This window comes from Halichoerus grypus, chromosome 6, assembly GCF_964656455.1.
Source record: "Halichoerus grypus chromosome 6, mHalGry1.hap1.1, whole genome shotgun sequence".
In the NCBI taxonomy this organism is placed as follows: Eukaryota; Metazoa; Chordata; class Mammalia; order Carnivora; family Phocidae; genus Halichoerus; species Halichoerus grypus.
In genome coordinates, this window is record NC_135717.1 from 166726285 (window position 1) to 166794840 (window position 68556).

General features: G+C 55.4%; 1 protein-coding gene and 3 long non-coding RNA genes across 12 annotated transcripts; 2 read left to right on the forward strand and 2 right to left on the reverse strand.

Moving 5' to 3' along the window:
* Window positions 1–2351: 2351 nt before the first annotated feature.
* Window positions 2352–39104, forward strand: TOM1 (target of myb1 membrane trafficking protein). 3 transcript variants are annotated; one of them, XM_036100211.2, is made up of 15 exons: window positions 2355–2609; window positions 18695–18779; window positions 21225–21303; window positions 22211–22360; window positions 22679–22813; window positions 22916–23062; window positions 25862–25978; window positions 27931–28064; window positions 29711–29744; window positions 30064–30157; window positions 31014–31134; window positions 32877–32952; window positions 36977–37036; window positions 38083–38122; window positions 38206–39104. In XM_036100211.2, the coding sequence occupies exons 1-15, from the start codon at window positions 2558–2560 to the stop codon at window positions 38358–38360; spliced, it is 1479 nt and encodes a 492-aa protein (XP_035956104.2). In that variant the 5' UTR covers window positions 2355–2557; the 3' UTR covers window positions 38361–39104. The 3 variants fall into 3 exon arrangements, with proteins under 3 accessions (XP_077932647.1, XP_035956104.2, XP_077932648.1); XM_078076521.1 differs by lacking the exon at window positions 38083–38122 and having other exon boundaries at window positions 2352–2609; XM_078076522.1 differs by lacking the exons at window positions 2355–2609; window positions 18695–18779; window positions 21225–21303; window positions 38083–38122 and adding an exon at window positions 21318–21581.
* A 5672-nt stretch (window positions 39105–44776) lies between these two features.
* Window positions 44777–49406, forward strand: LOC118540862 (uncharacterized). Of its 2 annotated transcripts, XR_004919850.2 has the most exons (4): window positions 44777–45071; window positions 45694–45943; window positions 46358–46592; window positions 48858–49406. It is a non-coding gene; the product is annotated as an uncharacterized LOC118540862 (long non-coding RNA). The 2 variants fall into 2 exon arrangements; XR_004919849.2 differs by having other exon boundaries at window positions 44788–45943.
* Window positions 49407–50365: 959 nt separating this feature from the next.
* Window positions 50366–56579, reverse strand: LOC118540857 (uncharacterized). Of its 6 annotated transcripts, none has more exons than XR_004919844.2 (5): window positions 56438–56579; window positions 55499–55590; window positions 54310–54393; window positions 53430–53583; window positions 51219–53173 (listed from the first exon to the last, which is right to left on the reverse strand). It is a non-coding gene; the product is annotated as an uncharacterized LOC118540857 (long non-coding RNA). The 6 variants fall into 6 exon arrangements; XR_004919838.2 differs by lacking the exon at window positions 55499–55590 and adding an exon at window positions 56211–56298 and having other exon boundaries at window positions 56403–56579; XR_013449338.1 differs by lacking the exons at window positions 53430–53583; window positions 55499–55590 and adding an exon at window positions 50366–50752 and having other exon boundaries at window positions 51986–53173; window positions 56403–56579.
* A 7525-nt stretch (window positions 56580–64104) lies between these two features.
* LOC118540858 (uncharacterized) lies at window positions 64105–65729 on the reverse strand. Its single transcript, XR_004919848.2, has 2 exons — window positions 64873–65729; window positions 64105–64345 (listed from the first exon to the last, which is right to left on the reverse strand). It is a non-coding gene; the product is annotated as an uncharacterized LOC118540858 (long non-coding RNA).
* Between the last annotated feature and the right edge of the window lie 2827 nt (window positions 65730–68556).

Genomic DNA, 68556 nt, shown 5'->3' on the forward strand with positions numbered 1-68556 from the left:
CACTTAAAAAAAATAGGCTGGGGACACCTGGGTGGCTCAGTCAGTTAAGCGTCTGCCTTCGGCTCAGGTCATGATCCCAGGGTCCTGGGATCAAGTCCCACATCGGGCTCCCCGCTCAGCAGGGAGTCTGCTTCTCCCGCTCCCTCTGCCCTTCCCCTCTGCTTGTGCTCTATGTCAAATAAATAAATAAAATCTTAAAAAAGAAAAATAGGTTCTCAGGACCCTGAGAACAAGAGTCACATGCTCTACCAACTGAGCCAGTCAGGTGCCCCTTAGCAATCACTAGTTTTTTGTGTTTTTTTTTAATGTTTTATTTATTTATTCATGAAAGCCAGAGAGAGAGAGGCCGAGGCAGAGGGAGAAGCAGGCTCCCCGCATAGCAGGGAGCCCGATGCGGGACTCGATCCCAGGATCCTGGGATCATGACCTGAGCCGAAGGCAGATGCTTAACCATCGGAGCCACCCAGGCACCCCAGCAATCACTAGTTTTAATCAGTTTTGCACTACACTTAATGTTTGCCATTTACATTCTTATCTGTTGTGTTGACAAATCCACATACTTCCACTTCTAATTTAAGAGCTATATTGTATTCTGTTTGCATGGAGTTGATATGATTCCACTCCCTGTTTGGGAGTATGTGGATTGTTTCTGCTTTTTCACCATGAAGGATATAACTTGTGGCTGTTTTATTCTTGTCAATAAAGCCAAGATCTGCCCATAATCACTTTAAACCAGAATGGTGCAAGGAGGCAAGAACCTCATTCAGGTAAATCACCACCAACATGAGCATGTTAAAGGTTGCTAATGGAAGAATCCAAAAGAAGTTTATGCTAAAATATCCTCCATACAACCTAGCAATATGCTTAATGAAGAAAAGCATGGTGGGTACCTGACATGGAAGTCATCTTAAATGTACATCCCCCCCTTTATAGTCCAAATACCATTATTTGGTAGATTGATTTAAATTTCAGGGGCACCTGGGTGGCTCAGTCAGTTAAGCATCTGACTTCGGCTCAGGTCATGATCTCAGGGTCCTAGGATCTAGGATCTAGCCCTGCTCAGGGGGGGATCTACTTGTCCCTCTCCCTCTACCCCTCCGCCTGCCACTCGTGTTCTGTCTCTCAAATAAAATCTTTGAAAATAAATAAATTTTCATATATTAGTCACCATGCTAGACAACAGTGGTGAGCAAAGTAGACAGTATCCCAGCCCTCACAGAGTAGCTAGACTAGTGGGGAGAAGGGTATTTATGAATAGGTCTCATGAGCATTATTAAAACACTTCAAAGCGCAGGAGTACAAGACTTCCATAAAGTTCTTATACTGTACAGTAGTAAAGTTATCAGCCCCTGTGGCTGCTCAAACAAGGTAACATAAGGAAGTGATTACGTTTTAATTTAGGTTCTCCTTCATCCTAACTTTGTACAATTTACTAGCCTTTCTAATTAAAATCACAATTACTGTGATCAATTAAATATGAAAGCACTCTGCAGTAGCCCAGACTACCAAAGCAGTGGTTATTGTATCTTTTGGACTACATATGATCAAAAAAAAAAACATAATAGGTCAGATCTGATCTAATGTGTGGGTGAAATATCTAAAACCTGGTACATAGGAAGGTTGAAGAAGATACTAGAATCCTAGAACTAGGAAAGGCCTTTGAGAGTCAAAATTTGTAACTTGGGGTCTACTGCTGTACTTCGGGGACCCCAGAAAGTCCCTGAAGTTAAATTGTATCTCTGCCCTTTTTTCTTCAGAAAGGTTGGTGGTTTTCTTCAAGTTCTCAAAGGAGCCTGTGACCTAAAAAAAAAAAAAAAAAAAAAGGTGTACAGTCCTTGATCTAATTCCAGCATCCGGAAAAAATGGAAGCTCGCTGTCTGAATCACACAGTAAATGGTAGAGATGAGTCCCAGGCCCCACTTATGACTACATCTGGGTGCTTTCTGCCACTCCGGGCTCTAGCCCATTCTCGCTGCAGGTCACTGAGTGGGTTCTGTCAAGGGATAGCAATCCCCTGGTGCTGGCTTCCAATTTGAGATAAGCGAATGCGGGCTGCAAGCAGCGTGCATCTTGCCACCGGGAGGCCCGGACATCAGATGGGAAGAGCTCTACCAGGGCAGGGAGACAACAGGCCAGAGATGCTGTCAACCCCAGCGATGGGGGCGTAGTCTAGTGAGGTCACTAGAGTGAGAACTGATCTGAGCTTGCTGTGTAACCTTACCCAAGTCATTTCCCTGCTCTACGACTCTGACAGCAGCGCCCTTAAAAAAAACACTGGGGCGTGGCTTGGAGAGGCCACGCCCCCAGATCCGCCCAGCCCTACGCTGTGCGCGATGTCCGCAGATGCCGAGTGAGTGGCAGTGAGGTCATCGCCCTCCGACTCCGGGCACCCGACCCTCCACGTCAGGGGTGGGGCCTGTGGCCGCGCTCGACTCCCTACGCCCCGCCTCCACGGACGCCTCCTCGCGGACCTTCCGGCACGTCACGTGACGGGTCGGCGTCGCTGGCGGTTGCTGTCAGCTGATTCCCCGGGTTGGTGGCTGGGGCAGCCGCAGCGATGGACTTTCTCCTGGGGAATCCGTTCAGCTCTCCGGTGGGACAGCGCATCGGTGAGTCCCCGGAGCCCCAGCTAGCCCCGCCGCAGGGCCCTGCACCCGGCCTCAGTCTCCCGTGGCCCCTCCAGATCCCAAACCACCCTCTGGAGGGAGGCTGGGAGGGGAACGAGGCTGGCGTGTCTCTCCCCGACCTGGCCCCGCCCAGCCTCCCGCCTACCTTGATTGACAAAAGCTACGGTCCATTAGGAAGCCTGGACTTGTAATGGATGCCTACGCCAGCCAATAGCTAAAGAGAGAGGGCGGGTCCGGGCGGTTGCGGCTCAGCCAATGTGTGGCTGCTGGGGTCGGTGAATCCAGGGAGAAAGTTTTGGGGGTGGAAGGGGCTGCGTGGTTTTACCGTTTTGGGGACCCTGGCCTGTCTCCTTCGTCGCCTCCCCAGCCCGGAGCTTGGCGCCTGGGCTCTTGCCTACTCCCTCCTGGCTCGCCGCGCTCTCGGGACACGGATACCGGAGAAGGGCTATAAGTCCCTTCTCTCAGGACCAGGAGACCGGGGCTTGGCGTCTGGGCCGGCCACTTGTGGGGACGGGGACAGGCAACCCTGCTACTCCCGGGGCCCGGCCGGACGCTGGCGAACCTGCCAGACCAGCAGCAGGTCGACCGCACGGTCGCAGACTCCTCGAGCTGGAAGTGATCTCAGGAACCACCTAATTCCGCCTCCCTCGTTTCTCAGTAGACGGGTGGGCCAAGCACCCTGGCGGGAGGCACAGACTCGCTGAGAGCCCGGGTCTCCTGGCTCTCCTGCCCCCTGTTGATGGGAGACTGACTAGCTCTGTGACGTTGCCTCCTCCCTGTTTCCTCACTGTAATTAGGGGTATATTAATGGTCCCTGCTTCCGTGGGGTTGTTGTGAAGGTTCAGCTCGCTAATAATTGTAAAGTACTCAGAACCGTGCCTGGCACATGGCCCTGCTATATAAAAGAAAGTGGTAATATTTATCCGCATTGTTACTGAGATACCACCAAGTGAGGGTCGGGAATCCCTGGAAATAGCTGGGCGGAGGGTTTCATAGGTACTCCTTGTGGTGCACCAACAGAGGGAAGAACCACAGGCCCTGGCCCAAACAGCCAGCACTTCCCCAGGGGCAGTCTGGATGTGCCTCCTCGAATTAGGAGACTGTGGCCATTACTGTGAAATTCTTCCTTCATCCTCTTGATGGCCTTTAGCATTCAGTCCAGACTGGAAAAATTGGAACTTTTAGACGTTCTTTCCTTTCTTACTGTCTTGGAAGCCAAACCTCACTTAACTGTCAACCCAGGTCTGCAATGTAATCAGCGCCATGGCTGTCTGTGGCTCTTCTGAGGTTTTGTAATCAAATTTGTCCAAAGGGGGGTGGGGGGAAGTCCAGGATTTATTTACAGCCAGAAAGCTCCTGGACCAGAGAGGGGAGGCTGCTCTCTGAGGAACACCCTCCCAGCTCCTGGCCACCCACACCCCGCAATGAGTCATTGTATTGGAGCTGAAAAGAGAAAGCGGCTCTTCCCTCATCTTTATTTCTCCAACAACAGGTACCGCTCTTTCATCACATGCCAAGTTGGAGACTTCTTACTTCTTACCTTCAAAGTCAGCCACATTTTCTGAACCTTTCTAGAAAAGCTCACCTGAGCTCTGGGCCTTAGTTTGTCAAAGAAAACAGCTTCTCTTCTTATCCTGACGGTTGCCTGTTTGTCACAAGAAATACTCTGCCCAGAGAAAATGCTACTAAGTTATAATAGCTTAGATCCCAAACAAAATTTTACTACTGAAGGGGTCTTTACCCTAGGGGTCTTCTAACTCAGGGTTCTCCTCAGAATTCCCTGGAAGACTTGTTAAAGACAGATGGCTGGGCCCCACCCCCAGAGTTTCTGACTCTAGGTTCTGGAGTGAGCCCTAGACTATGCATTACTAACAAATTCCCAGGAGAGACTAATGCCACTGAATTGGAAACCACATGTTGAAAAGCTCCATTCTAGCCCATCCCCTTCATTTTACGCAGGAGAAGACTCTGACTCACCCAAGCCCCCAGTGAATTGGTAGTGAAGCTGTGATGAACTCCCCAGAACCTATGAAATTATGAAATTTGAACCAAAGCTGAAGAGGCTCTAAAAGTAGAATTAAATGAAGAATAGCTGCCATTTGAGTAAATGCCGTCAGTATTCTTTTTTTTTTTTTTTTAAAGGAGATGAGTCTTTTTTTTTTAAGATTTTGTTTCAGAGAGTGAGAGAGAGAGAGCACAAGAGGGGCTAGGGTCAGAGGGAGAAGCAGACTTCCTGCTGAGCAGGCAGCCTGACGTAGGACTCGATCCCAGGACCCTGGGATCATGACCTGAGCTGAAGGGCAGACACTTAACTGACTGAGCCACCCAGGCGCCTTGCCTTCAGTAGTCCATATGTTTTAAACAAAGAGATGGAAGGACTGCTGATTGGCTGTGATTATTGATGACCTAGTAGTTCTATAAGCTGTAGGAGTAAAAGAATCTCCAGGCTGCGGACTCCATCCCCTTTATTGCAAGTAGGGCCCTGTAGAGTTGGCCTCCCTGAGCACAGAGAGTTCCAGTGATGCTCATCAGGGGTGAGTGTCACTCAACTCACAAAGCCCACATCTTCCCACACACCCAAGCACCTTTCTGTTTGCTGCTCCCTCTCCCCGGCATGCCTGCTCCAGTGTGCATCCTTCAAAGCTCAGGCTCTGTCACCTCCTCCCTGAGGCCTTCCCTGACCCCTTTCCTGACCCCTTCAGATCCAGCCATTGCTTTCGTGCCCTTGCATCTCCCCCGCTCCTCAGGCTTCTTCACTCTCTGCCTTTGGGCCCTGAGCCTCCACTTCCTCCTGGCTGGAACGGTGGCTACAAGAGCATCCACCACCTCTCCAGGTGGTGGTGAGAATGAAGCAAGCCGCCCTCCACCCTCCCCGGGAGTGCCTGGCACATTGTGAGTGTGCAGGAAACATTAGCTCTTGCTGTCCTCACCATTGTTTTTATTATTTCCACCATCGCACGCTAACAGAGCACTGTCCCATTCTATTAGTACTTGTGCATGTGTGTCTCCCCAGCTAGACTAGACTTCCTGAGAACAGGGACTGGACCCCACTGGTCAGGACCCTCAGCACCTGGCATGGTCCCGGGCCCATAATAGGAGGGAAGAAAGGAGAAAAAGAAAGTAACATCCTGGGAGCAAATACCATGGGCCACGGACCATGCGTGGTTATTAATATTCACGGTGACGCTGCAAGGTTTTGCTGTTTTTTCCATTTCACCAAAAGTAAGTGTGAGGGAACATATCATTTCACAGTTACTTGGGGTCGGGATCCAGACCCAGGTTTCTCTGGCTCAGAGCCCCTGTCCTCTCCTACCCCTCACCACGCTGTATCTGGCTGATCGGTGCCTATTTGGAATTCACATTAGTCCAGCCCTCCAAGTTCCACAGTCTCTGCTCTACCCACAGATTAGCTTTGCTGATGATCACGTGCACGTGAGTCCATGCCACTGCCAGGTCACTCAGCCTTATCGTTCAGTAGGAGAGCTTCCCAAGTGCAGCAGCCTGTGGCTGAAAGGATGCCAGATCATTAGAACGAGGTGGTATTGACACAGCTCTCTCCTTGCAAGGATTTCAAAACCCTTTCCAGTATCCTCTGAGGACACATCCTAAGGGTTGTTTTATAGACAGATGTCAGAAGGCAACCCAAGAAGCGCATGGCCCGTTTCTGACTGTCAGCTCAGCCCTGGCGCTTTGAGTTAGAGACCCGACTGACTCAGAAAGCACACTGCACGCGACAGATGCTGTCAACATGGGCAGTCCCCGAGGACCAGCTCCCAGGGCTTGGGCTGGAGGTGGTGGCTGCTGGATGACGGGAGAGCTCTGCGCCTAGGGCCAAGCCCTGGGATGGACGGGAGAGGGGAAGAAGTCAGGCAGAGCTGCCCTTGGGGATCCACAAAGGCCAAGCCAGGGGAGCCACAGGAAGGAATCGTAGAGGGGAGACCCCAGGTGTTAGTAGAGGGAACACCGCGGGCCTTCTGGAGGGCCATTTTGGGAGTGATGAGCTGGAAACTGGCCGCCCAAGCGACGTCGTTAAGGGAACGGCGAGCTGGGAGGCAGGAGACCTGGGCCCAGCTCCAGTTCTGCTCCTACCTATGGCACGTCCCCCTCGCCGTTGCCCGTAGCCTGCCTGCAACGTGCTGCCGTTTTCCCTTTCCTTCCAGAGCACTGAGGAGGAACAGCCGAGGGAACGGAGGAGGACGGGGAAGGGTGGACCCTAGAGAGAAGAAAGGAACCAATGGCCTCAAGAGGAGTGGTAGAGTGACTCCACAGACTTGGAGGGCAGAGAGCGACATCACCAGAGGGGAGCTCAGGGTCAGCACACACAGCCCCAGCCCTTTGCATCGGTGTTGCTTGCTCTCCACCGCTGGAGGGGCGAAGGTAGAGGCTGGAGGGAGGGAGGCTGTAAGGAGGATTCCCACAGTGGCTGCCAAGAAGGACTAGACCAGGATTTGCAAACTTTCTGGAAGGGGCCAGAAAGTGAATGTTTACGGCTCTGTGGGCCTGTGGAGTCTGTTGTGATTGCTCAGCTCTGCCGCTCTACCGGAAAAGCAGCATAGACTGTGTGTAGGTGAATGGGCAAGGCTGTGTTCCATTTGGACTGTTTGTGGGCACTAAAATGTGAATTTCATATCATTTTCACATGCCATGAAATGATATTATTTGGATTCGTTTTCAGCCATTTAAAAATGTGAAAACCATTCTTAGCCTTTGGGCCATACAAAAGCAGACTTAACTGGCACGTGCGTTCATAGTTCGCCACCCTGGATCAGACCAGCTGGCCAGATGCAGAATGATGGAAGGCAGTGTTCCTCAGAGTGGGATCCCAGAGAACCCCAAGTCACAGATGCCTGAGGATGCTCCAGCACTGGGCCTCCCAAGTCTAAATCCCTCCTACTTCCCAGAGTGTGCCCTTCGGGGCGTGGGGGGTAGAGGGCTCATGTCTTAAAGCTCTGGGTCCCTGCTCTCTAAGTGCTAGAACCAGCTGAGAGCCCAAGTCTCTGTCTTGAGGACAACAGGGAATGATGTCTAGAAAGGGCTTTGGGTCAACTGGGGCTACATAGTAAGGCATCCAGGATGAGCTCTTGAGTCACACCAGATGGTCTGAGTCCTGGTTCAGCCTCCACCGGCTTTGTTACCTGGGGCGAGTTACATAACCTCCCTGTTCTTCAGTTTCACATCTGTAAAATAAGAATTTTTTTACACGTTATCACTTGGGGTTGCCATTTTCCTGTGTTGGGCAGCATGCAGCCCAGGGCCTGCCAGGCAGTAAGTGTCCGTAGCTGTCAGCCGCTGCGATTTCTTTACTGGTGTTATCCTCGTTGCTGGGGCATAGTCTAAATTATGACAGAGCCAAGGTATCAACCCAGGGCTGTGGCTCTGGTGTTGGTCTTGCTCTCCCTGGGTGATGAGCAGTCACTGGCTGGTGGCAGCCACATTCATAGACAGGTCAGGTTTCAGGCTGTGGGGTGGATCCCATTCTTCCTTGGGAATTAAAGCCTTTGCCTGACCCTGCGGATAGAACTGGTGAATAGGTTTTGTTCCCTCGCTGAGCTCAAAGAAATAAGAATAAAGTGCCGGATTTCCGCTCTTCTGGTTTTAGAAAAAAACGAAAAACAAAACCTTCAGTGTCTTCTAATTAGCTTGGGACCATTCCCCCCCCCACCCCCCCACCCCCATGAGAAACAGGGATTCAGGACAAGTTAACTCTTTACCTTCTTACCAAGGAGGTCTCTCTCTAGGCTAGCACTCTGCAGACTTTTGTCCCTTATGCACCACCTTTGTGGTTTATATCTGCCCTGTGCCACCTTTCATTTTATTTTCATAGGGTTTTCCTTTTATTGGCTCACCATTGTTAATATGACCTCATCCTGTGTAATTATATCCGTGAAATCATGAAGGAATTCGTGTTTGTTTTTCTCATCCACGTTCAAGTAAATACACAACTCTAACAATGTCCAAGTTGGCCCGTGAGCCCACCTGATGTGATCCTGCGTAGCACCTTCTGGTCACTCCGATGACAGCAGTGTGAACAGGGTCAGAGCTTGGATCCTGCATCAGGAGATCTGGTGTCAGCACCAGCTCTGCCCTTTCCTGGCCCTTTCTGTGCCCCCCAGGCAAGTGACGAAACCTCTGAGAGACCCCTGCCTCCGCAAACGGGGAAGGTGGAGGAGGGAAGGGAAGAGCCAGGGACAAGGGCGAGAGGAGAAGAGAACGGAGCCCTCCAGACTGCGTGAGGCTGAGACCTGCAGAATCTCAGAACAAACAGAGGTGTCCCCTGTTCAGTGGGAACTTGTTGGCGTTGAGGCAGTATAAACCTGGGGTGGTTAACTTTATGTGTCAACTTGGCCGGGCCATGATATCCACAGATATTTGGTCAAACATTATTCTAGATGTTTCTGTGAAGGTATTTTTCAAATGAGATCAGTAGACTTTGAGTAAAGCAGATGATCCTCCATAGTGTGGGTGCGCTTTGTCTAATTAAGTGACGGTTTTGATAGAAGAAAGATGGCTTCCCCAGGTGAGGGAATTCCACCAGCAGACAGCCTTTGGACTCGAGCTGCCTCTGTTCCCCGGGTGTCCAGCCTGCTGGCCTGCCCTGCAGACTTTGAACTTACCAAGCCTCCACACTCACAGGAGCCAATCCAATAAAATTAATTTCTCTCAGTAGGTAAAGAGAGATGAGAGAAAGAAGGACTGAGGGAGGGGAGAGGGTGTCGTCAGTAACGTCTTTTACACTCACAAGTTGGAGGAGGGAAAAAGAATGTCACAGGCACTTTGGCCAGCCACGTCAAGCCTCTGCTTTTACGGCCTTGGCTCCTCTTACCTGGACAGTTTTACCAAACCCTCCTCCTCGTAACCGAAACTGTTCTTCAGTTAGCTATTGTAGTTAGCTACATCAACTTTAAAAGTGTGGGTTGCAGAAGTAATGCCCTCTCAAGGTATTTTAGAGTTCCTCTTGTGGCCTGTGGTTAGAGTGGCAGGAGAGAGGGAGCCACGGTTTTGAGGAAGGACGGCTCAGCAACTTAGGAAACTGGTAGAACTTTCCATGCTGGGTCTGGAGAGACTTGTTCATTTGGAGTGTAGGCCTCAAGACAGTTTGCTGGCCGAGAAAAAATGGCTTCTGCATGTATGTGATTTAAAAATCTAATTTGTATGGGGCGCCTGGGTGGCTCAGTTGGATAAGCATCCTCTTGATCTCCACTCCGGTCTTGCTCTCAGGGTCATGAGTTCAAGCCCCATGATGGGCTCCATGCTGGATGTGGAGCCTACTTAAAAAAAATTAAAAAAATCCATTTTGTGGAGTGCTTGAAATTTTCAAACATTTTTTTATTGACATTTTTGTAGTTGATAACGTTTGTTTTCATGATCACTGTGTGCTAGGATGCAAAGCACTTGAAATGCATTCTCTCACTTCCTCCTCACACAATCCTGGAAGGTGAATGTTTTCTTTATCCCCATTCTGCAGGGGACAAACTGAGGTACAGAGAGTTTAAGGAATTCATTCAGGATGGGGGCTCCTGGCTGGCTCAGTCGGTAGTGCATGCGATGCTTGATCTCGGGGTCATGAGTTCAAGCCCCACGTTAGGTGTAGAGTTTACTCAAATAAGTAAATAAGTGAATAAATATATATATATATTTTTTTTAAGAAAGGGGAATTCATTCAGGGTCCCACAGCCAGTGAGTCGGGACTTAAAGTGGGATTTGTCTTTGTCCAGATCCCACTCTTCTAACTTTTTCGCCTCATTGCTTCCCCTTAGAATTGGAAGGAGGGTGCTGGGTTTCCTTTTGAGTGAAAATGTCTGCGTCCATCTGGAATGATTTTATTTGTAATGGCTCTTTCTATAGTTCTCCCCCACCCCCATCATTAGCATATTGCTTTCATCCTCATGCTTGTCACTTGTCCCTGTGTGGCAGGAGGCGCAGGTGAAGGGGCCAGCTGCCCTGCCCCTCTTATCAGGGGAGCAGAACCTTCCTCAGGAGCTGGCCAGACCTGCGTCACCTGGCCACTTCTAGCTGCAGGGGAAACTAGAAAAGCTAAGTGCTGTGGCCAGTGGAGAATGAGTGCCTTTCACAAGGACAAATTCTGTAGGAGTCAGCTCCACAAGGTGGAATTAATAAATATCTCACATAGTCACAGAGTGCGTTAATACAAATACAGTATCCAGTGTGGGCAGGTGAGTGAGTTCCCATGCTGCATTTCCAGAAGGACTGGTGAGCTGGCCTGCACCCCAGTGGATCAGTCAGAATGGCAAGGCTCTAGAGATCACGTCTAGGGTGGCATGGTTGCAGGGACTGAGGACGTTAGTGTAGAGGACAGATTAAGGGGGGACGTGGCACTTCTTAAAAATATTCAAAGGAGGGGCGCCTCGGTGGCTCAGTCGGTTAAGCCACTGGCTCTTGATTTTGGCTCAGGTCATGATCTTGGGGTCGTGAGATCGAGCCCCATGTTGGGCTCCTCGCAGAGTTTGCTGGAGATTCTCCCTCTCCTTCCCTCTGCCCCTGCCCCTGCTCAAGCACATGCGCGCTCACTCTCTCTCTAAAACAAATAAATAAATCTTTTAAAAAAATACTCAGAGGACTGCCAGTTGGGAGAAAGATTAAGATTCTACACAGTATCTACTAAGGGATCAATGGAGGCTGAAGGGTGGGAGTATTTCATTTAAATTAAAATGTTAAAAAGGTTTATTATCCTGGTGTGTATGACCTCATCCTTCATTCAGTTAGTTATTCAGCAAACACGTACCACAGGTTTATCAGGGGCCAGGTTCCGTCTGATGTACCGAATTCCTGAGCCATAATCATCTCCACCCTTGAGCTCACAGCCTAATGGGAGAGACAGAAACAAAGAAATCGATTCTGTAGTTATTTTAACAGCCCCACAAGCAGAACTTAACAGTTGGGGCCTGTGCAAAATGCTGTTGGCCCCAGGAGGGAAGGAGCAGGCCCTCTAGGGGGTCAGGGCAGGCTCCGCATGGTGACCTTAAGCTGGGCTTAGGAGCATGATTTAAGGTGGGGAGGCAGACAGGAGCACATTCCTGGAAGGGGGACAAGCTCACAGCACAGAGCCCTGAAGGAGCAGGACCCGGGCGTGTGGACAGAAGGCCTGAGTCGGGTCTCCACCCCAAGTCCTGCCGCCAAGCCCCGGTGCAGCCCAGCGTAGCTCAGGTCCCACAGCTGAGTCTGGTCTGAAGTTGCAGGGTTGGGGGGACGCCTGAGTGGCTTAGTCGTTAAGCGTCTGCCTTCGGCTCAGGTCATGATCCCAGGGTCCTGGGATCGAGTCCCGCATCGGGCTTCCTGCTCAGCGGGGAGCCTGCTTCTCCCTCTGCCTCTGCTGCTCCCCCTGCTTGTGCTCTCTCTCTGACAAATAAATAAAATCTTTAAAAAAAAATAAAAATCTTGAAGTTGCAGGGTTGGTTTGTTCAACAGTGTCTTTAAACACCCAAGGTGGGGCGCCTGGGTGCCTCAGTCGTTAAGCGTCTGCCTTCAGCTCAGGTCATGATCCCAGGGTCCTGGGATCGAGCCCCGCATCAGGCTCCCTGCTCAGCGGGAGGCCTGCTTCTCCTTCTCCCTCTCCCCCTGCTTGTGTTCCCTCTCTCGCTGTCTTTCTCTCTGTCAAATAAATAAATAAAATCTTTTAAAAAAATAAACAAATACCAAGGTGTTTGTCCTGAGCTTGTCACCTCCTGGGCTCAAGCTGCAGGCACCACCCTGGCTGGCCTCCGAGAAGAGAGGGAAAAAGGTGAAGGGGGAGAAAAGGCTTGCTCCTCCCTGAGTGCCTCTGTGTTCCAGAAGGGATGCCTCTCCCCACCACTGCCCAGCAGACAGCCCTCTTCCCCCCAGGAACCAGAACAGGGTCTCTTGCCCACTTCTGGAGCAGGTGCTGCGAAGGGGAATGGTATTGGCGCTCTGGGCGGGGCAGGGAGGATGGCTGCTGGGTAGACTGCACAGTGTCTGCCGCTGTGGGTCTTGGCACGGGTCCATGCCAGCTTTGAGGATGGGCCATCCTGGGCTGCTGGCATATTTCCCTCTACCTCAGCAGCCTCACCTTTCTCCTCCGGCTGCCTCACTCCCCCTGGGATTTTCTCCCTCCCTCAGGTCACTTCTCCCCAGTGCCTGAGACTGACCTGCAAGCCCCTCTTCTCTCCTCTTCTTCCCGGCATCCTCCGACTATCATTGATTCATTCATTCAGCAAATGCCATTCCTCTCCCAAGAACCTCCTTCTCTCCCCCCCCACCCCCCCACCCCTGCCGCCCAGCCCAATGCCTTGTGCTCTGTGCTCAGCTCAGACCTTTCCTATTCCCTCTGCAGGTGTTCACCCCTGCCTCCTGGCTCTCCAGCACCCTGAGCTGGCCTCAGTCATGTCACTCTGCTCTGAAAATGTTTGTCTAGCTGCCATCCCTGACCACTTTAGGACCAGGATTCTGTTCTTCATCTTTGCCTCTCTAGCACCTGCCACAGGGCTGGACGAATAATACAGCTCCAAGAATGTTGTGGGAGGGCAGAGAGAAGGATGCGAGGGAGATGGGCGGGAAGAAGGTGTACAGAAAGCAAGTAGAGGGTGGGTGGTGGGATAAGGGGCACTAGGCAGGGGATGGAGGCAGATGGCAGATGGGTAGGGAACAGGGAAGCGAACAGAGGGCGGGTATTACTTACAGCAAATTCCAAACATCGTATCATTTCACTCATAAATATTTCAGTGTATCTCTAAAAGGTAAGGAATCGGATTCTTATTTAAAAACAAACAAACAAGCCTTAGCCACAGTACCAGTGTATAAAAGTATATAAATGTTTTTTAAAACCCCCAAACAGTAAAGCCTAGAAGGAAGTTCCCGGAGGGATCACTGTGGTTCCTTTGAGTGACATGAGAGGGTGGTGTTTCCGATGGAAAGATGGTGTTCAGTAAATGTGGTCTAAACGGAACATGGCTGCGTACGCCCTTGCTGGGCTAGGGTCTCGAAGAGGGCCTATGGGAGCCACTCGAGCTGATCTGCCATGTCATTGTTTTTCTTATCACGGTCAGCTGACTCCTATTTGCATCTCTCTGCCCTGGGTCTGGAACCTGCCCTAGACTGGGTCGGAGCCTAGGGTGGGACCAGGTCTGCAGGTTGTCCGTGCCCTTTAAGGCCATCCCTCACTGCTTACAAGCCACATTTCGTTCAACCTAAGACACCATGGAGAATGAAAAGAAAAAAACTGGCAACTGAGCTCTGGCAGGTCATCGTTTGTAAGAGCCACCCCAATATGAGAGGAGTTCAAAGTGGAAAGGGGGAAGGGAGCTTACAATCAGAGAAACACCGTGTGTGGCATCGGGGCAGGTGGAGCGGGGAGGGAGGGGGCAGGTACTCAGAGCGGAACCAGAGCATCAAAGCAGTCTGAGGGCTGTTGGCCTTCCACAAACACTGAATGAGCCTCTACTCTCCATCCCAGCAGAGGTAGGGCCCTGGTGAGAGAGAGAGGCCCCCAAGAGCTCAGGGCCCGCCCTAGTTGGGTAGAGACGTCCTTGAAGGGCCCGAGCAGAGTGAGAGGTGCAGGGGTTCAGAGCCACACACTCCTGCGCTTCCGGGTGGTGGACCTCAGCTGCCCCCCTCCATGGTAGGGACGGGGGGGAGGTGACCCGAGAGGAGGTCTACTGAGCAGCTTGCACAAGTGGACAGTCAGCGGATGCCAGTCGTTCTGCCACTGTTCCTCCCGGTGTTACTGTCACCATGCGGGATGACAGTGCAGGTCACAGTGACCCAGTCCGCCCGGTTGGCAGATACACTGAGGAGCTGGCACTGGGGTTAGGGCCTTAAAAGATGAGCCGGGATTAGCCGGCTCATTTCCTTCTCTGTGTCGGCACATGCGATCTCCACTACCTTCTGTGCCTCCTGAACACACTCAGTGTTTGTTGTCGTCCAGGCACAGAAGGTAGTGGTAAGAGTAGAGATTTGGTAACCAGACCTCGCTGAGTCTGAATCTCTGCTCTGCAGTGTGTGAGCTGTGTGACTGTGGGCAAGGCACGGACCCCTCTGTGCTCCTCAGTTTATTCATCGTCTTTCTTAAGGGTGTGGTGAGGGGTTAGTGCGAAGTGCTGAGTCCCATACTTGGTGCTTACTGAGTGTCGGGTGAGTATACTGGTGGTGGGGGTTGTCATCATCATCTGTGACGCCGGCGCCCTAGCAGAGGGAAGAAAGGCATGCCAGGCAGAAGCCCAGAGGCAGGCAAGAACAAGGCCCCAGAGGGAGGGGAAGACAGCCAGCTGTGGCCGAGGTCAGTCCCACATGTCCCTCTCCGCCCTGCAGAGTTCAGGTTTTTGACCCTCAGGCAGTTGAGGGGGTGAAGGGACAATTTTTAGATGGAAGAAAGTACTAGTTGGATTTATGTTTGAAGAGAAGAGTGTGGAGGTGACGTCCAGGCCTGGGGGAGGTGACAGGGCCTGACTGAGAGCCGCCACAGTGATGACAGAACTGGGGACAACTCAGAGGTGCGTTGACCAGCTGGAATTCACAGACTTGGTGGCTGTTTGAGCATGCAGGGTGGTGGGGAGAAGGCTCTAGGCTGCTGCCCCCAAGGCTGACGTGGGAGCACATGGTCAGTGGGGTTTGAGTGCGTGGTGCGGAGCACCTGCACACGTGGACTTCTCCAAAGCAGTGGAAGGAGCCGAGAAGGCCACTGTCCTCCAGCTGTTCAGAGCCCCCCCAAGAATGAGCAGGCTGGGACCAGGGGCCTGGAGCTGGCGCATCTTTGGGGGCCACTTTTGCCTGCTCTCGGCCCGGGTCACAGTCACGGTAATTAGCAGTTACTCAGGACTGCTCTTTACCCGAAAAGTCGCAGGGCCTGTGAGGCAGGCCGTCTTATCTCCGTTTCACAGAGGAGAGAACAGAGACTGAGTGGCCTGCGGTCCCCGAGTTAGGACAAGGGGCTAGACTCATCCCACTCCAAAGCCTCTGCCACTGCCCAGCCTGACTGGGCCTGCCACCGCACCAGGCAGACTCTCTGGAGCCTTCCGGAAAGGTGGTGTCTGCACCCAGCCTGACACAGAGAGGACAGGCAGACCGGGGCGGGGGTGGGATGGGGTGGGGTGGGGCGGGGAGGGCCGTGATCCATGGCCATGGCTACAGGACTGCCAGCCCCAGACAGCAGCCCTGCAGCCTGAACCCAGGCGGGGGGGGGGGGGGGGGGGGGGGGTTGGGCGGTGCAGGGTCTGGCAGCCTCAGGAGCTAGGGACGAGAGCAGAGCAGCTGCCCGGGACCTTGGGAGGTTACAACCCCCAGCCCAGAGGGCGGGAAGCCGGTTATCATTCTGGAACTGATGACCAGTGCCAGTGTTTTTCTCCCTCCTTTCCAAAATTGCAAAGCTGAGCTACTTCTGTGGTTCCAAACAAAAACAAAACAGATGTCCCCAGATTCCTGTGCTCCGGGTCCTCCTGCACCCGCCCAGTTCCCGGCCGCTGCCTTCCTCTGGCTTATAAATGCCCCAGCTGCCCCTTACCAGCCTGCTTGCCTTTCCAGAATGCCCTGAATCCCTTCTAAAACCGTAAGGATCCTCCCCCGGGAGAAGCGAGGTGCCCCTCCTTTTCAGGGGTCACTGGGAGGGTCCAGTTGAGGAAGCATCGAAAGGCCTGCTGCTGGAGCCAGGGATCCGGGAGGAGGGGGCAGGAGGACGCTTTTGGGATGGCAGAGCTCCCTGGCCCCTGGTGACCACTGTGTGACCTCCCCGCGTCCCCATTCCCTCACCACTTGGATGAGGGCAGTGATGCACACCGCACGGGGTTGGGAGGATTCAGCTGTGTCCGCGTGTCAGCAGCTCACGGTGCTTGGTCTGTAACTGGGGAGTGAGTGCCCTGCTGCTGAGGACAGGCATGTGGGCCGGGCCGAGGGCCGTGGAGCCTTTGGAGCACTGGGGGCACGAGAGGAGCAGGGTCACTTCCAGGGTTCAGAAAGTTCAGTCTGGGGCAGCAGGGGGCATGGAGGGGGAGGAGCGAGGCCGGATCAGCGGAGGCCGTGGTCTGCGGGGAAGAGGCCAGGCAGAGGCAGACGGCAAGGCGAGAAGGATCAGGTAAGATGGAGAGTCAGGAGCTGGAGGTGGCAGAATATTGTGGCCGGAAGTCTGGCCCACGTGACTGGGGGTCGCCAAGGTGTGGTTTCTGAAGGAGCAGCAGATCCCGCATGTTTGATTAGCACTGTCCCCCCAGACCCTCCAAAATGGAGCGTGGCTCCCTCTGCCCAGAGTGGCACTTGTCCAGCTCTCTTTAGTTCTTCCCACGTGGCTCAGTAAGTGTGTAAGTCCCCAAGGGTGGGGAGTGTGACACAAAGAAGCCACACTCAGGACATCATTGTGGGATGAAACAGCCCACCTTTCAACCCTTTTAAAGGAAGCCTTCTTCTTCCCCTCCTGCAGCCATAGTCTAGGGAGAAAAGCACCCCGCCCTGCTGCTGGGTCCCTCCCTGGACGCCCCAGCTGCCAGGCTTGTGCCCTGAGCTCCCCTAGCGTCCATCTGTCCGCAGGACCTAAGGCGGAACTGAGGTCAGGCGAATTTCAAAACCGACATCACAGAAGCCACAGTTCTAGGGAGCTGACCGCCAGCCCAGCCCAGGCATTGTCCCGCAGGACGGGCCTGCCTGGTCACAGGGCCTGGGCTCAGAGGACGCCTCAGCCCCTCTGGGCACCAGTTTTACAGCCAGTGAGGGGGCAGCTGTCGGTGTGAACAGAGCGAGGGGGCCTCCCGTGCGGGACGGCTGTACAGTCACGGGGGATAATGAGCTGCACGTGCCTGGTCCCGCAGGTGCTGTTGGTATATGACAGATGGCCGGTGGGGACACTGTGCCGGCAGGGCCAGGTGTGGGAGCCAGAGGAGAGGGCCGTGATGGAGGGGGACTTGGATAGAGCCCAGGGTCAGGACACCAAGGGTTTTACTCCCTGCACCTTAAAACATTGACCAGCCCTGGCTAGTCCCAGAGTCCTAACTAGGGTACAGCGCATGCCAGCCAGGGGTAATTTGTGTGGTTGAATGTCGGCTCCAAAAAGCGGGGGATCAGACTGTCTTTGTGCTGTGGTGGAGCTTATTTAATGGGGCGCCTGGGTGGCTCAGTCAGTCAAGCATTCGACTCTTGATCTCAGCTCAGGTCTGATCTCAGGGTTGTGAGTTCAAGCCCCACGTGGGGCTCCACACTGGGCGTAGAGCCTACTTGGAGGGACCCTGGCCTTGACAGCCTCGAGAATGTCCTAGCTGACTCCGGCCTGGAAATCTTATCCTGATTCAGCCCAACCTGACGGAGGTAGAGGTCACGACTGTACAGCACTGTGAGTGCACTAAGTGCCACTGGATGGCACACTTCAAAATGGCTAATTTTATGAGATGCGACCTTCACCTCAATGTAAAAATGAAAGGACCGCCTTACCGAGCACCTGTGTTTTGGCAAGAACATGCAGGTGGCCATGTACTGTACGATTCCACATAATGAGGTCTCTAGAGAGTCAGAATTGCAAAGACAGTGTAGTGCTGGGACGCCGGGGTGGCTCAGTCGGTTAAGCGTCTGCCTTCGGCGCAGGTCATGATCCCGGGGTCCTGGGATCGAGTCCCACATCGGGCTTGCTGCTCAGCAGGGAGCCTGCTTCTCCCTCTCCCTCTGCTTGTGCTCTGTCAGATAAATAAATCTTAAAAAAAAAAAAAGTGGTAGCTACCAGGGCTGCCGGAGGGGAGGATGGGGAGGGGGAGCTGCAGATTTAGAAGATGAAGAGGGTGGTGGGCATGGCTGCACAACACTGAGTATATTTGATGCCACTGAACTGTACACTAAAAAATGGTTGAGATGGCAAACATTATGTGCATTTTAACACAATTTAAAAAGTAAAAATAATACAGAGATCAAGTACAGCCAAAAAACACATTAAATGACAAAACAGGACAAGGTAGGTAGCCGTTTGCGCACTGCCCGGCCCTTCCTTCTTGGGTGCCCAGAAAGCATCTGTCGTCTTCCTCCTCCCTGGCTCTTTCCTGCCCTGGCCCCGCACCACACACCTGCACACAGCTAAGTTTATCCGTCTGGGCGCCCCCACACTGTGACTTGTGGTTTCTCCTCCACAGAGAAGGCGACAGATGGCTCCCTGCAGAGCGAGGACTGGGCCCTCAACATGGAGATCTGCGACATCATCAACGAGACGGAGGAAGGGTGAGGCCCGCAGGGGAGGCTGGGGGTGGGGACCCAGCCTGCCCTCTGCTACGGAGCACTCCCATCCCACCCCTGCTGTGGTGCTCAGGTAGACCCCGCTGGTGGTCCTTGGTGCCAGGAGGGCTACAGACATTGTCTGAATCCCACCCTAGGCAACAGTGTGGCATTTTAGGTATTTGGGAACCAAGATTCCACACAGCCCTGTCATGAGTTAGACGAGAGAGACACGCCCCAGGAGGCTGCCAGCCCACGCGTGTGTCTCAGCGGCAGCCTGGCCAACTGGACCTTTTAGAATGTCACCTGGGCCACATCCTCCTGGGACAAGGCCAGCTGGCAGCCCCGGCACTGGGACGTGGCCCCAAGCACCGTTCTGCATTCTGTGAGCTGGAATGGGCAGGGGGACTCCCAGCTTTCTCTGTGAGCAAGAATAGACTTTCATTTCCTTAAGATTTGGGTCAGGGGACACTGAGAAGGCAGTGACAGTAAAGCAGAACTGAGAGCCCATCAGCGTTAGCCTTTGCTGAACATTTCCCGTCTGCAGGTCACACCAGGGCACGTGCTGTGGAGGAGGCATCGTGGTCCTGGGCTCTTGGTCTCTGACTAGCTGTCACTGACCAGCTGTGTGACCTTGGGCAAGGCACCGTACCTCCCTGGGTGTTTATCCTCAGACATAAAGCTCTTTTAGATTCTTCCAGCAATAAGACCAAGATCCTAAGGGGAGCAGAGAGGCAAAGCAGGGTCACTGTCCTTCTCAGGAAAACCCAGGAAGGGTGGGATGTGGTGTGAAGGCCAAGGTGATCGGGAAAGACTATCTGACAAGGCCTTTGTTCCGGAAAATCAGAATCTACAGCCAGAGCAGACCTCACTTCCGTCTCCATTTCTCACTGGGATAATCCAGTTGGCCAGCGAGGTCCCCCTCAGCCTGATAGTGCTTTGTGGGGAGAGGGGCACCTAAGCCGGGACTTCTGATTCCCAATGCCATGCCCTTTCTCTGGGCCACGCTATGAGAGGCGGGGACAAGTCCTTTTAGCTGAAGTGGCCACAGGTGAGGAGTCCTGAGGGTGAGGAGGGGCCCCAGGGCATTGGGTTGCAAACTGCCCTCACACTTTTGGGACAGGGGCCCACCCGTCAGGGACCACGGTGCGTGTCCTCTCTGTCACAGCCTTGATAGGCCTCCATGGCACCTCCCCACCTTGCTTGCCGCCCGCCTTTCCTCACCTGCCCATGACGGGGTCAGCACCGTACAGACGGATGCCTGGCAGACAGCAGGACAGGCCCCTGGGGCCACTCACCAGCCTAGGAAATGCTGCTTATGCTCCTGTGGGTGGAGAGTGCTCCTCTGGGGAGGCAGAGTGTCAAAAGGGGACCCCATCCCCGCCCTCTGGGAGGCAGCTTCTTTAGCTGTGCAGCGCTGGTGGGGGCCGTGTGGGGGCCGTGTGGCAGTGCGCACCAGGGAAATGGGGGACTGGGAAAGAGTCGTGCGCAAGGCGGATTTTAGCTGTGCCTTCACCAGCTAGACGTGGAAGTTGGGGGCCACAAAGGCTTTTAGGCCATAGCCGTCGGGGCAACATTGATTTCACCTGTACAGTGCTGAAGGGCAGGATGCAAGGGCGAGGCAGTGCGGGCAGCAGGTGGGGCGGGGGGCAGGGGGAGCAGGCGGCCGCCAAGGCCTTCAGGGCTCCCCCTGCACTTAGGTGTATCCACCCTCCCTACCATGACCACTGGGCCTCTTCAGCCTCTCCCTCTGCCTCCCCGCACGGCCTCCATTCAGTCCCTCCCTCCTCTGCCTGAACCCCTTCCCCTGCTCCCCGCAGCTGGCTCCAACTCGTCCTTCACACCCAGCTGTGATGCCACCTCCTCGGAGAGGACTGCCCTGAGCCGCCCTCCCCGACCCCCACTCACTCCGACTGCAGGCCCCTCTTCTTTCCCACGTTGATGTGGGTCTCCCGGGAACGCGTCGCCCCCCACAGTGCCGGCCCACGTGGCTACTTAGCCAAGTAGAAGGATGGGTGGAGAGAGGAAGTGGCCAGGATGGGGCGTTGGGACTCTGTGTTGGCAGCTGACTGGTTCTTAAACCTCAGTATGTACACGGCGCTCCTGGGGGCCTCCCTGAGAGCTTGCTTCAGGGGTCTAGGCTGGGAGCCCAGGGTTTTGCATTTTTAACACATCCTCACACTTCCCCCCAAGGGGATTCTGGTGCAGGGGGTCCAGGGTCCACGCAGAGAATCTCTGCCAAGTATTTATGATCTACTGAGGACTTTGGTGCAAGTAGTTTGTGTTGTGATTAGAACTCGTGTGTTCAACAGGAAACAGGACACAGGGAAGACAGATAAGTAAAAGCCATCCCCGTGTTGCAGTGCCTCCTGATCTTAGGTAGGCAGCCCCGCATGTTGGATAGGAAGGTTCCATTCCTCAGCCCATCCTTCCTTTTGTCCTTCTGCCCAGTCCCAAAGATGCCTTCCGAGCAGTGAAGAAGAGAATCGTAGGGAATAAGAACTTCCACGAGGTGATGCTGGCTCTCACGGTGAGTGCCCCATCCATCCGTCTGTCCATCCATGGTAGAACCACACGTCCCCCAGGCCCAGCAGGACTCCAGCCACCCTGCGGCTCCTCTTCCAAGGGCTGGGAAGGAAAGGTCTGTGGGCAGAGCGCTGTCCTGTCTACAGTGCCGGCAGACACGGAGCGGCAAGAGAGACCGTTTGGAAAAGTTCTCTCCAGCCCGCGGGCATGGGGAGCAGACGCACTGAGGCCCACATCCCTCCAGAGCCAGACACGGAGAGCTTGCGCCGGAGGACCTGCCAGGTGACACAGAAGCTCAGTGAAGCCAGGCGTTGGCGGGGCAGAAAGCCTGGCAGGCCACACTGGGTGCTGCTGACTGGCACTTGGTGCCCTGAGAAATGAACATAAAGCAAATGCCAGCGGCTGAGGACAAGCCAGGCGAGAGTGGGCATCCTGGCTGCCAGAGGGGCTTGGCTGGGGTGGAGATGAGAGCAGGGCTTACAGCCGGTGAATCCAGCTTCCCGGAAGAGCAAGGCACCTCCTGCCGGGAAGTGGGAGCAGAAATGGGGAGGGAAGTTCAGTGCCTTTTTTTCTGGGGCTGCAGGGTCACCATAGGATTATGAAAGTTCGCTTTGGTTTCTACTCAGAGAGCTACCTTCCCTCTAGGCTGTGGCCCCCTCGGAAACGGCATCCGGGCAGGCTTCTCTAGGCACTGAGGCCACCCCGCGGGGCAGGGCCGCTAGCCAGCACACCAGCCCCCGAATCAGGGCACTGTCCCCCCTTCTCCATGTTCCAGGATCTCACTTGAGGGAGCCCCGCCTGGACTCAGCCTGTCCTCTGGGATGGAGGCGGAGTGCCAGGGTGGGAGTCCTGGACACCCCCTACCCCCCCCATCCGTGGATGAGTGCTCACGGGCACCTCCCGGCCTCCAGGTCTTAGAAACCTGCGTCAAGAACTGTGGGCACCGCTTCCACCTGCTGGTAGCCAGCCAGGACTTCGTGGAGGGCGTGCTGGTGAGGACCATCCTGCCCAAGAACAACCCGCCCACCATCGTGCACGACAAGGTGCTCCACCTCATCCAGGTGAGCGCGGGCAGGTGGGCAGGCGCACCGGACCGAGCTCCGGGCCAGCTTCCTGCCGGGTGGAGAGCTGGTGCCCCCTGCCATTGCTGCTCTGTGTCCCTTTGCTTCCATCTGTTACTTGTGCGGGGCCATCTTGGTCGTCTGCTGACTGGAGGGCTCTGCGTGTGGGGAGGCCTGGGCACAATAGTCCAAGGACCAGCAAGTCAGCAAGGGAATTTCTGCTCTCCAGTGGCGGGGGGGGGGGGGGGGCAGGGAGGCGGGCTTGCAGGGGAGACTGTGAGCAGTGGTTACCGGCCGTGTCCCCTTGTCCCCTCTTAGTCCTGGGCTGACGCGTTCCGCAGCTCACCCGACTTGACAGGTGTGGTGGCCGTCTATGAGGACCTGCGGAGGAAGGGCCTGGAATTCCCGATGACCGACTTGGACATGCTGTCACCCATCCACACGCCCCAGAGGGTGAGGAGACACAGCCGGTGGGGGCAGTGGGAAGGGGAGCCGGGGGTGGGGGAGCTGCCTCCTCCCTTACAGGCCTCACTGATCCCGTTTTCCACCGTCTAGACCGTGTTCAGCTCAGAGGCGCCATCAGGGCCGAATTCAGTGGGCACGGACGCCAGCCATGGAGGAGACTCCACCCCGCACACCACCCCTCTGCCCGTGCCGGCCACACTCCCCAGTGACACACCCATCACACCCACCTCTGAGCAGGTAAACAAGCCTGAGTCAGAGCCACGCGGGTCAGGGAGCGCCCCTCTCAGTCTGAAAAGTACTGTCCTCGTAGCAGCCCCATGTTTCAAAGATGAGGCTTATATAAACTCACTTGCCCAGAGCCACACACAGCTCATCAGAGATGGTGGTGGGACTCAAGCTCAGGTCTGCCTGACTCCCAGCAGGCTCTGTCCTGCACCTCAGCCAGGCCAGCCCTTTGCCAAGCTGTGTTGTGCGCGGAGCCCTTCAGGCAGGACCCCTGAGGGGGTGGGGGTGGGGAGTGCCCAGCAGGCGGCCTCCTCAACAACAGCATCTCCATTTTCTTTGTGGGGTTTGTTTATGTGCTCAAATAAGATTCCATTTGAACAGAGGTTCTGGCTAAAAACAGTTTTAAACCATCTGCACACAGAAAAATTTTTAAACCCTTCCTTTGCACCATGATGCTTCCCACCAAGCCCCAAGAAGAAGGTTTGAGGTGTAGTGTGAGATTCCAGGGGCCGGAGTCTAGGGCTCTGTGAGTAGCTTTGCGGGCTTACCCACCAGAGACTCACAGCCACTGACGTAGCTTCTGTCCCTCATTTTCCTCCACCGGGAACAGGGGGGCAAGGCCACCTGCTGAGACTGCTCGCCCCAACAAAGGGTGTCTGCTGCCATGGCCAGCGTGCGCTGGGTGTGTGCTCATTTTATTTATCTATCTATCTATCTATCTATCTATCTATCTTACACCCAACACGGGGCTCGAATTCACAACCCTGAGATCAAGAGTTGCACGCTCAGCACCCTAGTGCACTCTCATTTTAGCCGTGGCTGTTGGGATGCAGGTGGAGGCCTTGCGTGGTTGGGGTGCTCACTTTTGAGGCGTGTTAAGAACTTCAGAGCCATCATACCGGCTAAGTGTGAAAGCTCAGCTGCTAAAGGTACTTGGGAGAGAGACACAGGTGTGTGATAGAAACAAAGTGAAACTTGACCTTCCAAAGCGCACCTGCTGATCTGCACTGTCTCATTTGGATTTATGAACAAACCTCCCAGCAGCCCTTCCCACCCCAGCCTATCTGAAGAGAGACTTCCGTATTCGATACCTTATAGCAAGTTATAAAATCACCTCCCAGATTCACAAGTATTACTAGAAAAGTTTTCCTGACCGGACAGACAATTAAAGGTATATAAAAATTGTAAAATCAGGGCGCCTGGGTGGCTCAGTCGATTAAGCGACTGCCTTCGGCTCAGGTCATGATCCTGGAGTCCCGGGGATCGAGTCCTGCATCGGGCTGCCTGCTCAGCGGGGAGTCTGCTTCTCTCTCTGATCCTCCTCCCTCTCACGCTCTCTGTCTCTCATTCTCTCGCAAATAAATAAATAAAATCTTTAAAAAAAAAAAAATTGTAAAATCACCCTGTGATCTAAATTTTATGTCACCAGGTTATGATTTTAACCAATTTGCCTGAAGTCTAGCATCTGCGTGGATTAAGACTGATTACATCCAGTGCCTGCTCAGTTTGCAAAACCCAACTGAGTGGGAGTTAATGTCCAGCTCCCCTTTTGTTTCCTGGGGCATGTTAAGGCTTTCAGGCATGCAGTGATATCACTCCCAGACTCCGTTGTAATTAGGTCCCATCTGACCCGGACACGCTGGGCTTGTGGTCAGTAGTCTTTCCACTTATGTATACCGAGAGCATTCATTAGATAGGCCAAACACACCAAACATTTTGCGGGGTTTCGAAGGTGTCCGTGAGCCGCAGTGTCTGCACCCCCATTTCTTCACCTGCAGAGGCTGGGATAACGATATGTGCCTCCTAAGACTGTGGTGAAGTTTAATTAGCAATAAAAGTTAAATGCTTGGCACTTAGTAGGTGGTCAGTAAATGGTCACTGCTCGCACAGGCATTGTGAATTTATCTAGTGACACTCCTGTTCTGGAATTAGCGGGGTCACATGCATTTCTCAAAATGTAGGCCACTTAATCCTAGACCCATGCGGTATTCCATGGCAAAGGGTTCTTCGTCCAGATTAATTTCAGAACTTCCATACTGATTGCTTCCTGGACATTCACAGTGTCCATAGTGCTCCTGAGGAGACCTCACTCCCCACAGAGCCCCACAGCGTAAGACCCTTCACCACCTCCCCTGTGTGGAGACTCTGCAACTTGATTTTCACCGATTCCCCAAGCCAAGACCTTGGAACCCTTTGGTCTCTGAAAACCTGCTACCGTCTTTTTAACCAGTGCTAAATCTCAGTGTCATACTCAAGAGGGCGGGTGGCACTGGGACTCCTGCTTGGAAGAGCCCGGGACACTGAAACAGACCAGGAGGAGCAAGCCAGGAGCAAGACAAAATCCCGTCCTCACAGGACAGGACGGGGGAGTAAAATCCTGCCGTCCTAGGAGACAGAGTGAGATCCTGTCACCCTAGGGAGGGAAGCAGGCCTGCTGATTGTCCCCTCTCCCCGTGGCAGGGAGCTGCCCTCCAGGGCCTTGTTAGCTGCTGCCTGGGGCCCAGGGAATGCTGGCGGCCTCCAGCCGTACTCTGTGTGCATTTACTCTCAGCTCCGCTGCTTTTGGCCTTCCCTGAACCAGGCTCCCCAGTTTGGAGATGGTAACGGTTGGTAGCACCTCTGTAAGGGGGTCTCAGGGTGGTGGGGGCAACCCACCAAGGACTGTGGCTCAAGAGCCTAGAGCGCACTGGCAGGTCGGCTCCTCTGGGTACCCCCCCACCCCACCCCAGCTCATGGTGCCAGGCTCTCCTCGCTAGCGACAGTGGCTCTGGACCCCTGGCTTCGCTCACCAGGGCCGCCGGTGTATTTCAGATCGCAAAGCTGCGCAGCGAGCTCGAGATGGTGAGTGGGAACGTGAGGGTGATGTCGGAGATGCTGACGGAGCTGGTGCCCACCCAGGCGGAGCCTGCGGACCTGGAGCTCCTACAGGTGAGCAGGCACCCTTCCGCCCCCAGGTGACTTCTCCAGCACTTGCCCACACGCATTTCTTCCCCAGCCGCGCTGCAGTTCTCACGGCTTACTCAGAACTTTGTGGTCACAGTGGGAGAGATTGAAACCGGGCAGAGACTTTGGGCTCCACTGCATTGGAATTCAGGGCTCTGGCATTTCCTGGTTTGAACAGAATAGCTTCTCTTGCCTCAGTTTCCTCATCTGTAAGATTGTTCTGATTTCCCCCTTTCAGAGTACGGAGCTTAGCAGGCTGGTGTGAGAGCAGCGCCAGCTTGGGGAGGAGAGGGCAGCTGGTCTCGGGCCCCTGGGGCCGGTAGGAGCCACGGGTTTTCGCTCCACGTGTCACACAGTATTCCCACCGTCCCATCCCCAGCTGGGGACCACTGAAGGCCCTACCCTACCTGTGGAGGTCAGTTCATAGCGCTACCAAGAAAGCTGGGGGACCCTAAGGCCCAGGAGCCACCAGGTGTGAGTGATTACGTTTTCATGGTGACAGCTCACAAGTAATGAGCACTTCCCGTGCACCAGGCTCTGATGCAGACACTTGATATACAGCCATTCACCTAATCTTCACCACCCCCCACAGGAGGCAGGTACTGTCATTATCCCCGTTTCCCAGGTCAGCAAACTGAGGCGAAGAGAGGGCACGTAATGTGCCCGGGGTCACATGGCTGGTAAGCAGCAGAGCTGGAATTCGAACCCAGGAGCCTGGCTCCGGCCACTGCTCTTCTGCTCTTCAGCGGGGAGGGTGAGGAAGTGGGGACAAAGCCACAAGTGTGCTTGGTCACAGGAGGAAGAGAAGGGAGGCCCACAGGGTGTTGAAAGTCACTCGGGCCCGCCCTGCCCCACAATAAAGGCAGATGAGGAAATTCTAGGAGGGGGGGTAACAGGGTCCAAAAGAGAACCGAAGTCAGTAGTGGGGCAGCGTCTGGTCTTCACGGTGCTTGTGGGAGAAAAGTGCCGACCGCTTCCTTGCACCTTGAGACTGTGACCCAGGCACCCGGCCGCCTAGTGGCTGGTACCTGAAGAAAGAGTCCGTCTTACAAATGAAAAACTTACACTGCTGTAGCGTTTGGTTTTTTTCTCTTTCCCAAAGAGAGTTTAAATATATAATTTACCAATTAAAAGTCAGTCAGTGACACGGCGACTGAGTGCAGTGTGGGATCCTGGAGCAGAAGGACATTAGTCGGAGAACAGCGAGACTGAAGAAAGCCTGGAGTTGAGTTCGTAGCGTTGGGTCGGTGTTAATGTCTTCGTCTTGACAAACGCCAACCTGAGGAGAAGCTGAGTGGAGAGCTCTACTATCTTGGCCACTTTTCTGCAAATCTAAAATTAGTCCAAAGTAAAAAGTATTTAAAAAGAAATTAGGGAAGGGGTACCTGGGTGGCTCAGTCGGTTAAGCGCCTGCCTTCGGCTCAGGTCATGATCTCAGGGTCCTAGGATCGAGCCCCACGTTGGGCTCCATGCTCCGCTGGGAGTCTGCTTCTCCCTCTGCCTCTGCCCTCCCCACAGCTCGTGTTCTGGCTGCCGCACACACGTGCATGCTCTCTCTCTCTCTCTCAAATAAATAAAATCTTTTTTTAAAAAATTAGGGAAAATAATGAGGGAAAAATTCAAAATCAGGGTTTGCAGATAATAGCTGGAGAGGTCTGGTTTGGTGTTTTTATGTCTCGGTTACGAAAAGATCCCAATCACCCAGAGAAGTTGCGGTGTGTCCCACCGACCACTGGCACTGTTGGTTTTCACCCGAGCAAAGGCGGCAGCGGGAGGTCTGCACGCACCGTCTCGCCTGTGGCTTGTCTCCCCTGTGCTCATTGTTGGCGTAGGACACTGGCGGCGGGATCCAGAAGCGCGTAAGTGGGGCCCGGCCCCCGGCGACGGCCGCGCTCTGGGCCCAGGGGCTGAGGCCATCTCTCCCCCTCCCTCCGCAGGAGCTCAACCGGACGTGCCGAGCCATGCAGCAGCGAGTCCTGGAGCTCATCCCCCGAATCGCCAATGAGCAGCTCACCGAGGAGCTGCTCATCGTCAATGACAACCTCAACAACGTGTTCCTGCGCCACGAACGGTAGCCCGCCACCTCCCCCGGCCTCTGGCCGGCTGTGCCCCAGCCCGCTCCCTCCCCAGCCTGCCTGTCTGCACCGTCTGGCCTCCTCCCGCTGCCCTCTCAGACATGCGTGCCGTCAGCTCTCTCCCTCCCCGGTGGGCATGAGCTCCACACAGCCTGCCACCGCTGATCTCCAGGCCGGAGCGTGCCCTGCCGCCGCGTCCCTGCGTGCGGGCTGCTCTGTCCTTGCTGTGGGCCCGCTACGTACTTGACTTTGGCTCTTTGCACGCTACACGAACTCACTTAAGCAGGAAAAGAATTCATGAGGAGAATAGCCTTTACGGACAGGAGAGCTTTCAGAGTCCACAGAAGAGTCAAACAGCGAGTCCTGCCAGCAGAGTGGGAAAGAGAGATCCCAGGCTGGCTCGGAGGTCTCAGGGCAGAAACTCCCGGACCATGTTCCTAGGGTGTGGCCATCAGGAAATGGGCCCCAGACACTTGCCCACTTTCTGTCATTCTGCTCAAGAGTCAGCTCCCCAGGAGAAATGGATTTGCTCAGCTTTGTTGTACCCACCAGTTGGCGAAGGGAAGAGGGCCCCTTGCAGGTGGTTGTACCAGGACCCTAGGAAATGGGGGAAGAGCTGCTCCCAGACGGCACTCGGGTGCTATTACCAAAGAAGGGAGAAGGGGGTGCCGGGCTCTCTGTATCTGCCCCGTGGGGTGACGAAGAGTCCGCACAGTGATACCTGTAAGCACTTAGCAACCAGGGATGTCTGGGTCAAGACACAGTTATCCAGCCTTCTCCAGCCTTCGTTCATTTCCTGTCTTTCTGCAGCAACAGACCCCGAGTGATTCTGAGTCAGTGGAGAGTAGGGGAAGGGGGGGTGGCCTGCTGTGGGCCACGTCTGCCCAGCCCTTCCTGCTCCCTGGCCCAGTGGAATAGAAGAGTCACTTTCTGCCATTTTGAGGTGTAGGCTGAGGTGGCCCAAGGGCCCAGTCTGGGGATGACTAGGACCCCTTGACACGCACAGGCGTCAGGCCTGACATGCCTGCTGCCTCCTAGTTCACGGTCCTACCTATAGTCAGGGTCTTCGCTGGATCCTCACATCTGGGAGGGAGCTTCCGCTGTCCCCTTGTAATAGACGAGGAGGCTGAGGTTCAGAAGGGACGTACCCACGGTCACTCAGTAAGTGACAGGGCCAGGCCTCAGCAGACCACGGCCTTCTGCAGCCACCTCGGCAGCCCGGAGGCTAGTCCCAGTGGCTCCAGGAGGCAGCATAAGAGATGCGTGTCTTCTGACACCACTTCGGAGAGCTAGTGACACAGGTACACGTGTGTAAGCGAATCACCGAACACGTTTGATAAAACAGCACTTAGCTTTGCCATGTGCTGTGCATCCCCATTTTCCTCTTTTCTAGCCTATTCCTGTTGGTTCGTTTACTGCTGGTCATGACAAGTGGCCAGATGATTGATCATTCAAATTGGGACAGTCTGGCAAGTGAACAAGGGGCGCTGCTAACAGTTCCCTGGGGACAGCAGGCATAAATTGGATCGGTCCCCCTAATCGTGACTCACTGCCGTGGATTTGGTTGCCAGCAGCGTGAAGAGCTGGGCTGTGCTGAGGGGCCTCTCTGTCTCTCTGACCCGCCTTGTTTCTGTCTTCGTAGGTTTGAACGGTTCCGAACAGGCCAGACCGGCAAGGTAAAGGCGCTTTTCTGGGACCAGATCATGCCCGTGTTGATGGGAAGGAGGAGGAGGGCTGTGCTCACCTCCCTCCGTGGACATCCTGCATAGGATGTGCCTTCTTATCCAGGCCCAGAGAGAAGTCCCCTTCTCACTTTTTCTGTCACTGTTCCTTTAAGGTAACTAAGGCTCTGCCACCAGCTGATGCCCCAGGGTCTTCCCAGCCTCCCAGGGGGTGCTGCTGAGCTAGAGGCAGAGTGGGGCTGATTCCCAGTCTTGGCTGCTGGGGCCCTCGTGACACATCCTCGAGCAACGGTGGCATCTCCCTTCTCCCCAGGCCCCACGAGAGGTCGAGGCGGCGGCTGACCTGATCGACATGGGCCCTGACCAGGCGGCCACCGGCAGCCTCTCGTCCCAGCTGGCGGGAATGAGTAAGTGCCGTGTGGGGTTTCTGGCCGAGGGCACATTATGGTGCTGTGGGCACCCCTGCAGTTTGGGGGTGCCCTCCTGTTAGACTGTTGGAGCTGGAGTGCCAGCAGCAGGAGGTCGGCCCAGACCTCACCTCGCTGGGCCGGACCCCCACTGCAAGGTTGGGTGCCCAGGACCGAACACGTGGAGCTCTCCCTCCCAGCCCGCCAACTCCCGAGCGCCCTCGGACCTCAGAAGCCCAGTGCTCTGTGGTCGCCCCTCAACACCGAATTCTCTGTGGCCCGAGCCATCCGGGCGAGCTTGGGCTAGTCACTTGAACGCCCTGTGTCCCCCTCGCTGCCGTGTAACAGGCAGGGTCGCCGTGAGGACTGGGTAAGCACACGCGCAAAGGGGGCTTAGACCGGCGCCGGGCCCGGGGTGCGCGCCCCCAGCACGCCAGCAGTCGCCATCACCGTCGCTGCGACTAGTGTCCCTACAGCTGGCTGCGTGCTTGTGCCAAGCCCTAGGAAGTAATCAAGAGCCCAGAAGCACTGCTGCTAGGCTGTTTGAAAACTCAGCCGCACGTCTCACCTCCCCCCCACTGCTCAGCCATGTACTGCGCCAGATGCGCTGGGCCGCGTTTTACCTGCTGTCCGCACAGCTGCCGTGGGAGGGGGCCTGGGTCTCCGCCTTAGGGAGAGCAAGTCACGTGCCCACGGTCCCTCAGCCAGCAGGTGGCCTGCCCCCTCCTACGCCCGCACCGTCCCCACCCCCCACCCCGCTGCTTCTCCAGAATCATCCCTGGGCCTGGCAGCTCAGCCCCTGCTCAGTGTGCAGGAATAGGTGGCGGGCCCTTCATGTGCCTTTCTGTCCTTGCAGACCTGGGCTCCAGCAGCGTGAGGGCTGGCCTGCAGTCTCTGGAGGCCTCTGGCCAACTGGAAGGCGAGTTTGACATGTTTGCGCTGACCCGGGGCAGCTCTCTGGCTGACCAACGGAAAGAGTGAGTGGCCTGCCCCCGCCCCACCCCATCCTCCACAGTTTGGGCTGCCCTCTGTCAGGGCAGACCCTCTCTGGGCCCCTGAACCCAGTTGTTTGGCATGCCACGTGGAAGGACACATAGCCCCCTGCCTTTACCCCTCAGGACGGCAGAGTTCTTACTCCCTAGATCAGTCCTCGTGGCCCAGATAGCCCTGTGGCCAAGAGGTAGACTTCATGCCCCACAGGCAGGCCTGGGAGGGGGAAGGGACCCCTGTGGTTTGATGATCAACTGTGTGCCAGAGTCCTACATGATCTGATCAGAGGAGGAAGCCGAGGCATTGAGGGGCTGGGTCATTTGCCCCAAGTCAGGCCGTTGATACGTGGCAGCACTAGGTTGAGAGCCCAAGGCTGCTGGTTCCAGAACCGTCTCCAGCCCGACCCACCTCCCCACTACACTATAGGCCACACACCAAGCCCTCCAGGGCAGGCAGGGAAGATCCCTGATAAAACCTCAGGGACTTGTCGAGTCATTTCTTGTGATCACTCGCCACCCTTAACTTTCCCCCAGAGGTCCCTGTTGCTCTACTCGGATCTGATCCCTCTGCACCAGAGCTGGGGTTCTGTCCTTTCCTGGAGACAGTGTTTTCAGGGAGGTGCTTTCAGCAGCCCAGACCAGCCCCTTGCCTCAGCTTCTCAAGACTGGCCCCACACAGGCTTGTCCGGGGAAGCAGTTGGCTTGGTATTCTTAGCCCTTTGCTCAGGACCCAGGACTGAGTTCTGGGCAGCCAGGATTTACAGCCAAAGGAAGCTCTGGATTAAGGGATCCCCTCAGCAGTTGCCCCTGGCTCCCCAGTGGTCATTCTGGTCATTTGAATGACCTTTGGCCTCCCCACCTTGCCCTGTCTTTGGGAACTGTCAGTGGGCCTCCGAGGGCCCAGGGATGCCCTCTGCACACCACATCCAGGTCAGATCTGAGAGGCTGGCCTGGCTCGGTGAGGTTGCTCAGCCCTGCCCACTGACCAGAGGCAGCCTGGGCTATGAGCTGCATCTTTAGTCTGAGCAGTCTGCACTCCCAAGCTCCGGTGCTCAGGGACCAGCAGCTCACGGTTGCCATGGAGTTTGGGGCACTGTGAGGCCACTGTGTGGGTGGAAGCTAATGAGTCCAGTGGGATTTGCAGCCAGGAGGGTGGCCCGCCCACCGGGCCCCAGCGGGCAGCACACGGGCCGTGCCAGAGAGCCCCTGGCACTTGGCCTGGCCCACCAGCCTGGCTGAGGCTCGCTGTTATGCCATCGCTCCTTTCGGAAGCAGGGCCCTGGGTGGGGCAGAGAAGAGCATACCCGGCGCCTGCTCTCCAGAGCCCGCGGTCTCATGGGGAGACCGTGCTGTGCTAACCGCTATCCTGGAGGGGCGTGCCAGGCACTGTGGACGCATGCGTGGTGGCTGGCAACTCTGCAGAGGGTGCTCAGGGCTGGACCTCGGGGATGAGAGGCAGGAAGGCTGTTTCAGGCTATAGGAACAGTGTGTGCAAAGGCTCGGAGGCAAGGAGAGCATGAGATGCTGGGGGGAGGGCACGTCCTGCACGCCCTCCCTGGGGACTGGCTTCCCCCACAGCAGAAGACAGCCCACAGGGAGGGGAGTGCCCTAGCGTCGAGTTCCTCTTTGCTTTGTCCTGCTTCGGAGTCCCTCCCTTAGGCCCCAGCTGGATCCCGCCATACCTGGAACAGCAAGGGCAGTGTTCATGGTGGCGGTGGCCTCTGTTTCAGGGTGAAATACGAAGCCCCCCAAGCAGCAGATAGTCTGGCGGGAGCCCTGGATGCCCGACAGCAGAACACCGGAGCGGTAAGCAGAGGGTCCTGCGGCCACTTTTTCCAGAAGGGAAGCCAAGGAATGCTTACCCACCGGTGTCCCCCCCCCCCCCCCGCCCCGTGTGCTGGGCCCTTTGCCGCTTATGTGGTAATTGCCATCACACAGCGGAGGCAACGCTCCGAGAGGTTAAGTCATCTGCCCAAGTTCACCCAGCGAGGAAGGGTTGGAGCAAGGACTCGGATGCACCTGGGTCTGGGCCGGGAAGCTGGACTCCCACAGCCTGGGTTCCCGTCCCAGCGCCATGGCTTGCTGGCTGTGTGTCCTGAGGCACGCGGCTAACCTGTACGGTGGCTTACAGAAGGACGTGTGACAGGGAGTGTGTAAGGTGCTTGGCAGAGTTTGAGCTCCGTCGACACTCTGCCTCACCGCTTCTCTAGAGCCCCGCTATTGGCAGGAGTGTGGACAGAGAGGACCAGAGGACAGACCCTAAAACTGCAGGGAGGCATCCAGGGCTCGAAGTACTTGGCCACGTACAGAGTGAGAGCCACGTGCCCGGCACTGAGCGTGCTCTCTGGGTGGCCCCTCCCCCTTGGCAAGAACTCCAAGTCCGGTTCTCGTCCCTTTGAATTTGTCTCTGGATGCCTTTGGGGCAGCGAGAGTTCCTGTTCCAGTAAGTGGACAGAGTGGCTCCTTGGGAGGCGGCTAGAAACGGCAGGGCCCAGGAATCGGAGAGGCAGGGGTGAAGGGTTGGCAGAGGAGAGGCCTGGGGACAGCACAGGTTTCTGAGGCCAGGGTGGGACTAGGTGACGGGAGACAGAGCCTGAGAGGCAGCAGGGACCAGAGGGCCTCCGGCAGCCAGGAGCACTGTGTGAGGTGGAGGCCATGGTCAGTCTTGAGCAGAGGGAAGGTTTATCTGTCCATTTTAGAAGGATCCAGTGTGGGAGGCTGGGAGAGCAGCTAGGAGGCGGAAGCTGCCCAGTATGCCAGTGGGTGGGGCATCCCAGAGACTCACCAAAGGCGTCCCCAGCATCTCAGGAGGCCTTCCCAAGTGAGAGCAGAGCAAGATGTGGTACTCTGTGGGGGCAGGAGCAGCTAGAACGTGACACGTCCCCCGAGCGTGCTGCGTGGCTGGCTCCAAGCAGAGCGCATTCACACCCGTGTCTCAGAGCCTCCGTGATTTTCCTTTGTAAGCGGTCATCTGTCCAGCCTGTGCCCTGTGCCAGACCCTCTACGTATCCCCCTTTCTGAGTCCTCACACAAACCCTTAGGGTGTGTTGTTATCCCCTTTGACAGGTGAGAAAACTGAGATTCAGAGACAGGCCAGGGGAGGCAGCAGGTGTAACATTTTTAGCGTGGTACCTGGCACGTAGGGAGGCGTTTGATCTTCCCAGCCCTGCTGGGTGGTTACCCCCACCTACGGATGGGAAAACCGAGGCTTAGCATGGCGAGGTCCTTTGCCAAGATCTCACAGCCGTTGGTCTTTCTGGCTCCATGGCTGGAGCTGGTAGTAAGAGGCCCAGATGGCTTGCAGAGTTCTAAGGAACAGGGGGGAACACTCCAGAAAATCTGGCGCCCGGAATCCAGATGAATCCAAACACTCTGGAAGCCTGTTAGAAGCTCTTCCCTCTCGGGCCACCTGGCCTCTCATGCGCAGAGGCTAACTCCATAGCCAACCCCTTCCAGTTGCAGATGAAGGAGCTGCTGCCCAGGACAGGTGTCACTGGCCCAGGGGCGTACAGCGACTCGGGCACACGTGTCGGGGGCATGACAAGAACTAGAGCCCAGATCTCCTAGCTCCAACATGGCCTCACAGCCCCAAAGAGGTCACGTACACACAGCTCCACTTGCACAAGAGCAGAAGCTGCTAAATGATTGCTTATTCCTCTCTGATCCCTCGAGAGATTTAAGCGGCTTCCATTAGATCAGGGTATGATGTTCTTAAAACTGTTCCTACACACCTGCTCCCGACGTGGGTACGTCTGGCTGGGTGCTGGTAAGGCTTTCTCCCACCAAGCTGTCAGGCTGTGATTCCAAGCAGCCAGGTGCAGAGTGGCGTCCAGTTCCAGCTCTGGGGGCAGCCAGGGTTTGCCCCCGGGCTCCACAAGTCGCGGGGGTGTTGGACAGCGAGTGCCCGGCTCCGGGCCGGTCTGTCCAGGATCAGGGAGGCAGGACTCTAGCCTGTCTCTGCACCAGTCATCTCTGGGGTCCTCGAGAATCCCGGTTGCCCATCGATACACATGAGGGGACTGGGTAAGCCCGTGTTCTAATCCTGGGACACCCATCAGCATCGCCGCAGAGCCACCAGACCCACCAGACGGGCTGACAGCTGCCTACTCCGCCCTTCTGGGCTTGCACAGGCCCGCCCCCAGGATCGTTCTGGAAAGGGAGGAGAAGCTTTGCCCAGCGTATTCAGGACCCTGGGGTCCCAGGGCCGTTGTGGTTCATCCCACAGTGAGACACCCTCTGCTGCTTCCTGTCCCCCCCCCCAACTGCCACCACAGCCCCAGCACCTGCAGAGGTGTGCGTACGCACGTGCACGCCCACACCCAGACACATGCGCGCACGGCCTCCTAAGGCAGTGATCGGCCTGCCGACCTGAGAGGGGCATCCGTGGTGGAGAAGGCTGCCAGCACACCAGCGGCCCTGACCCTGCCCTTCCCACCACCCTCGGCGTGACCTTTCCTTACTCAGATGGGAGGCAGCAGTGAGAAGAGCCTCAGTGCCTGGATGAGGAGACAAGGCATGGTGAGGAGAGGCCAGGCCGGCCAGCCCAGAGAGCGGAGGCTGCCACTGGCAGGGGTCCCACCTAGTGGTGCCATCGGCGGGGGCAGGACCGTGAGACGCAGAGAAGAACAAGGGATGCTGTGGGTGCCCCCCCACCCAGCATCAGCACTGTCCCACCCCCTCTGCTCCTGCTTCCACGGCCCCTCGGTGCCCACTTCTGGCTCCTGCCTCGGAAGCCAGGCCCAGGTGGCCCATCTGGCAGCCGGGAGGTGACTGGGGCTCGCCGGTTCTGGGCTGAGTGGCAGCAGAGAGCTGAGGGGGAGAGGGGGTAGTGTGGGCGGCCCAGAGCACACGCCGCCGCCGCCGCTGCTAGGAAGGGGGCTTCTGCTCCACTCCGGGCTCTCCTCGGATGCCGGGGACAGAGCCCGCCTGGCTGGGGAAAGACTGTCAGTCTCCCTCTCTTGCCTGAAGGAGGTGAATAGTAACTAGGGCTTCTCGAGCACCCCCTCTGTGCGAGCCCTTTTCTCCATCCCCTCCTTTCATCCCCGCAGCAGCCTGGCCAGTAGGTTCCGCGTCACGGACCAAGCCAGACTGCGATCTCTGACTCTGTCCCCAAAACCCCCTCCCCACTGGGTTCTCCCAGTGTAGACGGAAGCCCCCCGCCGCTGTGTGGGAGCCTCTGTGGCAGAGCCCGTGTGTCGGCGCACAAAGCGAAAGGCCCCGCGAGTAGCCACAGCGCCTGAGCGCACCAGCCTGGCCTGGTCTGGTCATCTGGGCACATCCCTGTGCTCTGGTGCCTCTCCGCCCCTTCACACGGGAGCTCTGAGTCTGCAGAGGGGCTGCGGGGACAGAGGCTGGCTGCCCCAGCCCCGCAGCTGTTCCTACCCCACCCCTGATGGCCGGCCCCTCCCCGGGCTTCAGATACTCTTCCATCAGATGCTCCTGAGCAGCCGTGCTTAGGCCCGGCCCTGATGCCCGGCACCTCCTCAGCGCCCTTGGCATGAGGCAACAGGGGGGGTCCGTTCTTTCCTCATGTCCGTGCTCCAGCTGTTAGGAGCCCCCTCCCCGCGCCCTGCCTAGCCTAGTGGCCCTGTAGCCCCCTTGCCCACAGCCCAGCCCAGTGGGGGAGGGAGCTGGCAGGAGCCATGGTAGAGGGGCTACGAGGATCTTGACCTCCCCAGAAGGGTGTGTGGCATGTGTGGCCCCATTTCATGGGGGGGGGGGGGTGACAGCTGTAAGCCGGCCAGCCAGTGGGCTCCAAGCTGCTGAGGCCTTCCATGTTGGCGCCCAGTGCTCTGCCCCTCACTGCCTCACCCTCTGCCCTTCCTTCCAGATCCCTGTCACCCAGGCCTGCCTCATGGAGGACATCGAGCAGTGGCTGTCCACAGACGTGGTAAGCTGGGGCCCGCCCAACCCAGGAACAGAGGCTCAGGCGCATTCCTCACCCAGCTGACCGCGGGCTCCCGTTCGTCTCACGAGGAAGTAACTGTCACAGGGCAGGGCGAACAGCTGGTGGGGAGGGGAGCATCAGTGTGGGACACCTCCCACCACCCTCTGGTGGGCACTCCCTTCGGAGGAGGGCCTGGGCCCTGCACGCCTCACAGCTGCTGGAGCGGACCCTTTCTGAGCGTGCCACCACTGTGGGTCCCCGGGAGTCTCGGCCGGCTGGAGGGAAGGCAGGCCAGGCTGAGGGTAACCGTGAGCACGCCGCGCCCTGCGCCTGCGCCAGCCCGGGGAGCCCTCCAGCACCTGTCCGAGAGAAACCACCGGCAGCCCCATCTTACAGATCAGGAGGCTGATGAGCAGCCATGAGGGGTGCTGAGCCCGGGAGGAAGCAGGGGCCCAGGCTGTCTGCAGAGCCCTGCGGCCCCCAGGGATCAGAAGGGGTGACCAGCCTCAGCCCTCCCGTCCAGGGCTCCTTCCCCCGCATCTGCCGCCTCACATTTGGGCAGCAAAGACCAAGGGCCTGAGCGCTCCCAGGCCCAGAGGCTGCCTTCTGCCGGCGGCCAAGACCGTGTTTCTGCCTGAGGTCAGGCAAGGGTCCGTGTCGGGTGGTGACACAAGGCACCCCCACCCCCAACTTTAGCCTGCGTGGTCTCCGTTTCTGGGTCCCTTCCCACCACAAGGCGAAGTCTGTCCACCCTCTACACACTGGAAGGAAAGGAACTGGTGTTTATTGAGGACCCATGCACCCCACACACTGGGCTTGGCGTTCTGTGTAATATTCCATTTTAGCTTCCCGACAACCAATTTTGCCATGCAGGAAACTGAGGCACAGAGCAGTCAGGCAAAACCTAAGGCTGCAGCTCAGGAAGGGGTGGGCTGAGGTTCAGGTTCTGGGCCCAGCCAGAGCCTGAGCCTGGCCCACTGGGGTTCAGCAGCCTGTGCCTGCCTCGCAGGACCACCCTGGCTAACCTCTGCCTCCTTCTGCATTCTCAGGGGAATGACGCAGAGGAGCCCAAGGGCGTCACCAGCGAAGGTAGAAGGCCCCGGCCCCCTGCCCCTCCGCCCCCCACCCCGGGGCCGCAGAACCCACCCTCAGCCCCTCTCTTGTTCCTCTAGAATTTGACAAGTTCCTGGAAGAACGGGCCAAAGCAGCCGATCGGTTGCCCAACCTCTCCAGCCCCTCAGCCGAGGGGCCCCCGGGGCCCCCTCGTGGCACTGCCCCTCGAAAGAAGACCCAAGAGAAAGATGAGGACAAGCTGTTTGCCTTATGAGCGTGGGGCCTGGCGCCTGCAGCTCAAGCCCCTGCTGCTCCTGCACCTCTTGGCCGGGGCTTCTTTCCCTCCTTTGGTGTTAAGGCTGCTTTGAGGATGGCTTGTTATCCCCGTCTCTCCTCCTCGAGTATGGGCTGACCCAGCTGTGGCTGGGCCACGCTGCCTGGGCTGTGGAGAGGCAGCTGGATGAACTGGGGTAACGGGTCAGTTCCACGTTGGAATCTCGGCCGACTCCTGCCTCCTTCCCTACCCCGACCGACCACTACTTTGCTGAGAAGCGGGAGGTCCTGTGACAGGCTGACTGCTTGGTCTCCCTGGTGTGACTCCTTGCCCTGGGTGATCCCCTCCCTGGACCCATCCCCAGAGGGGCCCACACTGTCAGCCGAGGCTTCGGCTGGGGGCTGGGGACAGCAGAACCTTCTGTCACGGGCCCTGGGCCATTCCCTGGCACCTGCCTCGTGGAGCCCAAGGGCTCTGGCTAGCTGTTGAGGGGGCTGCCAAGCTGCACGCTGTCCAGGTACGAAGCTGCATATGGTGGGGGTGAGACCTCCCCAGGCCGCAAAGGGGAGGCATCTGGGGCTGCCTGGAGCACCTGTGACCCCCACGACCTCCACTGCCTTTTCCTGCAACCTTCCTGTGTTCTCCCGGGCAGGGCTCCACCGGGCACTGGGCCCACCCACCTGTTGATCGTTCCTCGTACTGGGAGAGGTGCCTTTTGTATCCCCAATTAAAGGTAGAAAAGCACCCTGCTAGTGACACTGTTCATCTCCAGCTGGGAAGTGGCTTACGGGGACTGCTTTGGGCTGGGCTGGGGGCCGTCCAGGAGACGGGCACCTGCAGATGGTATAGGACGAGCAGCAGGACGGGGCATCCAGCAACACCTGTCACCAGGTACGGGCAGGTCAGCCACGATTTGCCCTGCCAGGAGGCCGCACTGCTCTCTGAATGGCATCCCTCCATCCCAAGGGCACCTCCACCCTGCCGTGCCCCCTCAGGCCAGCTCCTGCCTGGCAACAAGAGGCACATGGGAGCAGGTGTAGACAGTGCGGGCACCCACATGGCCTCATGGAGTTGTCACGAAACGCCGGGGGAAGTAAAGTTAGCATCTCATCTTACAGATGCTGAGTCTGTGACTCAGTGGGTCACGTGAGCTGCCCCGGCCCAGAGAACACGGCATAGATGCAGTCGTTGATCATGTGCTGGGCGTTTCCTCGTGCGTCGGTACCTTGTCACCATTTTCCAGATGGCAGCACTGAGGCTCAGTTTGGGTGACTTGGCGCACAGCTCGGGGAGCTGAGCCACAGGCCAGGCGTAGGGTGTCCGTTCTTATTCAGTCATGCAACATGGCAGCTTGAGAGCTCCAGGTCTTGGGGAACCACCTTTCCCAGTCTGGAATCTCCACGCCAGGCTCCCGGAGAGTCAGTGCTTAAGGCGTGTGCTGGACCCTCATGGCCTAGCCCTCTGGTGGAGCAATTGACCTGCCTGAAAGGTCAGCCTGTGGGAGAGAGCACAAGTCAGAATGCCTGGGTCCAGGGGGGCCTGGGGTGTGGCCCGGGTCTGTCTCTGAGCAGCCATGGGCTCCCATCTGTGACAGGCAGGCAGCACCTATGATGTGAGGGGTGGCCTGGAGCTGAGCAAGCAGGAGACCGGGCCCTGCCAGCCCTCCAGGTGGAGGTGGGGCGAGGAACTCCAGGGACAGCCCTAGGCCTGTCCATACCCTGAGCAGGGGAGGCGGGGGTCTCCTTGTCTGGGCCAGGCTTCAGAGCTTGCAGAGAAGCCAAGCTGGAGGCGGGTGGCAGCCACACCCTACATCTGATCTCTTTTTCCAACCTAAACCACCTCTTTCTGGGGACGAGGGGGGAGCAGCTATGCCACTGCCCCGGGCAGCCAGCCATCAGCCTGGTCGGATGGCTTCGGTGAGCTAGAGGCCCCCTGGGCCTTCCCCCTCCACTCATACCAGGCTCGGCTGGTCCAGACTCGAGCTGCTCTCCTGTCTCCTGCACATCTGAGCTGCGCGTGAGCTCCGGCAACGGGAAGGCTCTGGTTTTAAACAAGGTGTTAAGCGGCTCCTGGACACGGGCTAGTCCTCGGGCACGTGACCCCCAGGCCAAGGTGTGGAGCCCTGCCAGCCCTGGCTAGGCTGCTCTGACTCACAGCTGGGAGGAAGCCAGAGTGGCTTGGCTTGGCCACTTCTGCTCCCTGCTTCCCCTCGGGCATCAGCACCCCCTCCATCCTAGCCTGCCCCAGCACTCAGAGGGGACCAGGTGTTGGCGACTTTGGCCTCCTCCGAATGGCCCTGGATGGCTTTATGTCGCTAGCCCCGCTGCCCCCTTGGGTCCGCGCTCGCGCCAGCACATGGCCTCCAGAGGCCCCCTCCTTGCTGGCGGCCAGCAACAACACGGCAGGCCACCGGCGTCAGGCACTGAGCTGAGCTGTGTGCTTGATTCCACGTGCGGGGAGCAGTTCACCTTCAGCGGCATACGAACCTTCTCCGGCTGGCCCCTCCATGGCTGAGGTCGGCGGCAGCTGCGGGTCAGACAAGAGTACTATGGCAACCATAGAGGACCACTCCCCTGCTCCTGGCTTGGCTGGACCGCTGACGGCCACACACACTTACACAGACGCATGCCCGCTCACGTGGCAGGGCACGGGGGACACACGATCCTGGTGCTGCTCGCAGACCTCTCCCCAGGCCTGACCTCCCTCCCTCTCCCCTGCAGCTCCCCCAGCCCTCCGCACCTCATTCAGCGGAGCCTGGGCCTTTCCACAGTCACGACAGCCCTGTGTGGTCGATGGTTTTGATCGCTGCTTACCCGTGGGGAAACTGAGGCTCAGGGAAGCAAGGACTTGCCTAGTCACCCACTAAGTAATGGAAGAGTCCTCTGCACTGCTGCTTTTCCTCCCTTTCCGACTCACCCCCCAGTGCCTGCCTCCTCCCTCATCTGTCCCCCAGGTGAGTGACAGCACCGTTTCAGGGGTCCCCTGTGGGGAATGGTGATTTTATGGGGATCCAAGCCCCGAAGCCCAGGGGACCTTCTGTGGCTGGCTCCAGGGGCTCGTGGCCCAGTTAATGGCTAGAGCGGCCAAGTTGTTGGTTCTTTCCTGTGTGTGGGATCCCCCGAGCGCCGGCTGCACACCGGGCGTGGTTCTAAGCGCTGGGAGCACGAGGTGACCGGCCTGGTGCCAGGCCGGTGGGTCACTCGGCAGGGAAGGGGGCAACAAAGACAAATACAAAAGCACCACGTGCTGCTCTGGATGCAGGAAGGAGACTGATGCGGTGACGGGGCTGGGAGGCCAGGGATGGCCTGAGGCTGGACAGGTGAGCCGGGGCAGGTGGCAGGGCCCGGCAGGAAGGTCTCCGGGCTCCCCCTGCAGGGGGCAGCACTGGGGGACCCCCCCCAAGGGCAGCCTCCCCCCAAGAGCCCGCTGCTGCCGCAGCAGGCTGTGTCTGAGGCCCAGGCCCAGGCTCCAGGCTGTCACTCGGCAGCGGCCGGAAGTCGCGCGGCCCCCCAGGAAAGAGGACCAGCGGCCGGCGGGGGCCACGGGGGCGGTGGGACAGGATTAATGAGGCACCAGCCGCTCCTGCTGGGCCCAGCTGCCTCGGAAGGTGGCACCAGGCCAGGGACGCGGGGAAGTTGAATGGAGCCCAGCCCGCTGGCAGGGGAAGGGGCTCCCAGGAGGCGGCCCCCGGGGGCTGTGGGAAGCTCGCCCCAGAGCTGCCGGCAGAGCCTCCACCCGCCGCGCTCCCTCCCGGCTTCCCGGAGCCTCCAGAACCCCGCCCTGGGCTTCGACACTGACCTCCCTACCTGTCCCTCAGCCCAGTGTCAGCATCCAGCCTCGCCAACCGTCCTCACCGCAGATCCAGGCCTGGCCGCTCCAGAGCTCTGTGACCTTAGGCAAATTAGTAGCCTCTCTGTGCCTCCGTTGCCTCGCTTGTAAAACGGACTGTGGCCTTTGCTCTTTCGGGGGCTGTGGTAAGGATTCACTGAGACGACAAGTAGCCCAGCCCCTGTCAAAGTACCCCCTACGTACTGCCACGGGGGTACCCCTTCCTTCCGGAACAGCCTCTGCTCCCGACACCCTGCCAGGGGCACTGGCCCTCGGACTCCCGGGTCATTCCAGGGACCTCAGCTCTCCCGGGTGCTCGCTGCCTCCAGGACAAGCCCAGTTCCTGCGACAGTGCCTTTGTGCCACTCACAGGCCTGGGCTGCCGCCCCAGGTGGCCGTGCGTGCTCAGCGGACGGTGGGTGGTTTGCAGAGCCCACCCCCCCGCCCCCCGCCTGTGACAGGGGCTCAGGGCAGTGTCCCAGGGTGACCACGAGATGGCAGCAGCGCCGCACGCACCGGGCCTGCAGCAGCAAGTGGGGACGGGGTCCACCACCGCCCAGGCGGCCCTCCTTCATCCCGGTGTTGACCCCGAGAGGGGCGAGGTGGCTGCCAGTTCCAGCACTGCCCCCTCCCTGCCCTCAGCGCCACCACACAAGGGTCCTTGTCCCCGAATCCAAACCACACAAACTCCCTTGCCCTCTGCCTCCGGCCCCAGGACACTGTCTCTGACTGGTGCGGGGCTGGGAGCTCCAGTGGGAAGGATCCTCTGTGGGTCTGGACAAGGGACCTCAGCCCTTTCATTCCGTCCGACTCACAGGGTTATGGGAAGGATTGGATGAGACAAATGGGGGGGGCAGCCAATAGCCCTGTCCTCTCTGAGCCCACAGAAGCTGCTGGTGCCTCCTGCAAAGCACGGGGCGCTCTGGCCCCGCGCTTCCCACTGGACGGGGTGTGCAGATCAGGTGGTGCGTGCCCGGTTCTGCCTGTGCGTGCAGAAACGCACGCGTTCACACCGGCCTCTCCGATTATAATCCAGCCACGCGGGATTCCTCCCGGCCTTCCCTTCCCTGTCTGTTGCTTCCTTCAACAGAGCGGAACCTGGCCCCCCACCCCCGCTGCCCCCACTGCCCTGCCCCGCAGGTGTCCTCCTCACCCTGCTTGGACCCCCCAGAGCCCCTGCTCAGACCCCTCCTCACCCTGTGCAGGCCCCAGCACCCCACTCCGAGCTGCGGCAGCCCACCCCGCACCCCGCCTGCCTTGCTGGGCCCATCCCCATCTACTGGCTTCCAACCCACTGTTGGGTCAGGAGCAGAAGGAGAACGACGAGGACGTTTGCTTCTAAGAAGGATGGTCCGAGTAAGCCTCTCTGAAGTGACGTCCACGTCCCCACTGTCCCCACAAACCATCCGAACGTTTGTGCGGTTCTGGAATTTCCGCCCCCAAACTGCCTCTGCCTGCCTCCTGTGTCAGAAAGCCCCCCAAAGCCCTGCGTTGTCGGCGTGTTAAGTAGGGTCGTCCTCACAAAGGACCACAGGCTGAGGGGCTTCAACCACAGCAAAGGTGTGTGTGTCCGCCGTGGGGGCCGCTGCCTCCCTGCGATCCCGCGGTCCCCGTGTGTGCAGTGTCCTAATGTCCGGCCAGGTCGGGTCAGGGCCCACCCTCATGACTTCAGTTAACCGTAATCCCCTCTTTCAAGGCCCATCGCCAAATACAGTCACATTCTGAGGGCCTGGGGGCTAGGACTTCACAGATTAAATCAGGGGTGGGACACACTCAGCCCAGCAAGGTCAGATATACCGAGCCCTCCAGGCCCGGGCCGTTCTCCCAGGCCCACCTGCTCGGCACGGGGACACGGGCTCTGCAGAAGGGTGACCCTGCAGAACACCCACCACTCCCCTGTCCCCTCCCCTGGGACAGGAGTGGGGGTGGCTCGAAGGGCCATCCTTGGGCCAAACTGGCCTTGAGAGCCCAGGAAGGAGCCGTCAGTGGGGCCAAGGGCAGACCAGGGTTGGGAGAGTAGAGGAAAGGAAGTCACAGGTGCCCACATGGAGCCTGGGCTATGGGCTGTCCTGGTCCCCACGCCACCCAGTATATGTCTTAGAGCAGACCCAAGACCGTGAGTTTGCAGGGTTTGCTCCTGCCTACCCCAGGGCAGGACCCCACTTGGGGAAGCATCCTCTCCCCTCTCCTCTGACTCAGGGCTGTGGCCTCTCCCTGCCCCCGCCCTAGGCCACTCCACGCCCCACTCCTCTTTCCCCCACTGTCCAGTCTGGCTCCATGCTCACGCGGCACCTCTGGATTTGGCTGACACCGGGAAGAAGTCCACACCTACCCAGGCCACAAATCCCTGATAATAAGAGTCACAGCCGGCGGGGCCACTGTGATAGAGCCACGGACAGCGAAACAGAGGCCCAGGGAAGGGAGGGGCCTGCCTCGGCACCGCGCTGCCTCCCCACCCAGGGCAAGGTGGCTGGGGGCTACCTTGTTCCAGCCTGGCCTGGGGCTCCTGGGTCAGGCTGGGGAACCACCTGCCGGGCAGGTCAGCAGCAGGCGTGGGAGGCGGGGGTGGCTCTGAGTGACAAGGTCCCCAGGCAATCCCCCCTCGCTAGCATGCTGGGTGCCCACTGGGGAGCTTGGCCCGCTCTCTCGGAAGCAGGAGGGAAGTGAAACCCAAGCTGGGAACACGCTGGCACCCAACCCCTGGCCCCACCCCAAGCTAGCCCCCAGAAAGGGGAAGCAGCTGGTCTACTGAGGAGGAGGGCCAGGGGGCTGTTGACGCTCCCTGCCCTTGGGATGCACTTGAGGCGGTGGGACCCTGCCCTTGCCGCTCCTGAGGCTCCTGAGACGGAAAGAAAAGGACTCTTCATTTTAAAGAGGAGAAAAGTAAGGCTCGGGAGGGTCAGCCGACCAGAGCAAGGTCACACAGCTGGGGAGTGGACAGGCCTTGTTGAGTGCTCTTTTCTGGGGAGAAAGGGTCCTTGCGGGAGTAGGGGTGAGGTGCAGTTTATTCCGGGGCTGGGGCTGCTTGGGAGCCAGCAAAGGCACAATGTGTGTGAGCGTGTGTGTGTGTGTGTGTGTGTGTGTGTGTGTGCGCGCGCACGCTTGCACAGGCAAATGCAGGTGGGGTCCTAAGCTGGGGGGCGGGACTGCACCATGGAGTCTGGAGAAGCTTCCTGGCCACCTGCAGGGAGGGGAGACTAGAGTGCAGACCTCCCACCGACCCGCCTAGCAAGAAGGGGGGCTAAGGGCACTGGAAGTCGCTGTGCAGAAAACCTCCTTGGCAGCCCCCCCTGCACCAGATTCCTCCAGAATGTTACACCCCAGAGACCAACTGGCCCAGCGGGGTGTAGACTTCTCCACCAAGGACCCTGGATTTGGAAGTTTTCTTGTCCATTTTGGTTTGTTGTCTGTAAAACATTTTACAATGCGTGGAGGGATTAATATATTTTTCTTTTCCGGTATGCATCGTCATTGGACTCTGTGTCCTGCGTGGCTCGCCGGGCAGTTTCTCCTTCCAGCCAGAGCATTCCAGGCCGCCTTGTCCCTGGGAACTAGGGACGTTCGTCCAGCCCCACTGGGCCCACCCACCCAGAACCCCGACCCACACTGGCAGGAGCCGAGGACAGCTGGGCTCACCCTGGCCGGGGCACCACCATGGCTGCCACAGGCCTTGGCCTTACTCTTCATCGCACACCACCTGTCCGGACCACCCTGGCCTCTGCACTGGTCCCTCCACTCTGCAAACTTGGCTCTAGGTTGGGCGCCTTGACTCTCAGATGAGCTACTGGTTCTCTCCCCTTGGCCCCGCCCTCCCCGGCACTTGGGGATCTTGGCTTTTAGCCTCCCAACTTCCAGCAGGAAGCCCCTCTCCCTCCCTCACCCCCCAGTTATTGTCCCACCAGCCCTTCAGCCGTGGCCGTGGCCCTGGCCGTGGCTGACCAGCTGAGGGTCAAGAGCAGACAGCGTTGGGCTGTCTCCCGATGCTGCAACAGAGCTAGGGGGCCAGGAGGGGGTGGTCGAGCCCCCTAGGCTGAGCCAGCCAGAGCATTCCGTTCCAGCCCCACCTCCCTCCCTCGTTCATCCTGCCCTGCGGTCCATTCATCCAGCACAGACGCAGATGGAGCCATGCCTTCTTCCACTCCCCCACCCCCCCACCCCCGTCCATCCAGAGCCTGCATGGACACCGGCCACACAGAGGACATCAAGGGCCCGCCAGAGAGGGGTGTCACGCAGCAAGAACCAGGGTGGCCCCTGCTGATGAGAGGCCCCTCCGTCTCCCTCCTCCCTGCCACAGCCCACCAGACAAGAAAGGGACCCGGAGGAGGACAGAGCCAAGGGGGGCAAAGGAGCAGGCACTCGACCCCCCATGTCCCTCCAGCAAGGCCCCGAAGTACTGAGGGGCAGGTAGGTTGGGGGGGGGCGGGAGGGGATGTCAAACCAGAGGAGGATGAGCTTGGAAAGGGAATTTGTCAAGTTTGTGAGTGACGAGAAAGTTAGCAAAACTGCCTGAGGCGTCACAAAGGCTGTGGACGGGAGGCTGGGCCTGGATGAAGGCGGCGGTGGGAGAAAGTGAACCGCTGTCACCTTCAGGTTTGGGAACGATGACTCGGATGTGTAAGCGTGGGGATGGGAGGCTGGGGGGGCTGGAACCGCTTTGCCTGTGACAGGGAATCCCAGGTTTCCAAAACCACCTGCGAGAGGGGAGGAGGAGCCGAGGGTGCAGGGAAGACCCAGGGAGGGGAGGGAACAGGGTATCCCCAAAAGGTCCGGAAGAACAGACCTATCGCAGTTGCCATGTGAAAGTGTCTCTGTGACCTCAGGGTCTTTAGTAAATCCTCTGCTCACAAGTATTTGTCAAGAGTAGGATTGTGTAAATGGAGAAGGGGTGAAGTTTCACATTTGAGTCAGCACAGGACCGGCAGAATCACTGAGGAAGAAGCAGGAGCCGTGGGGGCAGGGGAAGTGGTGAAAACGTCAGCATCCAGGCTCTGAGAGATCTTCAGAGGGCTTCGGACTTGGACTTGGCGTGAAGCGAGGGGATTAAAGCATCAACCCTGCCCTCCCCACAACGCCTTCCTTACACGCAGCCAGAATAAATGCCAAAAGGCTAATCTGACCGGGTTTCACAAAACCCCCACACCAAACCCCAACACACACACACACCTAAAACCCTTCACTTGCTCTCAGGTTAGAGACCCACTTCCTAGCCTGGCCTCCCAGGCCCTGGGGTGGGGGTCAGGGGGTGTCTACGCCCTGCCACATTCCGGATCTCTGCACTCTACACACACAGGCTGGCTTTCACACCTCAGACGGTTCACACCCTGACCACAGGGCCCTTGCACGTGCTGTTCCCTCTAGAACTGCCCTACCGACCCCCAGTTAACTAACTCACCCTTCAGGACTCAGCTCAAGACAAGTCACTTCAAACCTCCTGACCATGTCATTCCTCCATCTGGGAATTCACCTCCATGACTGTGCTGGCAAAGAGGAATGGCATAAACCACAAGATAGCTTAGCGTCCACACCTTAGACCAATCCTGATTCATGCCCTGGCCCTGGGCCCACCTTCCCTGAGCATGTTTTCATCTGAATCCTGAACAACTTGGGAGTCTTGTCATCAAGGGGAAGGGGGGAGGCTGTGGAGTAGAAAACCAACATTATCCCTCAGATTACCATACACTACATACTCTCCTACTCCTTGCAGAAGTGGAGGGGGCTATTCGACGTTTCTGGAAGGCGAGGCATGGGCAGGAGCATGAATGAATTTGCCACGTCTGGGGGCTGGACCCAGACTGGCCTGACGAGACTGGGGGATGTGTGAGATATAACGGAGCCTCATTATTGGGCAGCTTGTTTGTAACGCAGATAAAGTGCAGGTCAAATCATGTCCCCTGGGACACAAAAAAAACCCCACTTGGCAAAACTTCTCACCTCAGCAACAGGTAAGGCTTTTTGTCTCACCCTCCAAGAGAAACCTGGTAAGGACAAGTTCACAGTCATAGACTGGTGGTGCCATTCTGCTAGTCAGGTCAGTCTTGGCTTGCATGCCTCCAGTGATGGGACACTCACCATCTCTTATGGGAACCCTTTTCACCAACGCCAACCCATCAATGAAGCCATAAACTCTAACTGACATACTGTTCAATGTGTACTTTGTCTCAGTTTGGGATGATGGAAAAAGTACAGGAGCCTGATGGTGGTGCTGGTCACACAATTGTATGAATGTCTTTAACGCCACTGAACTACATGCTTGAAAATGGTTAAAATGGTAAATTTTATGTTATGTGTATTTTACCACAATGAAAACAAAAAACAAAAAAAACCACCACCTCTGGGCTTCACAACCTACAAGCTGTGTGGCTTTGATTACTTAAGTAACCTTTTTAAAGGTCACTTAAAAAAAAAATCGAACTGGTGGTTAGGGCAAACAGACACACCCCACCCTCTTTGATCCTGATTTGCCTTCTTCAGTCTTGTTCCCCCAGCTCAGAAGGCCGGGCTCCAGTATTCCCAGCGTCCGTCCGGCCTTGTCCCCACAGGGGCTGCCGTCGCTGTGACCCTGCCCTGCTCTGTGCTAGGCTCGGAGGACTCAGCGAGGAGCAAGCCACAGCCCTTGTCTTCCCAGACACCCAAGGAATGAGCAGATTTTTCTTTCCTTTTCTTCTTTAGTCGAAGCAGGGCTCCAGTCTCCATGAAACCCAGACCAGCCACTGAACTCCCAAGGGACTGGACCATGATGACCTGTCCCTGAAGACCTCACTCGGCTGGAATGATGACAACAGCGCAGATGACACTGGTCCCCCGAACGCTCGGCACACACAGCATTGGCAGGATGAAGTCTGTGGCCCCCCCGGGGAAGGCCGGGTGACACAGGGCAGCTTGGTGACATGCCAAAAAACAGGAGGCAGGAATGACCATCTCCGAAATCCCCTCCGGGATCAGCCCCACCTGACCCCCCCCCAGGAATCACAGACCAATCAATCAGAGAAGCAGCCGGAGAGCTGGAGGGAACCCAAACCCCAGAGGCCTCAAACTGGCCGCCGGAGGCCGTTTCAAGTCCTGGAGTGGTTTTTTTTTTCTAATGGAGTTTGCCGTTTCAAGTCCTGGAGTGGTTTTTTTTCTAATGGGAGTTTATTGCCAGTGTTTGAAAACCAATGTGACATTTCTCATTTCTCTTTTTAAAAAAGAAAAAAGAAATAAAAGGGGATGTCTCACATGGCCGAGAGTTGGCTGGAGCTGAGTTCCAACTGCCCCTGACTTGGGGCATGTGGGCCCCAACTGGCTTCCCTCACTCACGCTGCCCATCGGGACCCTGGAGGCCTCCGATGCAGCCCTCCTGACAGAGGACCCGGAGGTGGCCCAGAGGGTGAGGGACTTTCCCCAGTAACTCATCGGGGACCAAAAAGGTCTGGACTCTTGGGGGGCCACCCAGCACCCACTCCAATCCTCCAGAGAACCTCTGAAGGAGCCCTGCCATGGGCGGCAAGGTGGGCTCACCCGTGTGGCTCGCTGGGAAACCTGAGGAGCCGGCCGGGCCAGGCAGGCTGGGGGGTCAGGAGGGACCCCGGTCAGCCACAGACCCGCTCCCCTCTGGGGGGGTCGGGGGAAGACACACAGTGAGCCACGGGCTTCATCCCTCGCCACCATCCTGTCTCCCCTGGTCTAATCCTGACCCCGCGTCTCTCCCTGTCCGCTCTGTGGGCCCTGGTTCTTCATCTGTAAAATGGGGGGGGTCCCGCTGCGGCGGGCAGAACCGAGGCCCCTCCCAGGTAGGTTTGGAAGCACCAGGCGGACTGTTGGGTGGCCAGGTCGGCAAGGTGAGAGGCATGGGGGGGGAGAGGAGCGGGGGGGGGGGGGCGAGGGGCGGGGCGGGGCTGGTGTGGCCGCAGAGAGAGGAGGGGGAGTTGAGGCAGCCCTCGGAAGGGAAGGGGGAAGCTGGGAAGGGAGCAGCGTGGTTGAGGGGCCGCAGGCGGGTGGGCTGGGTGATGCTGAGGTCATAAACAAGCCTCCCCCCTCTACTACTCCAATAACAAAGCGTTTCTTTTTTTTTCCCTCCCAGTTTTATTGAGATGTAATTGACCTAGAACTTTATACTAGTTTAAGGGGCGTGATGCGATGATTTCATATATGCATACCTTGCAAAATGATCACCACAAATGTAGTTAACGTTCATCACCTCACAGAGTTATCTTTTTTATTTCTTGTGTTGAGAATTTTTTTTAAAGATTTTATTTATTTTTCAGAGAGAGAGCAAGCACAAGCAGGGTGAGCGGCAGGCAGAGGGAGAGGGAGAAGCAGGCTTCCCGCTGAGCAGGGAGCCCGATGCAGGGCTCGATCCCAGGAGCCCGGGATCATGACCTGAGCCGAAGGCAGACGCTTAACGACTGAGCCACCCAGGCGCCCCTGTGATGAGAATTGTTAAGATCTGCTCTCTTAGCGACTTTCAAACATACAAGACGGGGTTGCTGACTGTAGTCGTGCTGGACACGACATCCCCAGGAAAGGGTGGTCTTCTGTGCACACGCGTGTCCATGGCGGGCTGGCAGGGAGAGGCACCTGGGGACCTAGGCAGGGGGAGAAGCCATCATCCAAATGGCCTGTTCCAAGCCAGAGGACAAGAGCCGTGCAGGGTCTCACACTGGCCACAGGATGCTCAGGCCTGAAATTTGACATGATTCCTCCTCCCCCAGGGGAGGCAGGAAGTGCAACCCCATCCTTCACCAGGGGTACATGGAGAATGACCCCCCTCCAGGGGCTCTGGGGAAAGAGGCTGCTCCTCAGACACCACTCACAGGGTCCACAGTGTGCAGCCCAGAGTCCTGTGCCCCGCGGAGAATCCTGGGACACTCAGGCTTCAGGCCACATCCTTCCTCCTAGCGGGGGCTCCCTCAAGTTCAAGCTATGGTCTGCCCACTCTTATCTGCCTCTACCTCGTTCCTGCTCACTTGCTTCAGGGAGTGGGGAAGCACGGAAGTGATAAGGCCAGGGCACTTTTATTTGTCAATAATTATAATTATAAAAACACATCCATGAGAATAATTACTTTTTATTGGGCAATTAATTACAAGCCAGGCACCACGCTAAGTATTTGACATGGATAATTTCATGTCCCACAAGCCTGGGAGGTAGGTACCATTATTATCCCCATTTCACAGATAAGAAAACCGAGGCCCAGAGATGTTAAAAGACTTATTCAGGTCACATGGCTTATTACAAATGAGATTCAAAGCTGTGTCCTACGTGTGTGTTTAACCACCAGGCTTTACAAGGAAGAACAGCAATGCTTATATCAATAGATTCTGTTTTCCTTTGTTTAATGAACACCCCCCACTTGACACAAAGGCGCTTTTCCTGTTCTACACAATCAGTCACAGGCTTGATAAAGGCAAATAAAAAATCTGGTACTGAAGGGCGCCTGGGTGGCTCAGTCCGTTAAGCGTCTGCCCTCCGGTGGGGTCATGATCTCAGGGTCCTGGGATTGAGCCCTGTTGTCATTTGGGCTCCCTGCTCAGCAGGGAGTCTGCTTCTCCCTCTCCCTGTGCCCCTCCCTACCCCGCTTGCTCTCTCTCTCTCTCTCTCTCTCAAATAAATGAATAAAATCTTTAAAAAAAAATAATCTGGTACTGAAATGCATCTAAACTCTGCCACCGGCTAGCTGGGTTTCAGTTTCCTTGGTTCTACCCGATGAGGAGACGCAACATGACCATATAGGACTCTGTCCAGGCATGTTCCACCAGAATCTCACCGTGAGGGAAAAAGACAAATCCAAAACATGGGACATTTTCAAGGCAACTAACCTGTCTCTTCCAAACAATTCTTCCAGAGTCAATGCCACGAGAGACCTAAGACATGACAGCAAAAAGGTGGGCATGAACCTTGACTAGATTCTGGGAGTCCTCCAAAGGACTGTTTTTGGGGGATCCCTGGGAAAGTGTGACAGTAAAGTAAAGGACGTTAAGGCGTCAGCCTTATGTCTTTACTGTGATGATAACAATGCGGATGTGTCCTTGCTCCTACAGGTGAAGTGTCAGGATGTCCACAACGTACTCTCAGATGGTTCTGGAAAAATAATAATAAAAGAGAAAAGGAGAGGGGCGCCTGGGTGGCTCAGTCGTTAAGCGTCTGCCTTCGGCTCAGGTCATGATCCCAGGGTCCTGGGATCGAGCCCCGCATCGGGCTCCCTGCTCAGCAGGAAGCCTGCTTCCCCCTCTCCCACTCCCCCTGCTTGTGTTCCCTCTCTCACTGTGTCTCTCTCTGTCAAATAAATAAAATCTTAAAAAAGAGAGAAAAGGAGAGAGACACACAAAAGCAGCCAGTTCCCGACAAGGTGTGATCCCAGGGAGGGGTGTACCGGCATGCAGTGTCCTGTTTGCATGAGCCTTTTAGTAGGTCTGGCATTTTTTCAAAATAAAAAGGGAGAGAGAAGAGGAGAGGAAGGAGAAGTTGAACAAGGCTGCTCTTTCAGGGGTCCTTCCGGTCTTGAGTCTCGGGCCCGGTGTCAGTGTGCCAGCCACGGGCCGTGACCCCGCGCCACAGACTGGGTGGCTCAGACGATCACAAGCTCATCTTCTCACACTTCTGAAGGCCGAAGGTCTAGATGTCAGCAGGTGTGGTTTCTTCCGAGGCCTCTGCCTGGCTTGCCAACAGCTTTCCTGGTGTGTCCTCACAGGTCCTCCCCCTGTGCATGCGCCCGGGTGTCTTTCTTCTAGAAGGACACCCGTTCGACCGGATCGGGGCCCATCCGAAGAGCATGGTTTTATCTTCATCCCCTCTGTAAAGGCTCATCTCCAAATACAATCACGTTGAAAGGTACTGGGGGTTAGGGCTTCCACAGGTGAATTTGGGGAGGGACACGGTTCTGCCTATAACAGACCCTCAGGCTCCCTGGAGCTTCACCCCAAATTCCACAGGGGCATAAAGAGGGCTTTTCAGGAAATCAGAGCACTGAGGCTGAGCTCCGGGCAGGAGGGGGCTGCTGCAGGCACCTGCCAGGAGAGAGACAGAGAGAGAGCGTTTCCTCCACCTTCGACGACCACCAACCTTCTCATCCACTCCTGCCACCTCTCCCCACCACACTCCTCCACCCCGCGCCACCCCACGCACACACACCACGGACACCCAACTGCCCAGTCAGCTGCTCAGGGGCAAAGTCATGCCAACCAACCTGTGATAGGGCTCCTCCCAGCCCTGGGTACAAGGTAAAAGGCCTCTTCCTGAAGCCCCAGTGCCTGTTCTTCCTACCTTAGGGGGTGAGTCCCAGACCCCTCGGTGCCTTCACTTGCAGCCAAACAGCACATCATCCCACAGAGTGCTGGGGTGGTCCTTCCTCCCGGCTGTCACTCAAACAAAAGCAAACTGCCCCCACTCTGAGCCCCAGTGGCAAAAATCGTATTTACTATAGAAACATGAGAAATAAAGTTACAAAAAGTAATCATTGGGCGCCTGGGTGGCTCAGTCGTTAAGCGTCTGCCTTCGGCTCAGGTCATGATCCCAGAGTCCTGGGATCGAGTCCCACATCGGGCTCCCTGCTCGGCGGGAAGCCTGCTTCTCCCTTTCCCACTCCCCCTGCTTGTGTTCCTGCTCTCGCTATCTCTCTCTCTGTCAAATAAATAAATAAAATCTTTAAAAAAAAAAAAAAAGTAATCATTTACTTTTACCCATAATTAGGCAAAAGACTCTAAAAGCGTTTTTGGGGGGAGGTGGTGCCTCGGCTCAGTCGGCTGAGCATCTGACTCTTGATTTCGGCTCAGGTCATGATCTCAGGGTCCTGGGATGAAGCCCTGCCTCAGGCTTCATGCTCAGTGGGGAGTCTGCTTCTCTCTCTCTCTCTCTCTCCCTCTGCCCCTCCCCCCCCACTCTTTGTCCCCCCTCAAATAAATAAAGAAATCTTTTTTAAGTCTTTTTTTCAAAGAGCTTATTTATAAGTAATCTCTACCCCTAACGTGGGGCTCAAACTCACAACCCCAAGATCAAGAGTCATATGCCCTGCTGTCTGAGCCAGCCAGGCGCACCAAGACTCCAAAAGCCTTAAAATTAGTTAGTTCTATGCTTGGCCCAGTTAGTAATTCTGCTCTTGGTTTTCCATCTAAACCCATAGTCAAAAATGCAGGAAACACTTCACCTGAAGATGTTCCTTTTGCTGTTCTTTACAACGATTTGTAACCCAGTGTGTGCTTCCATGGTACCCCCAAGTTCTTGGTGTTCCCTTTAATTAGGAAAAAGGAAAAGGAAAATTAAACGCCAAGGTCCCAGCCCCACCCACCCTCCAGGGAGCTCACTGTCCTGCAAGCGCCCCTTGTTCCCCTGGCCGGTTTCGGACCCCTCCTCCATCTCTTCTCTGGGGGCCTATTCCTTCATTCCCACAAAGAACCCCATCGGAGCCCTGGTGAATGGCAGATCTGACGGAGGGTTTGCAGTGAAGGACCACTGCCGGGCGCACCACCCAGGTAGCTACTAGGAGTCTAGAATCAGCCACCTCTGCTGGCAAGCCCACGGGCCATTTCTCACCCCTGGCAATTTCTTACTGCTCACTTTCTCATCCTAGACCCCAGCTTACCAGCAAGGATGCATTCTGACTTTCATGGGCCCAAGGCACCTTTGTCTTTGAGGACCCTCTCCTCCATTTAAAAAAATAAAAAACTAAATAACTAAAATTAAAAATTAAAATTAAAAATAGCATTTTAGGACTGAAGTAGTATACAGATGAATACACTCTCGACTGGATTCATTATTCTATATTTATTATTATTGTATTCTTTTGTTTTCTTCTGATTTTATTATTTTTTAAAAGATTTTATTTATTTATTTGAGAGAGAGGCGCGTGCACACAGGGGGAGAGGGAGACGGAGAGGGAGAGGCAGACTCCCTGCTGAGCAGGGAGCCCGACTTGGGGCTCGATCCCAGGACGCTGAGATCATGACCTGAGCGGAAACCAAGAGTCAGGTTTCTGACGCTGGGACTGACTGAACCGTCCAGGCCACCCCTGTTTTCTTCTGATTTTAAAAGAAATTAAAATTAAAACATTTCTGGGGCGCCTGGGTGGCTCAGTCGTTAAGCGTCTGCCTTCGGCTCAGGTCATGATCCCAGGGTCCTGGGATCGAGCCCCACATCGAGCCCCACATCGGGCTCTCTGCTCAGCGGGAAGCCTGCTTCTCCCTCTCCCACTCCCCCTGCTTGTGTTCCCTCTCTCGCTGTGTGTCTCTCTGTCAAATAAATAAATAAAATCTTTAAAAAAAAAAAAATTAAAACATTTCTGTGGCCCCCTTAAGTATGGTGAACCCTAGGTAAGCCTCAGGGAGAAGTCAGTTTACCTGCTTTCCAGCATCTGTTGAAGGCCCTGGTCTCAGAAGTCCCTCACAGCCCACCCTTCTTCCTCCTTTGTTTTTAACCTTTCCATCCAGATCTTGGGGAGCAGGGGAAAGCAAGCAACGTATGTTCAAAAATAAAAAAAAGACAATTCTCTGATATGAAAAACGCCCTTCCCCTAGTATGTGAAAGCCACTGAGACTGTTTTAAATACTCCTTATCTTTCTCCTTCAATAGGAAAAAAATAAATAGGAAGCAACCCAAAGGTTTAACAGTAGGCCCCAGGCACTAGGGCGGGATACTGTGCTGAATGAATGAATGTCTCCTGAATGGATTTTTGTGAGGCCTTTGAGATAATGCTTACAAGGGCCTTGTTATAATTTGGGAAAACAGTTGTGTTAATGAAGCAAAAGGAAGACAAAGGTATACCATAGACATTAGGATCACAATCATATAGAATTTGCATAGAAAAAAGAGAAAGAGCTGCTTCATAAGCTATGTTCCCCTTATCACTGTTCCTTGCACAGAATCATACTGTAGAATATACTCCTTTGTGGGCATGATAGAGTTGATTATTTTTTTAATCCTAAGAAATACACTAGAACGTTAGCAACGGTGGTCTGCAGGTTGGGGATCATAGACTTCAGTGCAATACAGTAGCCGGGCAGCGTCTTCTAACTAGGGGATAAAAATGGATTATTTAAAGTATAAACATACACCCACGGAATGCCTTCCAGGGAAGGGAGCTTCTCTCTGCGCCTCAGTTTGAAGATGGGGACACTGAGGCAGCCAAGCGTTGGCTGAGCTGGGCAGAAGGAAATGGTGGGATCACTCAATGGGGCCGAGGACCCTCCCAGGCCGCCGCAGCCGTCCCCACGCTGCCCACGACGCTGGGACGGGCCGAGTTACCTGCTCCAGGTCACCTGCTCAGGTAGCCCGCGTACCTGCCACTCCCGCGCTCCCCGAGGCCCGGCCCCGCGGGCGCTGGTGGCTGCTGAGCTCAGCGGGGGCTGGGGGCAGGGGTCGGGGCGCGGACGGCCTCCCGCTGAGGAACCCTCTCCCCCGCACCCCTGCCCCCTTTCCTGCTGAGTCACACCGGCAGGCTCGGCGCGGAGTCTCGATCTCAGATCTGTTGTCGCTGAGTCACGGTCCCGAGGTCTGTTTTCGCTGAGTCACGGTCCCGAGGTCTGTTTTCGCTGAGTCACGGTCCGAGGGCCGCTCTCGCTGAGTCACGGTTCAGATGCTCCGGCTCCCTCCCCTGGGGGGAAATCCGGGCCGCCGCGGCGGCGGAGGCGGCGACTCCCTGGGGCCCCCAGGTCCCGCAGGCGGCCGCGTCCCCGCAGAGCCGGCGTCCTTCCCTCCAACCCCGCCACCTGCTCCGCGGGTCCTCCCCGGCCTCCCCAGCCTCACGTTAGGGACCCCGACCTGCTCAGCGCCTCCGAGGGCCGGCTCTGCAGACCCGGCAGCCCAGCGAGGTGGGCGTGTGATCCCACCTAGAGGCGGGGATCTACTCAAAACAGGGGGTCCAGTGCAAAAAGCAGCCCCTTCCTATCTTCCCAGCCACAAGCTCGTTGTCCCCAGCACGCTAGGAAAGACACGAGTTGTGTCCTTCCATGAGGTCAGCTTTATTCAGTCATAAAGCAAGATTAACATCATTATAAAGCAGGTTCAGGATTCCAAACTCAGTGGCATTGGAAGACGTGATTGACTTGGCTTCTTACTGGCTCACAAAGCAGAACACGAGACAAGTCACACAGTCAACAAGATAACAGAGTGGGTAGGAAGTTAATGAACCAAACGTGAAATCAGTCTGTGGGCACGCAGGGGAGATAAGACCTGGGTGGCGCCTGGGTCAGTTCTGGGCACCTGCTGCGTGTGATGTTCAAGCAGCAGAGCTCAATCCGGCGGAACCTTTGGCGGCAGCTGCTTTTTTTAAGTGGTCAGAGGGAGAGGGGTCATGTCTGAGGGGTCTGACCGTGTGCTGCCAAACTCCTCCCTTTTTAGAGGGATTTCAGCAGTCCCGGACCCCTGCAGACCCACTGTACTTGTGCCTGTTATCAGTTCTGGGGTGTCAGCTGATCTGGTCTCAGGATAGCTCTTAGCTGCCGTACCCTTAATGGCTTGCGTCACTGCTGGCACAGGCACCTGCTGGACGTGAGTGCCTCCATCTTGCTGTCTACAAAGGCTCGGGGGCTGTGGACAGCAGAGCAGCGGGGCGGCTCAACGCAGTGCAGGGTCTGGACTGGAACCCAGACAGTGGGAAGAACAGTTGGGGGGCAATTGATGACTTTGAATGTAGGCTGTTTATAATGTATTTGTGCTGAAGTTAGGGTCCCTGATGTTTATAATCGTACTAATTGTACTGTGGTTAGAAGAGGCTGTACTCTGGCATAATACATGTTAAAGAATTTGGGGCAAAGGGGCATGATGTCTGCATAAAGCATAAAATAAACCAGAAATATATTTATATATGTATATAAAAGAGAGTGTGTGTATCTATAATCGAGAGAGAGAGTGATTGATAAAACCAATGTGACAAAATGTTAGCACATGGTGAATCCAGGTGAGGAATTCTATATACTATCCCTGCAACTTTTCTGGACATTTGAAATTATTTCAAGGAAGTTTACCTATTGAGAAAAAAATTAAGATGAGGACCCTGAGGTTCTGGTGGGGTTTTGTTTGTTTTTTGAGAGAGCTAGCAGCAGGTAGGGGTGGAGGAAGAGGAAGAGGGAGAATCTCAGGCAGAGTTGAGATTGGAGCTGAGCATGGAGCCCCATGCGGGGCTCAATCTCACGACCCTGAGAGCATGACCTGAGCTAAAATCAAGAGTCGGATGCTTAACCGACTGAACCACCCAGGCGCCCCCAAGGACCCTGAGGTTCTGAACTCCCAAATGAGAGCAAGGTTTGTGAGATTTTAGTGAGCCATCCAGAAGTTTCTAGGTAGGAAAAAGGCTCTGGCGGAATCCTGAAAGGGGAACTGGATGCCACTCTAACCAAACAGAAGGAGGAATGCTTAGCGAAGGCTTCCTCTTCCCTGGGCCCCATTGTGAGCCTCTTACATATGTTAAACTAATTTAATCCTGACCACATTCCCTGGAGCTGATGCTGTTATTACTTATCGATTTGTCATATGAGGAAATAAAGCTTAGGGAGTTGACGTACACACGTGTGGTAAGTCATGGATCCTGGACTTGCAATCTCTTCTAGAGTTCATTGCTTTAACCCGTCTACATCACCTAGAAGTGCCTTGATCCTGTTGAACCAGATTGAACCAGGTCTTGGAGCTGGAGTCAGGCTCCATATTGGCCAGGCTGTCCTCACAGCCTGAACTCTCCAGAGTCCAGACGGCTGCCTGGTCTGGTCCCCGGTCTTCAGTCACATGGATCTGGGCAAACGGAAGCTGGACAATGCCTGAGAAAGGTGTTGCTCTTTCTACTCCCTTCACTGCCCCAGGCCCGGGGTCTCCAGACAGCGGCTTGTTATAGAACTTGAGTGTGCTTGAAGGTGAAGGAGAGCAAAATATGCCACTCCAAAATACGCCACTTTGGCATATTGATTATTTTGAGTTAAAGTTACTTAAGAAACAGCCAGTGCCAAGGACACTCTGAATCCCCTTTGTCCCCCCTGAAAGCAGGAAATAAGTCTCCCATGTGAAAGGTGCCCTCCCTGTACCAGGAAAGTAGAAGGCATCCTTATCGCCAGAGATAGGGCATCCGAGGCAGAGAAGCCGGCATAAATAAAGCTTGTTACTTCCCCCAAGTAACTACTCCAAACCCGCACTTCCTTGGCTTGTCAATTGTTCACAAATTTATTGTTTCTTTGTCTGAAAGCTATAAAAGCTGCCTGATTTGGTCATTTCTTTTTTTTTTTCCCACCTTTTTTAAAGATTTATTTATTTATTTTAGAGAGAGAGCATGAGCATGAGAGTGGGGGGCGGGGGGAGAGGCAGAGGGAGAGAGAGTCCCAAGCCAACTCCATGCTACGCGTGCACAGAGCCCAGCGTGGGGCTCGAGCCCATGACCCCGAGACCACGACCTGAGCCGAAACCAAGAGCCGGCCACTCAACCGACTGTGCCGCCCAGGCGTCCCTGATTTGGTCATTTCTTTGAGTCCCGTATTTTTATAGGCTCTCATGTGTACAAAATTAAATTTGTTTTTCTCCAGTTAATCTGTTTTATGTCCATGTAATTATTAAATCAGCCTAAGAACCTAGAAGGAAAGAAAGTAAACGTTTTTCTCCCCTACAAGAGACAGATACACCGGGCCTCCAGTCCCTGGTGAGCTATGTGACTGCAGGTGGGGAGTTAACCCGGCTAAGCCTCATTGGTTAAATCTGTTGTGCTTGCCCGCCCTATGCTGGGCTCTGGGCCTAGAGAGTGGGTCCCGTGCAGTCCTTGCTGCCTTCGTGGAGCTCACGGTTGGAATGGGGGGCGGCTGGGGCACAGGAAGCTCAGTGAGGGGCTTATAAGGTTAGGGGGAGAAACTTCAGGAAAGCCTGGACTCAGTCTGTTTTTCAACTTTATTTTTTTTCTTATTGAGATATAATTGACACAAACCCTACATACTTAAAGTATATAATTTGATGAGTTTTTGTTTTTCTTTAAAGATTTTATTTATTTATTTGAGAGAAAGAATGTGTGTGTGAGAGCACAAGCAGGGGGAGCGGCAGGGAGAGAGAGAAGCAGGCTCCTCACCGAGCCAGGAGCCCGATGGCGGGGCTCGATCCCAGGACCCCGGGATCATGACCCAAGCCGAAGGCAGACGCCCAGCCGACTGAGCCACCCAGGCGCCCCTTAATTTGATGAGTTTTGACGTAAGTATACCTGTGACGCCATCTCCACAATCAAGATAATGATTGTATTCACTACTCCCAGAAGTTTCCTCATGGTCCTTTGTTTTTTGTTGTTGTTTGGTTTTGTTTTTAAAGATTTTATTTATTGAGAAAGAGAGAGTGTGTTTGTGTGCACGTGCACATGAGCGGGGGGGAGGGGAGCAGAAGGAGAAAGAGAGAATCTCAAGCCGACTCCACACTGAGCACTGAGCCCGACCTCACGGTCCTTTGTAATCTTTGTAATCTCCCCTCCAACTAGGTAACCACCGATCTGATGAGATTAGCTTGCATTTCGCCGAATTTTGTAAAATCCTGTATTCGTTTTATATATAATTTTACATAAGTGTAATTAGAGAGTAAGAATTTTTTTCTTTTAATCTGGCTTCCATTACTCAGTATTATTATTTCGAGATTCATGCGTCTTGTTGCATGGAACAGTGGTTCTTCCTCTTCACTGCTGGGAATCCAGTGTATGTTTATACCACAGTTGTTTCTCCATTCACCTGCTGATGGACATATGGGTTGTTTCCAGTTTGGGACTATTAGCAATAAAGCCACTGTGAACATAGGTATACAAGTCTTTGTGATGAAACACGCTTTTATTTCTCGTGGGTAAATACCCAGGGGTGGAATGGCTGGGTTTTATGGCAGGTGTTTGTTTGGTCTCTTAAGAAATTGCCAACTCTTGGGGCATCTGAGTGGCTCAGTCGGTTGGGCGTCTGCCTTCGGCTCAGGTCATGGTCCCAGGGTCCTGGGATTGAGCTCCGCATCGGGCTCCCTGCTCGGCGGAGAGCCTGCTTCTCCCTCTCCCTCTGTCTGCCGCTCTGCCTACTTGTGCTCTCTCTCTCTCTGTTAAATAAATAAATAAAAATCTTGAGAAAAAAAAAAAGAAATTGCCAACTCTTTTCAAAAGTGGCTGTACTGTAGAAGAGGTAGTTTCCTCTACCCCTAGGTTCTGGAGCCAGGGCCCTAGAAATCAAAATGACAAAGACAAATTAACAAGCAACAGTTGATTAACACATGTAGCACACACACACAGGGGAGAAACAGTGAGGAGTAACTGAAAAGAGTCCAGGAACTGGGGCTTATATAGCATCTCAACAAAGAATAATGCAGCTGAGGCACGGGGACACCCCGCACAGTTGAAAATCCGTGATAACTTTTGACTCCCCAAAAACTTAACTACTCATAGCCTACTGGTGACCAGAAGCCTTACTGAGAACACAAACCATCAATGAACATGTTTTGTATGTTCTATGTATTCTGTACTGTATTCTTAAAATAAAGTAAGCTAGAGAAAAGAAAATGTTATTAAGATAATCATAAGGAAGGGGCACCCAGGGGCACCTGGGCTTCGGCTCAGGTCATGATCCCAGTGTCCTGGGATGGAGACCCACACTGGGCTCTCTGCTCAGCGGGAAGCCTGCTTCTCCCTCTCCCACTCCCCCTGCTTGTGTTCCCTCTCTCGCTGTCTCTCTCTGTCAAATAAATAAATAAATAAAAATCTTTAAAAAAAAAAAGGGAAGGTGCGCCTGGCTGACTCAGACGGTAGAGGGTACCACTCTTGATCTCAGGGTGTAAGTTTGAGCCCCACATCGGGCGTAATTTACGATTACTTAAAAATAAAATATTTAAAAAAAAAGAAAACCATAAGGAAGAGAAAATACATTTACAGTACTGTACTGTATTTATCAGGAAAAAAAAATCCCCATATAAGTGGACTTGCACAGTTCCAACCCATGTGGTTCAAGGGTCAACCTTGAAGTACATTTGCAGAGAAGTGAGCAAAGGAAAAGGGGTTGATTTGTTAGGGGCAGCAAGCAGGTGAATACTTGGGGGAAATTTAGGGAAGATAAGGGTTAATACACGAAGGCTTATTGTTTTGATTCCTCTGGGTGCCATCTCTGAGCTGTTAAGAGTCTGGATTCATCTCGGCTGATTATGAGTCTAAGCCTGCTTTTAGGCAAATAAGGTAGAAGGCAGATCGCTTTTTTTTGGCGTTTGCTGTTTCTCAGTTGTCTTTAGCTCAAAATAAACCTTATGCAAAGTGGCATATTTCCAGGTGGCATATTCTGACCCCTACGGTATCAGGTTCAGATCCTTTCCCCAGCAGAAAGTGAAAGTTCTGGTTGCTTTACAATCACAACAGGGTGGGGGCAGTCCTTTTATTTTTAGCCATTCAAATAGGCGGGTAGTGCTATCTCATTGGACTTTGAATTTCCCCGATGATATATAAACTTGAACATCTTGCCATGCACTTAGTTAGCATCCATATATTTCTTTTGATGAATTGTCCATTCAAACTTTTTACCCATTTCAAAAATTAACTTATTTGCCTTCTTAACATTGAATCATACAAGTTCTTTACGTATTCTAGAGACGCAGGACACGTCCTTTGTCGGATATATGTTTGCAAATAATTTCTCCTAGTCTCTAGCTCGCCTTTTATGTTTTATAACAGTGTCATGTGAAGAGCAAAAGTCCATTTTGATAAGGTCCCGCCGATTAATATTTTTTCTTTTACATTTTGTGCTTTTAGTGTCATATGTGAGAAATCTGCCAATCTAAGGTCCCTGAGATTTTCCTTTATGATTTATTCTATATATTTTTAAAGATTTTATTTATTTATTTGACAGAGAGAGAGACAGCGAGAGAGGGAACACAAGCAGGAGGAGAGGAAGAGGCAGGCTTCCCACTGAGCAGGGAGCCCGATGCGGGGCTCGATCCCAGGACCCTGGGATCATGACCTGAGCCGAAGGCAGACGCTTAACGACTGAGCCACTCAGGTGCCCCGATTTATTCTTTATTTTTATAAGCTTCACTCTTTTTTTTTCTAAGATTTTTATTTATTTATTTGACAGAGAGACACAACGAGAGAAGGAACACAAGCAGGGGGAGAGGGAGAAGCAGGCTTCCTGCGGAGCCTGATGCGGGGCTTGATGCGGGGCTTGTTCCCAGGACCCTGGGACCATGACCTGAGCCGAAGGCAGATGCTTAACGACTGAGCCACCCAGGCGCCCCTATAGGCTTCACTCTTTCATTGAGATCTATTATCTGTTTCCGGGCTGAGTCTTGAAAAATGAAGAGCTTGACAAAGGAGCCCGAGAGGCGGATGTGTATTCTAGACGGGAGGGACCACCCTGAGCAAAGAGCCAGAGGGGTGTGTGCCTGGATAGTTGGGAGGGGGTATTTCTAAGAGTGGCATGCAAGGTGTGAGGGAGCAGGTGGGGTGAGGCCCTCCTGCTGGACAGGTGGCCAGGGCCCAGGGCGGAGGGCCAGATGTGCCAGGCAAAGGAGCTTGCATGTTATCCCAAGGGCAGTGGGAGCTAGTGAAGGGTGTTGACCAGAGAGGGGTGATGTGGTCACAGTCACCTTATCTGCAAAACCCAGGGCCGGAGGAGTGAAGGAGGTAAGGAGCCAAAAGGTGTTCCACTGGCAGGTTGGAAGCTGCTATTCGCTCCCCAGCCCTTGCAGGAGGCTAATGATAAGCTCCCCGAATTAAATGTTAACATTTCCTGGTGACTATTTGTCCTACTGCTTTTGGGAGATTTTATTTATTTATTTGACACAGAGAGAGCGAGCACAAGTAGGCAGAGCGGCAAGCAGAGGGAGAGGGAGAAGCAGGCTTCCCACTGAGCTGGGAGCCCGATGCGGGGCTCAATCCCAGGACCCTGGGATCACGACCTGAGCCGAAGGCAGACGCTTAACCCACTGAGCCACCCAGGCGCCCCTTCGGAGCTCTTTTATCACTGTTAAAAAACAAGATTCAACTGAGTACATTTCAAGATCAAATTGGCTTTATTGGTGATTTGGGAATCGGGCAGTATCCCACCTGGCAAACAGAAAGGAGCTCTGAAGGGTTCTTATAGGCAGAATTGGGGGGGGGGCAGGGAAACAAAGCATGGATTGTTTCAGGCAAGGTCACCTTCCTTTAGCGGAAGGGTGGCAAGGGTCTACCAGGCTGATCACCTCACTGGTCCGACCAGGGGACTCCACTGGGTAAAAAGGTAACATTCCTAGAAGAGGCAGAAACTGAAATTAGGTCAGACATTAGCCTTGGTTTGCTGACACGGGGCTTAGCCCAAGTGACTCCATTTGGGGCCTGTCCTGTCTTTCTTTTTTAATATTAGGAATGTTCAGTCTCTTGTCTGTGACACGTGTGGCCTTTTCTCCCAGTGTTTCGTGGGGTTTCAGCCTTGCGTATAGGGGCGCTTGTAACCCAGAAAGCGTCTGTTTTGCCGTCCTGTCTGAGGATGTTTTTATGGCTTGGGCTTGTCTGCCTTGCTGAGAAAGGCTGCACCTCCCCACTGGGCTCCCCCTCCCCGCACCGCCCCCCCCCCGCCCGCCCAATCCCTCCACTGGGTCAAGGGCATGGCCTCTTGGGTCTTTGTGGGGTAAGGGGTGGTCAGGACACCCTGGGTCACCTTGTTAACTTGGGATGCTCCCTGCCTGAGGATATCCAGGCGGGTCTCCTGCTTCTCCCTGAACACCATCCAGCCCAGGCCAGCCCCCCCGTGTCCCCCAGCCTCAGCTGGGGCCTCACCTCTGTTTTTCACCATCAGAGCCTTGGGAGACGGCCGCGCCCGCCCTCCGTCCAAAACCACTTCTGTTTTCCAGGCGAGCGATGGGCGGTGCCAGCCAAGTGCTGAGTCCAGATTTCCACATTCCCCTCGAGCAACTGCGATTCTGCTGAGTCACAGTTGGGAGGGGGGCTCGCGGAGACAAAGGGAAGGAAGGCGGATTTTGCTGAGTCACCGGTGACTTCCTCAGCCTCCCTCCGAGCGGTCTCGGTGAAAGGGCAGCTTTCACAGCAGTCTGGAAGAAGAGAAGCTTCCAGAAAAGAACAGAAGCCTCCAGTATATCTCTAGTCTTTGCACGTTGTTTGCAAAGCCCCGTCCCAGGCATCTCAAAGGCGGTTCATCCCAGACTGTGCCGCTGAGCATCCCCCGTGGTAGTAAACTGGCAATTCCAAGTTCTCCGGGACTCCTCTCCATCCTCACATCCCACTTCCTATTCTTCTGACATTCTTGATGGCTCTGCCTTTAGAATGCGGAGGTCCTAGGCTGCTTCTCAGCCTGTCCTGTCCGAGCCCTGGATTACGGTGATGGGCAGCCTTCTGCCCCTCAGCATCCACAGCGATCCATCCCAAGTGAGACCTCCCTCTCTCTGCTGCCGGGTTTGTCCCACCTGCAGGCCTCGGTCCTGCCTCTCCCCGCCTGCCCGGAACAACTTTCTTCCCACACCTCCCAGCCTGTGAGTCCACCGTGACCTGACCCTGACTGAACACTGCAATCCCTGAGTCCTCCTGACCCTACATCAGACTTCTCCTGCCCTGTTCCCTCTGCCTCTCTGCAGGGAAAGCTCTCAACCTTTAGGACTCCTGTGAATAGACTGGGCCCACCCAGAGAATCCAGCAGGATTTCCCCCACTTTGAAGTCTGCAATCTTCATGACAGAGGCAGAGGGCAGTGAGCCTATTCAACCAGTCACATAACCTAGTCCCAGGTTCCAGGTATTAGGGCACGGGCATCTCTGGGGGGGGCTGTGATTCTGCCCACCACAGAGGAACTCCCGCCTCCTGGGTTTGGTGAGGATGAAATGAGACCATGCTGGGAAGAATGCCTGGCTGACGGCAGACCTCTGGATTCCTTCCCGGTTTCTACCCACATTTGTCTTCCGTGCCCCCTGCCCCCATTCCAGATCATTTTCCCTTGGTCCCAGACTTCTTCCATTAGGATCCTGAGCACACATGCTCTGTCGAGGTGGGCTTCCAACCTCTTCAGCTTTGTATCTCTAGCACTCGAATGAAACGGGCCCATTCTAGCCGCTCAAGCATTTGGCCCCCGGGAGGAAGGCGTGGAGAAGAGGGGGTGGGTTCTCCGAGGGAATCAAACTCTTGTGGTGGAATGCCCCACGTCATGCTGGGAGGTGACAGAAGGGAGCAGTTGAGGGGGAACCCTCAGGGTCTATCCATCTGTGTCCTGCTTCCCAAAGCTGAGGCTCTGTTCCCCATATGAGGAAGGCAGGCCTCGAGGTGGGCCATCCTCCTTTCCTGTTGCTGTTGTAAAAATTCTCGCAAACACAGCGGCTTAAAATGACACACGCTTATTCTCTGGAGATCCGGAGGTCGGAAGTCCCGAAACAGGTCAGCAGGGGTGCTTCTTCTGGAGTTTTAGGGGAGAATCCACTTCCTCACATTTTCCAGCTTCTAGAAGCTGTCTGCTCTCCTTGGCTCATAGCCCCCGACTCCATTGTTCAACACTAGCATCTTCCAGTCTTGGAGTCCTTTTTCTCTTGTCATGTCCCGTTCTGTATCTGTCACCCTGCAGCCCCCCTCTTAGAAGGATTTCGGTGATTACATTAGGCCTACGAGGATAATCCGGGATAATCTCCCTATCTCAAGATCCTTAAATTAACCACATCTGCCAAATCCTTGTTACCTCATAATGGAACATATTCAAAGGTTCTGGGGATTCGGATGCGGACATCCTTGGGGGGAGGGGCAGTGCATTATTCAGCTTACCAACAGGAGGAGAAAGAATACCATTTGGATCATTCCAGTTGCTTGAGGCCAGGGAAGGGGAAGTCAGGAAGCTGAATCAGCACGCGGAAGGACCACAAACTCAACACTGGGACAGAGGAAAGAGCCAGATCAGCTCTGACCCAACCTCCTCTGCCCCGGGGTTGTCGGTGTGTGGGGTCTGTTCTGGTCAAGTCGGGGGCTCTTAGGGCAGCAGTTAGAATGAGGAGCAAGCCTGGACTGGGAGCCGGGAACGCGTGGTCACTGAAGGCTCTGTGTTGTCCTACAGGGCAAGTCGGTCCCCACTTGGGGCCTCTGCTCCCCCATGTTAGATAAGAAGGAATCAGATCACACAAGCATTGCTTTCTGGGGTTCCTGAATTGACAGGCTCTGGATGTGCTGAGGGAAGTTTTCAGACCTTGGCACCCTTATCCCCCAAATTCCTGGGGCACAGATGGACGCCTCTGTGACAGGGCATGTGGCCAGGGGGGGTTCAGGAGCATGGGCTCTGGCTGCAAAGCACCGTGGTTGGAATCCCAGCTCTGCTGTTACTAGCTGTGTGACTTGGGAAAGCTATTAACCTCTCTGTGCCGTAGTGTCTACGTGGACAAAATGGAGATGAAACTACAATAACCTGGAAGGCCAATGTCAGGATTAAATGAAATCCTGCACTTAAAGGCTCTGCCCATGGAAAGTGGTCCATAAAATTGGGCTAAGATTGCAGTTTGTAACTTGATTCCAGCCCTCTCGGGGCAGCCTAGCAATATTATCATGTTTACCAGAAAGATCTTGTGGTTTATCTATTCATTCTTTCCAATCAATCGGTGCAGACCAGTCAGCTACCTGCCAGGCATTGTTCCAGGCTCCGGGATTTACAGAACAAAGCAAAGTCCCTGCCCTCCAGGAAACTTGCATTCTAATGAGGCTATTGGTTTCTAATAGCCCTCATTTCTAGAAAATTCTTGGCAACACTTTTTTTTTTTTTAAAGATTTTATTTATTTATTTGAAAGAGAGCACAAGTAGGGGGGAGGGCGTAGCTCTCCCTGCTGAGCAGGGAACCTGACGTAGGGCTGGATCCCAGGATCCTGGGATCATGACCTGAGCCGAAGACAGACGCTTAACCGACTGAGTCACCCAGGTGCCCGTTGACAACTCTTTTTTTTTTTAAATCTTCTAGTAGCTACAGCTTTACTTCTGACCTCTGTGAATCTTGTCATCTCTGGGAGAGGACACCTCACCTTGAAGTTTTAAAATCTTTGTCCCAGACTGGGTTCAAAACCTTAACTTCCTCTGCCTTAGTTTTCTCGTTTGTAAAATGGGAATAATAATACCAACCTTATGGGGTAATTGTGCGGATTAAATGAGCTAATGCATGAGTGTTTAAATAGTAGCTGGTGCATGGTTAGGGCTCGGTGGATATTAGCTATTAGCATGGTAACCATTGTTCATAGAAACAGAGGTGGTTCTATAGTTTGTAGACTAAACTCCTTGACATAGCCCCTCTACCTGGAAGGCTCAGCAACCTCCCGATAGCCGGATTGATTTGGTGACTGACACTCAGGTAAGTGACCCTGCAAGAGGGTGGCTCACGGGCCAGAACTCTGACCTCGGATTAGATGCACTCACTGCCCACTTCTTGAAGACTCCCTCCAAGCGTCAGGGCCTCCTAGACGCGCGAGGACGGAAGGAACGGCAGGACTCAGCCAC

What these genes read in the sequence shown, in the direction of transcription:
- TOM1 (XM_078076521.1), top strand. Translation starts at nt 2,558, where the DNA reads ATGGACTTTCTCCTGGGGAATCCGTTCAGCTCTCCGGTGGGACAGCGC. An exon ending in GTGTTCCTGCGCCACGAACG is followed by an intron (nt 28,065 to 29,710) that starts GTAGCCCGCCAC and finishes CTGTCTTCGTAG; the next exon opens with GTTTGAACGGTTCCGAACAG. An exon ending in CTGGCTGACCAACGGAAAGA is followed by an intron (nt 31,135 to 32,876) that starts GTGAGTGGCCTG and finishes CCTCTGTTTCAG; the next exon opens with GGTGAAATACGAAGCCCCCC.